Source organism: Carcharodon carcharias, chromosome 2 (assembly GCF_017639515.1).
Source record: "Carcharodon carcharias isolate sCarCar2 chromosome 2, sCarCar2.pri, whole genome shotgun sequence".
NCBI classification, from domain to species: Eukaryota; Metazoa; Chordata; class Chondrichthyes; order Lamniformes; family Lamnidae; genus Carcharodon; species Carcharodon carcharias.
The window spans coordinates 218,771,037-218,829,138 of NC_054468.1; the positions used below are offsets into that span (position 1 = coordinate 218,771,037).

General features: G+C 44.3%; 1 protein-coding gene and 1 long non-coding RNA gene across 2 annotated transcripts; one reads left to right on the plus strand and one right to left on the minus strand.

The window, feature by feature from the left end:
* Positions 1–6,920: 6,920 nt before the first annotated feature.
* sult6b1 (sulfotransferase family, cytosolic, 6b, member 1) lies at positions 6,921–35,576 on the minus strand. The gene is made up of 7 exons (XM_041175760.1): positions 35,282–35,576; positions 31,518–31,642; positions 26,301–26,390; positions 23,741–23,867; positions 17,606–17,700; positions 13,761–13,917; positions 6,921–7,323 (listed from the first exon to the last, which is right to left on the minus strand). The coding sequence occupies exons 1-7, from the start codon at positions 35,514–35,516 to the stop codon at positions 7,199–7,201; spliced, it is 954 nt and encodes a 317-aa protein (XP_041031694.1). The 5' UTR covers positions 35,517–35,576; the 3' UTR covers positions 6,921–7,198.
* LOC121270436 lies at positions 35,463–45,139 on the plus strand. Its single transcript, XR_005941524.1, has 2 exons — positions 35,463–35,657; positions 44,215–45,139. It is a non-coding gene; the product is annotated as an uncharacterized LOC121270436 (long non-coding RNA).
* The last annotated feature ends 12,963 nt before the right edge of the window (positions 45,140–58,102 follow it).

Genomic DNA, 58,102 nt, shown 5'->3' on the forward strand with positions numbered 1-58,102 from the left:
CATGACCTTAATATCCTCTATTTTACACGGATTGGGATGTATGCCAGCACAGGAATAAATGAAACCAAAGAAATTGATCTGCTGCAGGTTGATGGCACATTTCAGGCTGTTGAATGAATCCTTCATTACACATCGCTTGCATCAATAAGTGGAAATTATGGTTGTGTTCTTGCTTTGTTCATCCAACAACAGCAATGTCATCTGTGATACAGATGGCACAGTGCAAGTAATGCGGTCCACGTGAGCGTGAAAGAGACCCTGGCTAACAGGTAGCCTGAAAGGAAGTAATTGAAAACAGTATCGTCCAAATAAGGTATGAAATGTAATAAGCACTTGGGATTTCTTCGCAAGATGTGCTGACCAGTAGCTATGCTTAGCATCAAGTTTTGGAAAGTGTTTTGCACCTGCAAATCTCGATTTAACTCTTCTAGTGTGGGTATTTTGTAAGGACAATGTTTCAAAGCTGCATTTAAACATCATGGATTGAGGCATACTCTCAATGACCTGTCCTTCTTTATGACACACGCAATTGAGCTGCACAAATCTGTGTACTCTTATACTCTTCTAATGATGCTGCCTTTCTCCATTTTGTCTAGTTTGACCCTTAATTTGGCTTGTAAGTGGGTGCTGCACTTATGTGGTGGATCAATTGATGGACTTGCATTCTCCTGAAAGTGTCACATCACAGCTCCCTTAAAACTGCCATTTTTGTCAAAACATGCTGGCTATTTCAATGTTAAGTCACAATCCAAGGTGATAGAATTAATTTCTGAGGTTGATGTGCTGTATGAGGTCTGACTGATTCCATGGATTGTCACTAGTATGAGGTCATGGCATACCAGTAGGCCTACAATTGCTAGGCCTTCCATGATGTAGAACATCTGTGGCACCCAGGAATATAGATTGTACTTGCACATGGATCCTGCACATGCAATCAGTGAACCAATGTACACCGAACGTTATGCAGTTGTAGGTTTTGCCATGGCCTTCCACATCTGTGGATACACATCTTTTAGAATCTGCAGAGGTTGGATGTTGGCAATTGCCCTTGAGTCAATCTTGGCCCATAACTAGTCGTTACCAACTTTCTTAGGGCAGATAATTTGGATCTTGTCAAACATCTCAGATGGTGTGACGGCATCTAAGTTTTCCACAAGATTGACAGTGTGAAACATGAATTCACTACTCTTCATCTTGTGGTGCAAATCATCGTCATTTTATGGTTTGTCAATCACCTCATGTATATGTTTCTGACGGGGTACCTGATGGTCATTCCTATTGCTTGAAGGTACCTGGTGTGTACAGTCTGTTTGGATCAGTGCACGGCTCTTTGTTGCTGCAGCAGCCTTTGCTCTAGTGCACTGCCACTGCCAATGGCCCTTTTCTGGCACAAGCCTTGCAAAATTGCTGGAAAGCTGGGCATTCCCTTGGTGCATGCAGAAGGCCACACCTTCCACATGTCTTGCTATGTTTGGGGGTTCTAGTGAGTGCATCACAGTTGGGGTTGTACATGGGATCTATAAGCTTCGTCGACCTGCAATGACCACTTCACACTTACGTCCATCCCTGAGTAGCTCTTCGTTCCTATATATTTTGGGCTTGTCTTGCAGCTCTTTCTGGAACACTTCCATGAGAGTGGATGCGATCACCAACTCAACAATTCTGTCTGCTAGCTCTGCGTTTGAAAGATCACAGTCCACACCCTTTTCTCTGCATCTGCTGATGAAGTGGTCAATGGATTCTGTAGGCTGTTGTCAAAATGACACGAACTCTAGTCGATGAACACTTAAGTTTAACCAGATTCTGTCTTCCAATGTAGTCCATATCTTTTGAGGATCCTTTAACTTTTCTGCTGTTAATCCTGATGTATTCTGCCTGTATAGATATTCATTCCCAATTGCTAGGTGAATTTTTATGGCTTGCTTGTCTGGTTCAGACACACCTGAACCAAGAAATCATCAAGAAACATTTTGAATTCAGATAAGTCAGCTGCATCTCAATTCAAGCTGGAGAATTTTGCAGACATTTTGGCAATATTGCTTTGACCTTTCTCCTTGTTTTATTCAATTTATTAATTTTATTTACACAACATTTCCATCGTAAACTGTTTACTTCAGAGGGACAAACCTGGAAGAGCGGGTGGCACCAATACCAGGTCTGCCGGGCTTTACAGGCTTGTAGGTGATGGAGAGCTCTCCAAGATAATATCATTTAGCAACTCCCAAAGCCGCCCATTATAATTGCAACCTTCTTTGGCCCCATTTTTATGATGGTTTTGTTTCATTCTCCGATGCTGCAAACTTGTTACGGTCTGACCAAAACGTCAAGGGTGATCTCATGCCATGTATCACAATCTAAAGCTGTTCACCATGTTGTACCTGTACGTAATCTTGCTGCCACATTGTGGAACACTGCTGAACACCATGTTGTGTTTTTAATAATGATGTAAAGACACCAATCACTCATAAGGGATTGGGTAAATACATTCTGAGTTCATTTATTTAAACTAGGCACATCAGAACATATATATGTGGGTAGAAAGTTGAAGACACCAGCAGCAGATCTGTGTGTGCTGTGTTCTGCTCACAGGCCAAAGTGAAACTGAGACTGGATCACATGACACACTTCCCTTCTGGTGATGGCCAGCTGCTATCCGTAAAAGGCATATTATAACAGGAGGCTTCTTTATACGCACTCCATGGATAGCCCCCTGGTGGCATTGGCTGTCCTTGCAGCAACAGCACAGTCAGCGACCCCACCTCCCCCAATCACCTGGGCCTTGCTGCTTTGTCTCACCATCATCCAACCCCACTTAGCCCTCTTAGAGGGTGCCCTGCCTTTGAGGCACCCTCTCCCTGCAGCTGTATTCTCAGCAATGGCCACCGCTAACGGTGGTGCTGTTGAGTCTGGACAGCCCGCTCTCTCATTGGGCTGGCAGCTCTTGGGGGGTGGAAAAATTGACTGCTGATGGCAAAATGCCACCTTCTCTTGTCTCCCGCTTTCGGCTCCGACAGCGGGAATTCTGTTGTCTCCATAAAATTCAATCTTTTGAGTTACTGTTAAAATCTCTTGCCAGTGTGTCTGAATCAATGGAGAGAATTTTAACCCCAGAAACAGGTAGATTGGGTCTGGTGGGAAGTTTAAAAACCTCAAACCCACAACCAACCCACTCACTTTCGGTCTTAATGGAAGGAGGAAAACCAATTCACTTCCAGGGGGCAAGGCACTTATTTTAATGATGTTGCAGGCTCAGAGTTTACCTCCATTTTAAATCTTGGGCTAGCCAATTGAGTTTCCTGTATCCCAGGAATCCAGGCAGCTTAAAGGAGAGCAAGGACTGTTGGCTCCAGAAGTTAGCTCTCTTTCCAGCACTGCTTGTAGGCCTAGTATAGCAGGAGTGCTTCTCCCCACCCCTTCACTGACTAACAGGATTTACCTCTAAATCACTTCTGTGATTAGACCCCTTCTTCTGAGTTTCCCTAAAGCAAAACTGCCCCTCTGCTCCCACCTCCATGTAAATATCAGGGTCATTGTCTGCCAGCTCAGCAACAGCCTATCTACACTACAAGGATAGTAGTGTGGTGGTAATGTTAGTGGATTAGTAATCTAGAGGCTTAAACTAATACTCCAACACCACGCGTTCAAGTCCCATCACAGCAGCTATTGGAGACATATTCAGTTAGTTGATGACATCAGGCAGCCATGATTGGCCAAATGGCCTCCTCTCTATGCCATAACAATTGTGAAAATTTGTAATTGAAAAGCTACTCTCAGTAACCGCAAAACTACCAATTGCTGCAAAAGCCTATGTGGCTCACTCACTAAGGCCCTTTAGTCCTTGCTTGATCTGGCTTCTATGTAACTCCAGATCTTCAGTAATGTGTTTGATTCTTGACTGTCCCCTGAAATGGTCACTCAGTTGTATCAAACTGCTACAGAAAAGTGATTCTACCTGGAACACACAGATAGGAGCAGCTCTCATTGCCACCCTCGTGAAAGGAATCAGGAATGGGCATCAAATGCTGGCCTTGCCAGCGATGCTCACATCCCATGAAAGAGCTTTTTAAAAAAGGCCCCTCAGGAAATGGCAGGCCGTTCAATCTTTACCTATGAGGCTCATGACCTGGATAAGGGTTTCCTACAAGCGACTGTCCAGATACAGTATAGTAATAGAGTGTGAATTGTGGGCTTGGGGCATCGCATTGCTTTTTATAACTATAAGAACGTCTAACTGGATGAATTGAAACTGGATTGTCACCACACCCGGGGCACGTGGTTTCAAAATTCAGTAAATGGCAGAATGGCTGCTGCTGATGAGCTCTGCTCCTGAGAATATTTAGCTCAACTGGCATTGTAACATTTTGAATTCTGCCTGCTGGCAGCACAGCTGCTAACCACTTCCAATTTCATTTTTATTTATTTTCATTTTTATTCATTGTTTTATCCCCACCTCTTATCCTATTTTCAATCATTTTACCCACCACCCCACTCCACCCCACCCCAAACCCACAAAGGCCATCTGTCACTTGTTCATGTTGTTCTTTCCAGAGTGCTTAACCTTGTCCTGCCAATATCCCATTCTGCTTTCTGACCTTAATGCCACCTTCAGCACCTCCTTTAGCCAGTACCACTACCATTAACACCCCTTCGTCCTTTTGTCCATGACATCCTTGTCAATCTCTCCTTTGTCCCCACCTATCGCTGGCCTTCTATCCAGCTTCAACCTGCCTCACACCCCCCTTAAACAGTATAAATTTCATCACATTTTTACTTCTCTTTAGCTCTGAAGAGTCATACAGACTCAAAACGTTAACTCTGTTTTTCTCTCCACAGAGGCTGTTGGACCTGCTGAGTTTTTCCGGCATTTTCTGTTTTTGTTTCAGATTTCCAGCATCCGCTGTATTTTGCTTTTATCTAATTGCGCATGTGCCACTCCACCTGAACTAAGTCATAAGCTGCTAATATCAGAATGTTCCCTTCCATTACATTCCTTTCAATGATTCACACTGGGCAAACACATTCACAATAATTCTGCACTAAACATCAGCGTTTCTCCTCTACAAGCAAGATGCACATGCCCGCAGTTTCGAATTTGCTCAGGCCACTTCCAAAGCTATATACTGCCAGGATGTGTAATGCATTTATTTTTGGTTCCTTAATTTCTTGGAAATCTCTGCAAATCGCCCACAAAGCTTTACTTTAAAAAGTCCATTTGCAGAAACGTGCCTCACAGCTTGTTACTTCATTCATGCAGAATGTGCTGCAATGTGTCTGCTTGCTTGCCTCTCTATCAAGACTCTCAGCGCCATCCAATGGCTAATGTCAGTATACCACCATCAACCCGTTTACAGATGTAGAGTTAGATTGGCTGCTCAATGCCAGAAATTTCTGTTGTTTGTTGAGATGCCTCCTCAACCATGTCTCTGCAGCTGGTTTGTTACTCAGGTATATTGAAGAAACATGGCACTAAGCAGGTGCTTCTGCAGGTAGCTAAGTTCCAAACTGCAAGTCTAGTTATTGCAGAGGCTGTGTAAATTGGGCTTATATCCTCTGTGGTTTAGAAGAATGAGAGGCAATTTCACTGAAATCTACAAAATTTGGAAGGGGCTTGTTAGAGTGGACGCTGAGACGCTGTTCCCTTTGGTCGAGGAATCTAGAACATGAGGGCAGAATGTCAGGATAAGGGGGCCAATTATTTAGGACTGAGATGAGGAGAAATGTCTTCACTCAAGGGGGTTGTGACTCTTTGGAATTCTCTATCTCAGAGGGTTGTGGATGCTCCATTGTTGAACACATTTAAGACAGATTTTTTTTGGTTTTTCAGGGAGTTAAGGGATATGGGGAGCAGGCGGGAAAATGGAGGTGAAGCCCAAGATTAGTCATAGTCATATTGAATGGCGGAGTGGGCTTGATGGGCTGTGAGGTCTACTCCTGCTCCAGTTTCATATGTTAAATCTCATACTCATTTCCCAACAATTAACTACTGACAACAGAATAATTATTGTATTTAAACAATCCTTTATCACTCTGCAACATCTCATGGCAATTCATAAAAATAAAATTCACAACAGTACACGTAAAATTTGCAGATTGAAGGCACAACAAAGCCCCAAGTAATTCATTTTATTTTTGGATGCTAGGTATTTTCAATGTTTTTAAAAAAAATTCCAAGCAAAAAAAGAAAAATCCAAACTGATACAAATAATCGGAACAACCTGGAGGATAAGAGTTGAAGTTCCTTAAAGGCGGGGGGGGGGGGGGGGGGGGGGTTAAGATCACCTATTCTTCTGTGTCATTTTATGACCTTCTAGTAAAATAGTACTCAAACTGTAACTCACAAAGACAAGTGCTTTTGCAATATCAGGCTACTAAAATCAGCAGAATGAGAAAAAGATTTACCCAAGCGAGTCACGAACTGTGAAATGAGGCCTTTTTTAATATATTTTTTCAGGAAAGCATTAAAAGCTACTCAAGATGCGTGTATTTCAGCATCTTCCGATATTTAAAAACAACAAAGTGTGACTTTTTCATTAAAAGAAGGATTTCATCCCTTCTCCAGCCCAGCTGTTCCAACAATGCAACCGCAGTGAAGGGACCAATCACTGCGATCTCCGTCCTGTGTTTGAGGCTATGACAACTGCCATGCCCCCCTGCCTGTCTGCAGACGACAGCAAACCTTACTGCAACGACCTATAATCGTCCTTGTTGTCCTGAGCATGTCACATTGCCGCTCCAGCATTGCAGAGCCTGTGAGGCTGCGATATTATTCAGGCAGTATTCAGCTTTGATGAATTGCAAGAGGTTTCAGATGGGATTTGTATCCACTGAGGTGGAGCAGAGGATTTTAGTAGATTGCTGCAGTCACCTTTGGGAGGAGGGTGGGTGGGTGGTTGATGGGGTGGGGGTGGGGGGGGGGGGGGTGCGTTGGGGGGTGTGAGTGAAAGGGGCTGAGAGTTTGACGTGCTTAACGTCATAGTCACGGAATCACAAAGCCACAAGAGGTTTGGCTGTGAATCTGTAACATTAAGCTCTCATTCCCTGGTGGCCCTGCTGTCTCTTTTTGCATTTTCTTTTCTTAACTGGAAGGGTTTGGAAGCTTGCCAGTGAGTTTTGAATTCACAGTTCTGATCACTCATCTTTACAAAATAAAAATGATTACTTGTGTCCACCACAATATTCACAGCATTGTTGATTACGCCTAACAGTATAGGTCATACTTCAGTTTTAGTCCGAGTTTTGTGCCTGCTAGACACGCCTCAAACTTTGCATCCATCTCTTGGCTCTGCTCTTCAGTGAACAGGTTTCTCCAGTCTCCAACCATGCCTATAGTTAGGGGAAAAAAAACATTTAAAAGTAGTAAAGCCATTAAAACCGCTTTTGGCTCGGCTAATCATGTAGAATCCTCTTGAGTAATCCCCTCAAAGCGAAGTAAATGGGTTGCAAGGTGATCTTGAAAAAGGAGCATTTGTGGGGTGGGGTGGGGGTGGTGGTGATGGTTTCACTCATATGTTTGAGGTCCCACACTAGTAATAGTTTTATGATTATTGCTGAAAGGAGAGATATGTTGCTGAAGCTCCTTGTCGTGCACTCATCAGGACAAGCACAACTGCCAAATTTCAAACAACCGTAACAATTTATACCACAGGAGAAAAGAGTACTGATTGGTTGACAAGTCGACACCGATTGACTGAGTCTTTCTTTCCTTTATTCGCCCACATCCCGTGAAAGTTACTGGCAAGGCCAGCGTTTGTTGCCCATCCCTAATTGCCCTTGAACTGAATGATTTACGAAGCCACTTCCCAGGGAATGTCATTTTTCCTGCTAAATTCCTTACGAGGGCAGTTATGAGTCATGGGGTGTGGGGATTGCCAGCATTTATTTCTCATCCCTAATTGCCCTGTTTGGAGGGCATTTTTTTTAAAGAGTCATCCATATTGCTGTGGGTCTGGAGTCACATGTAGACCAGACTAGGTAAGATTGGCAGACTTCCTTCCCTAAAAGACATTAGTGAACCAGATGGGTTTTTATGACAACTGGTGATAGTTTCATTGTCACCATTTCTGAGATTACCTTTCACTTCCCATTTATGAACTGGATTCAAATTCCACCACTGCCTTGGTGGGATTTGAACCCATGCCCCCAGGGCATTAGCCTGGTTCTCTAGATTACTACTCCGGCAACATTAGCACTACACCATCATCTTGCTCTGGAGAAAGGAATGGGGAACTATAGGTTCCCCAAACTTCTGGGTTATTCAAAAAAGGGGCAACATATTCCTTTTGTTTGCAGAGGACAGGCTCCTGCATATGAATGTATGTAGTTTTTACCAAGTGTAAAGGAGCCACATTATGAGACCAATAGATTATCTTAAATTAGTCATTAGTGTAGCCATTAGCGCAGTCAGGATTGTTCAGCAAGTGCTACTCAGTTGACGAATCACATTTAAAAAGAGTTTTGTTTTTATTCCTTCACAAGATTTATTGCCCATCCCTAGCTGCCCTTGAGGAGGCAGTGGTGAGCTGATTTCTTGAACCGTTTCAGTCCATGTGGTGTAGATACACCTACAGTGCTGTTAGGAAGGGAGCTCCAGGATTTTGACCCAGCAACAGTGAAGGAATGATGATATATTTCCAAATCAGGGATGGTGAGTGACTTGGAGGGCAGCTTCCGGGTGGTAGCGTTCCCATGTGTCTGCTGCCCTCGTCCTTCTAGATGGTAGTGGTCATGGGTTTGGAAGGTGCTGTCTAAGCAGCCTTGATGAATTCCTGCAGTGCATCTTGTAGATGGTAAACACTGCTGCTACTGTGCATCGGTGGTGGAGGGAGCGAATGTTTGTGGATGTGGTGCCAATTAAATGTGATTCGTCAACTGAGTAGCACTTGCTGAACAATCCTGAGTGCATTAAAAGCTACACTAATGACTAGTTTAAGATAATCTGTTGAGCTCATAATGTGGCTCATTTACATTTGGTAGAAACTACATTTGCCATCCAGGCAAATAGGGAGTATTCCATCACACTCCTGACTTGTGCCTTGTAGATGGTGGATAGTCTTTGGGGAGTCAGGAGGGGAGTTACTCGTTGCAGGATTCCTAGCCATTGACCTGCTCTTGTAGCCACAGTATTTAAATGGCTAGTCCAGTTCAGTTTCTGGTTAATGGTAACCCCCAGGATGTTGATCATGGGGGATTCAGTGATGGTCATGCCATTGAATGTCAAGGGATGATGGTTGGATTCTCTTTTGTTGGAGATGGTCATTGCCTGTCACTTGTGTGGCACGAATGTGACTTGCCACTCGTCAGCCCAAGCCTAGATATTGCTGAATTTGGACATGGACTGCTTCAGTATCTGAGGAGTCATAAATGGTGCTGAATGTTGTGCAATTCTCAGCGAACATCCTCACTTCTGACCTTATGATAGAAGGGACATCATTGTTGAAACAGCTGAAGATGGTTGAGCCGAGGACACTACCCTGAGGAACTCCTACAGTGATGCCTTGGAGCCGAGATGACTGACCTCCAACAGCCACAACCATGTTCCTTTGTGCTAGGTATGATTCCAACCAGTGGAGAGCTTTCCCCCTGATTCCCATTGAATCGAGTTTTGCTAGGGCTCCTTGATGCCACACGCTGTTAAATTTGGCCTTGATATCAAGAGCAGTCACTCTCACCCCATCTCTGGAGTTCAGCTCATTTGTCCATGTTTGAATCAAGGCTGAAATAAGGTCAGGACTGAATGGCCCTGACGGAACCCAAACTGGGTATCAGTGAGCAGGTTATTGCTAAGCACTGCTTGATAGCGCTGTTGATGACACCTTCCATTACTCTACTGATGATAGAGAGTAGACTGATGGGGCAGTAATTGGCCAGGTTGGAATTATCCTGCTTTTTTTGTACAGGACATACCTGAGCAATTTTCCACATAGTTGGGTAGATACCAATGCTGTAGTTGTACTGGAATAGCTTGGCGAGGGGCACGGCAAGTTCTGGAGCACAAGCTGTCAGTACTATTGCCGGAATATTTTCTGAGCCCAAAGCCTTTGCACTATCCAGTGCCTTCAGCCGTTTCTTGATATCACATGGAGTGAATTGAATTGGCTGAAGACTGGCATCTGTGATGCTGGGGACCTCTGGAGGAGGCTGAGATGGATTATCCACTCGGCACGCTGGCTGAAGATTGTAGCAAATGCTTCAGCCTTATCTTTTACACTGATGTGCTGGGCTTCTCCATTGTTGGAGGATGGGGATACTTGTGGAGCCTCCTCCGCCAATGAATTGTTTAATTGTCTATCACCATTCATGACTGGATGTGGCAGGACTGCAGAGCTTACATCTGATCCATTGGTTGTTGGATTGCTTAACTCTGTCTATCACTTGCTGCTTATGCTCTTTGGCACACAAGTTGTCCTGTGTTGTAGCTTCACCAGGTTGACACTGCATTTTGAGGTATGCCTGGTGCTGCTTCTGGCATGCACTCCTGTACTCTTCATTGGACCAGGGCTGATCCCCTGTCTTTATGGTAATGGGAGAGTGGGGATATGCTGGGCCATGTGGTTACAGCAATGGTTCAAGTGCAATTCTGCTGCTGCTGATGGCCCACAGTGCCTCATGGATGCCCAGTCTTGCTAGATCTGTTTGAAATTTGTCTGAAACCCATTTAACACAGTGGTAATGCCAGACAACACAATGGAGGGTATCCTCAATGTGAAGGCAGAACGTCGTCTCCACAACGGCTGTGCAGTGGCCTCTCCTACCAACACTGTCATGGACAGATGTATCTGCGGCAGGCAGGTTGGTGAGGTCAAGTATATTTTTCCCTCTTGTTGGTTCCCTCACCACCTGCCACAGGGTCAGTCTAGCAGCTATGTCCTTTAGGGCTCGAATAGCTCATTTAGTTGTGATGCTACCGAGCCACTCCTGGTGATGGACATTGAAGACCCCACCCAGAGTACATTCTGCTCCCTTGCCATCCTCAGTGCTTCCTCCAAGTGGTGTTCAACATGGAGGAGTACTAATTCATCAACTGAGGGAGGGCAGGATGTGGTAATCAGCAGGTTTCCTTGCCCATGTTAGACCTGATGCCATGAGACCTCATGGGGTCTGGAGTCGATGTCGAGGACTCCCATGGCAACTCCCTCCTGAATGTATACCACTGTGCCGCCACTTCTGCTAGGTCTGTCCTGCCAGTGGGACAGGATTAACCCAGCAGAAGCATTGGTGAGTCTGGGACATTATCTGTAAGATATGATTTGGTGAGGTTGACTATATCAGTCTGTTGCTTGGCTTGTCTGAGAGACAGCTCTCCCAATTTTGGCCCCATATGTTAGTAAGGAGGACTTTGCATTGTTGACAGGGCTGAGTTTGTCGTTGTCCTTTCCGGTGCCTAGGTCGATGCCAGATGGTCCATTCGGTTTCATTCCTCTGAGGCTCTGTAGTGGTTTGATACAACTGAATTGTTTGCTAGGCCATTTCAGAGGGCATTTAAGAGTCAACCACATTGCTGTGGGTCTGGAGTCACATGTAGGTCAGGTAAGGACAGCAGATTTCCTTCCCTAAAAGGTATTTAATGAACCAGATGGGTTTTTAAAAACAATCAGCAAATGGTTTCATGGTCATCATTAGATTTTTATTGAATTACACATACCACCACCTGCCATGGCAGGATTCAAGCCTAGGTTATTACCTGGGTTTCCCAGATTAGTACTCCAGCAATAATACCATTACGCCATCACCTTCCCCAAGATCCTGAGTGCTAATAACAATCTGATTGCCCATCAGCACTGTAGTCCCAACAGTGTCAGTGGCAGCACTGGTCAGGACTGGGGCTACAAAAATGTCCCCAGATTCTAAATCCCAGAGTCTAGGTCCAGGAAAGTGTTTGGGTGGGGTTGGGGGGGGGGGGGGGGGGGGGGGGGGGGGGGGGGGGGAGTGGCGGAAGCGGTGGTGGATCTCACAGCAGAGAGCAGAGAGGGGAGGTGAGGCCTGGGGCCCACCTTCCCACCAGAGGCTTGAGGAGGGCAACTTGCCAGGCTTCCTTGTTGCCCTTGAATGCCTTTGCTAGCCTCAAAAGTGAGGTCTGATGGGAAGCAGCCCTTGAGTGCCCAATAATTGGCCACTTGAGGGCCTCAATTGAGGGCAGGCTGGCCACCCTAGGCCTCACCTGCCCTACTTAAAATTGCAGATAGGTAGGGGGTGGGCGAGAGGGCGGTGGGAAGGGCACCCAGGGAATTTTACGGGCCCTCCCGCCTTCAAACCCACCAATGAGGGACCATAAAATTCTGCCTTTGCAGTCAATCATGGGCTCCTCAATACAATGGCTGGTCTTGGAGAAGTTCTATAAATTTGCTGATGTGAAAGTGTGGTAAGGTAAGTAAGCCAACATGTGACTGATGTGAACATGTTGTCATCTTTATCACTGGTGGTACGCAATTGCAGAGGGAGATTATAGCAAGTTTTGCCAACTTTTCACCTTTCTACCTGCATGGGAATGCTCATGTTCTTCCATGGAGCTCTACAATGTTAGCATGTCAAAGTGATGACCATTACAATTCAAACACAAGGTTCCTCAACACTCCACTCACCCAGAACAATCAAGCATCCTCAACATTTGGGTGCCGCATGTTATCTCATACATTACTGCTTGAATTTATAAATGCTGACAGGAGAAGGCCGCATGTGACAAGGGATATCATGCAGCCAGGAGTGGGTTTGATCAACCCGCGAACATTAACAGCTTATAAAGCGAAGTTTAGGGTTGGAGAGCTGAGAGACAGAGAGAGAGGGGACAAGGTAGAACTCAGAGACCTCCCCCAAGCTCATGACAGTTATCATTTTTTGCATTTCAGTGCTTTCTCTCCTTATTCATTTCACTCATTTCCTAATTCAAGCATGCATTGCAACAGAATGCCTAACACATTGAATGTCAAGCATTGCAAAGCTCTTACAAGGGGAGCTTACTGTTAATGTTGTGAAATATTTCCTTTTCCTCCATGTTACAATATCGAGAGAGCATCATTGCTGGTAAAAATGTGTCATCAAATTGACCGGAGAAGAAAAATCTTTGCGAAATATACTTGGTAAGGCAATCTCTGTCAAAAAAAAATCACGTCATGCCACAAGAATTAGTCAGAACTTTATAAGCCACTGGTTGGGTGTCAGCTTGAATTTTATGGACAATTCTGGGCAGCACATTTCAGGAAAAATGTCCTGGCCTGAGAAAGGCTACATAGGAGGTTTACCAGGATGTCACCAGGGATGTGGGGTTGCATGTATGAGGAAAGAATGGAAAATTTAGGACCTTTTCCCTTGGAACACAGAAGGAGAAAAGGTGACCTCACTGAGGTTTCGTCAGAGTAGAGAGAGAAAAAAAGTCCCTCTGGTTAGAGGGGCAAAAACTAGAAGTCACAGATTCAAAATCATTGGGGGAAACATCTGGGGAGGAGATAAGGAGAATATTTTTCACTCAGTTGCTGGGATCTGGAATGCTCTACCTGCAAAGTTGATGGAAGGTGAACCCATAAATAATTTTAAAATGGAGTTTGGACAGTGACTGAGGAGAAGAAATTTACAGAGTTACAGACATAAAGCAGGAGTTTGGGACTGAGCTTGACTGCTCTTTCAAAGAGCCAGCACAGGCAAGATGGGCCAAAAGGCCTCTTCCATGCTGTAAGTTTCTATGATTCTCTGAACAGCAACAACACGTCCCATTTCCTGCCTCTCAACGTGATCAATGCAGACCCTCACAAGGGTTTGATTTCACTTACCTTTTCGAAAGATAACTTTGCCGAATGTGGAGTGAGTCACATGGGAGTTGTCACTCATGGCCTGGAATGTACCTCTCTTCGCAACTAATTGAATATCTTCGTCGCTCAAAGAGAGGTTGAAGAACTCTACAATCTTCCGAATCCCCCCTGCCAAGTTCTTTCAGGGGGAACAAAACCAAAACATCTTAATAAATCTATGAAAAAGGGAAGTGGGCAGAACAAAAAAAGTGGGTAAATTCAGGTGAGCCTGTGCTCCCAGCAACAACAGCACTCAAAGGATCACAAATTAGGGCCATGGTGTGTTAGGCCTCATATGCATTTCAAGAACAATGCAAAGCTGGGAGAGCGAGAGAACTAAATTTCCACAAGAGCTTTTCATATATTCCCAACCAATCTGCGGTTTATTTCTCTCTAATTGTCCTGTTGCAGGAATTCCTTTCCCTGGTTTCATAAAAAGAAAAAAAATGTATAAATGTTGGACACCAAAAGTGATTCAACACCCAGGCTATTTGTAAACTGTGTTGTTGCCACACTGTGAAACATACTGGATGTGAATTACATACCACACTCTTTCCCAATGTCAATAAAAGTTTCAGTGTTACCCAATTTCCTCATAACACAGCAACTGAACCATGTTTAGTGAAGACTGTCTGAATTCTAGCCTTGCAATGCTGAACCCTAAACTAGATGAGGACAGAGAGTGCAGTGACCCTTGCGCCCCAATGAAAAAAATTGCTTAGAATAACTGACAAGCTGATTTTGGCCCACTGTCACACAGATTACTACAAGTCAAGCTACTTCCACCCCACCTATTGTTAGGGCTGACATTAGTGAGCCTTGGAGTGGCTCTTCTACTTATATAAAAAAATTGATAGAGGAGCAGGGGAAGGGGTGGTTACAAAAGGAAATCTCTACTGCACCAGCGAACAGCAAAGCAAATCCCTTTGGAATTCAGTGCTGAATATTCAGCAAGTGCCAGCTTGAGGGTACAGTTATTTGTATAGTGCAGCTTCAGTCTGCCAGCACTCTGGGCCACTTAATCCCATAGCTATCAAAATGGCAACTACTGGCTTGAGAACTGGGGAAAATAACCCAGGTAGGAAGGAGGGGAAATTCCATTTATATCGTATTAAGCATAATTTTTTTTTTTGAAAAGTGGCAGTACTTGTGCTTAATAGTCAAGTAATACTATAAGTGGGATATTTGTAAGGGAAATATTGAGGTAAAGGAGAAGAAGCCATTCAGCACAAATCCTTTCACAGCTTTTGTACTATCCTTCATTATGGACTCCAGCCAAGCCTTTTCATCTCCTGCAAAGGCTGAATGGAATTTTCCCATTCCTGAGGACCTTGCACGTCTGGAGATGTATGAGGCAGACAAAGCATGTGCTGTCTGTTTTCTGTAGCTTGTTTTTCCTCCTGGAACAGGTCGGTAGCTTGAAACCAGAGGCTACAGCTTGAAGGGGCACCACTCCACATCAATCATGACTGACCAGGAGGCTCTCCCACTCTTACCGCCTGCCATAAGTGTACTGGAAAAATTTGCAGGCTGATAATCAGCCTGTTTGGCTGTGTTATGACATACCTTCCGTGGCCATTAAGTCCTGGAGTGGGACTCAAACCCAGAGCTATGACTTAGAGGCAGGGACATAATCCACGGAGCTACAAGACTGCACCTTATCCCTGAAGGATAAGTCTATTTAATTTGATGTTGGTGACAAGAACACAGGAACATTTGATGCGGGGTGGGGGGTGTTGACTAAGGGTGAAATCATTGGTACTGTACACACCTGCACTCAAAGCTGACCACGACTGATCAGATAAGGGCAATTCATTTGCGTCAATTTCTGGAACTCCGGCTGTGTTGCACAATGACTTGTGGTGAGTTTATTTATTTTCTTTTTTACTTAGTTCTGTTGAAGAGTCATACGGACTGGAAACATTAACTGTGTTCCTCTCCGCAGATGCTGCCAGACCTGCTGAGTTTTTCCAGGTATTTTTAGTTTTATTTTGGATTTCCAGCATCCACAGTTTTTTGCTTTTATCTGCATCCTAGGTTATCCTGCCAATTGGGAAAGACAGGGAAAGAAGGGCTTCCTTTTCAACAGCTGCTTTCACAACCTCAGGGCATAATAAAGTGCTTTGCAGATAATTAAGTACCTTTTGAAGTGTAGGCACTGTTTTAATGTGGGAAACACGGCCACCAATTAGCACACAGTAATCTCCCACGAACAGCAATGATCAAATAATTTGTTTTAGTGGTGTTGGTTGAGGGATAAGTATTGACCTGGGCACTGGGAACACCAACAGTGCGTATAAAAACTATGGTTTAAACAGTAGGTCAGAGGCTGGGAATCCTGCAGCAAGTAACTCGCTTCCTGACTTCCCAAAGCCTGTCCACCATCTACAAGGCACTAGTCAGGAGTGTGATGGAATACTCTCCACTTGCCTGGATGAGTGGAGCTCCCATAACACTCAAGAAGCTGGACACCATCCAGGGCAAAGCAGCCTGCTTAACCGGCACCCCATCTGCCACCTTAAACATTCACTCCCTCCACCACCAATGCACAGTGACAGCAGTGAGTAGCATATACAGAGATGCACTGCTGCAACTCACCAAGGCTCCTTCGACAGAACCTTCCAAACCCGTGATTTCCACCAACTAGAAGGACAAGAGCAGCTGATGCATGGGAACACCACCACCTGGAAGTTCTCCTCCATGCCATACACCATCCTTAACTTGAAAATATATCGCTGTTCCTTCACTGTCACTGGGTCAAAATCTTGGAACTCCCTCCCTGACAACACTGGGTGTTCCTGCAACAGATGGACTGCAGTGGTTCAAGAATGTGGCTCATTACCACCTCTTCAAGAGGATTAAGGAATGGGCAATAAATGCTGGGCTAGCCAGCGATGCCCAAATCCTGTGAAATAATAAAAAAAATTCCCTCAGTACTACATCAAGCCACTTCATGGGCTTGTGGCCTTCTGACACAGTGAACTACCACCTAATTCTAGTTAGGTTCTGGTCAATTTCTAGTTAGGGGAGGAACACAAGCAAGGGTGACAATGCATCAGAGGTCATGGATTTTTCCCCCTTTAAAAATGCAGTTGCCCACTCTATTAATAATTGTTCTGACTGCTTTTAAATAAGTTAACTTCAGTTACCTATCTTTTCTCTACTGAAACATATCAATTTACATGTGGCACTCATTTAGATCGTTTGTTTCAACAGCTACCCTTGTAATATACTCCACAATCTTATAACTGTTTGGGTTCCATCTGACATTCCTTCTTTATCCAATCTTCCTGACTTTTCCATCTTCTGCCTTGCTGCTTGAACAACATGAATTATCAGATCAACAATTGTCAATCATTTTTAATCTTGCAAACTTCTATTCACTTCGGGCCAACTCTTCTAGGAAAACAAACCAAACCCCTTTAGTCTTTCTTCAAAAGTTCAATTTCTGATATGGAGGATCAATGCATAATTTTGTGCCTGACACCAGCAGTATTGTGACAAAAGGTTAAGAGGTTCCGCACTCTCTCTATGTGTTGCAATTTAAATGTATCAGTTCAAATTAGTTATGCAAAAGAGAATTTTTACTAGAAATTCTTAGACACATTTACAAAGTTGCTACACAACAAGCATCAGGGTTTCCTCTCAATAATAGGAAATGAAGGTTGGCCAATCTGCTAACTGCCTCCAGTTGTCTAGCTAAAAATCTTTAGTCTTGGCAATAACTCTCTTGTAATTGTCAGTAACCAATAAAAAGCAAGAAACTAGTCCTGCACGTTAATCTGTACAGCATTGGGTTTGTATCGATGTAAAGAATCTCTACTGACCTCTTTCAGCTCTTCATATGTGATAATCATCACATTCTCGTTGTCAATGTATTTTTCCCAGACGAGAGCATAATCAAAGTAGGAGCCCCAGCCAACTGGTTTAAAAATTAGAAAGTAGCATCAAAGAGAGTGAAATATTAATCGAAGGCTCAGTCACACTTATGAGTTTGGGCCACAACTGTGTGATTCTCTCAGGCTTAGTGCCAGGAACCGTTCCTGTAAGTGAGTTCCTCTTGTCAACAAACAGAAGGATAATCTTGTTCACACAATATCTGGTCATGCAGCATCAGCCACTGTTGAATACAACATCCTTGTCAATGCAATTTGCTCCTTGCAAATGGTTCTATTGCATCTTACCAGGATTGTTAATCTATCAGAATATGTGCCTTAGACTAAAAACTGTGAATCAGATTTATTAAAGTAACTAACCAACAGCAATATGTTAAAGTGTAATTGTGTCTAGAATTAGTGATTTAAAAAGTAGTGAAGCCCCATAGCATTGCACTTGGAGAACCATGACAACAGGTAGCCTGCAGGTGAAGTCAGGCTATGGGCCGAGGGATAGCAGACTGAGGCACATAGGGCTGAATGTATGATTTTAAAATAAAATTATGTCTTTCTTTATATTTTTCCAATATAAATTAAAATGGAAACTGCTCATGTAAACATGTCACACAGTAATAACACTCTATCACCAGTGGTGGTGCTGCTCATGTTTACATATCCAGGTTCCATCACAAATGAGGACAGGAATTTAATTCTCACTCGGTTGCGAAATGAGAGGGACTTCCTGAAAAATTACTTACTTATTTACAGATCAGAATGTTTCATAATGAAACATTGAGAAAAAGAAAAAATAAAATTATTCAGACCTGCCCCCTCATGTGACAGTATCACATGAGCTGGGACATGTTTATGAATTTTCATGAAAATTTTTGAATTAATAAACCTCTCATGAAACCTCATCCAGCCCGTGGATAAGGTTTCATGAAAAAATGCGAAGGCCGCCTGGGCTCTTCGCCTGCCCGCCAACCTTAAGGTTGGACAGGCAGCCCTGACAATCACTGTAATTAGTTTATTAATGGCCTTTAACAGGCCTTTGACAGTTCAGCGGCCGCACAGCCGACTCCGATGCATGCCCGACATCATCACGCATCATTTTACGCGTCGGTGTGCGGGGCCCGCCCTCGCACTCCGAACAGAAGATTCTGCCCTTAGATTCCTTTCATCCCCATTGGATGTGTCCAGCTTCCCCTTAAATACATCCGTGCTGTTTGCCTAATCACTCTTTGCAGTGACAAGTTCCACATTCTAACCATTCTCTAGGTAAAGAAGTTTCTCCTGAATTCCCTATTGCATTTTAGCGTGAATGGTGTAAACAGTTGAAAAAGGTTGCTCGTGCAGTTTCACGAGGTTGGATGGGTGGGGGCTGGAGGGTGGTGGGGGTGGGGTGGTGGGGGGGCGGTGGGTGGGGGGGTGTGGTGGTGGGGGGGAGACGGTGGGGAATGTGGTGGGGTGGCGCTGGTGGTGGAAGGGAAGGTCCAGCTATTTTCCCACCCGAGTTAGAATAGGAAACTGGGAGAACTCCTGCAGAATTTCAGTATATCAAGAGGGTTAGTGCTAAAGTCAGAAACAGCAAAACAAGGGCCTAAAGTCAGAGAGAGTCAAAACTAAATGTCACGTCAGGAAGGAGAAGGCAGTAGTCCATCTGATGAAGCTGAACTGGCTGCTTTCTCTGCTGAACACAGTGAGATTGCTGGTAGAATACAAATAGCTACCAAGCAGAGGTGAAGCAGTAGGATATACAATCATGCCGATTAGCTATGGAGAACATATTTCTGCAGTGCCCAGAAACTGTTGGCATAGTTCCTCCTTCCGTCAAATTACCAGCCCTAAGCATGAGGGACACAATCCTGATCCAAGGGGTCCCTGCCCTCCATCTATCAGACTGAGTGAAGCCTGCAGGAAATCCTCTGACTCTTCCAATAAATTCCTGGGGCGGTTGGATCGGTAGCAGCTGGTTTTGCAGGGGTGTGAGCAACGTATGGAGGATGTGGAGGGATGAGTGGAATCCAAATCAGGTGGCAGACTCAGAAATTGTAATCTTCATTTGGCTTGGCCCATGTTAACATCCAGATTTTGTTATATTGTCTGTGTGAGGCCAGCCAGACTAATGGATTTTCAAAAAGGTGCCAGTGTAGGGAGGGCAGATGGGATCCAGGGATTCTTTATAGGGCCTGTTGTTTTGATGCCTCGTTCCCAGCTCTACCTGGGCTCAAGGGTTGTGCTCCCCTTTTGCACTGCATTAAACCAGGGCTCAACTCCAGACTTGATGAGCATTCAATTAAGAGGTCTGGCAGCATCTGCGGAGATGAACACAGTTAACGTTTCGAGTCCGTATGACTCTTCAATAGAACTAAGTAAAAATAGGATTTTTACTTAGTTCTGTTGAAGAGTCATACGGACTTGAAACGTTAACTGTGTTCCTCTCCGCAGATGCTGCCAGACTTGCTGAGTTTTTCCAGGTAGTTTTGTTTTTGTTTTGGATTTCCAGCATCCGCAGTTTTTTGCTTTTAACTCAGAAAAGCTTGTCTGATAGCTAGATGACCCATCCAATGCATTCATAAATTGCCAACCTTGGAAAACTAGTCATTGCTAACCAACAGCTTCAAAGAGCTCATATGGTATATCAAAAAGAAAATCTGAGGTTCAAAACTACCCTGATTATAAGCTTAGTGGCATTGAAAGATACAAAGTTACATGAGCTTCAGAACTGGAGCTGTGGTATGTTGTTCATATTGCAGGGAGAGAACACATAAGCCCAGACAAGTCTGAAGAGAAATACCAATCTTGAATACACACAATATCTCCACTATTTTGGGGAGGGGCCAAGGAATCTGGAGCACTCCGCATGCCCCCAGCAGAACATTTCATTTTGAATGTTTTCCAATATTGTGAAATCTACAATGAACATAATTTTTACATTTTTCTTTTGTTTCAAGCCTATGAAAGGTTCAATCGATTTTAAATCAGATTGATTAGTAGCCCCAGACTGGTTGTCCTGGTGGACTGTCGGCTGATATACAACCTGTAAGCTCGTGACCCAACACATGCCTCTTAATTGAATAAAAGCCAAAAACTGCGGATGCTGGAAATCGAAAACAAAAATAAAAATACCTGGAAAAACTCAACAGGTCTGGCAGCATCTGCAGAGAGGAACACAGGATAATAGGATTTTTACTTAGTTCTATTGAAGAGTCATACGGACTCAAAACGTTAACTGTGTTCCTTTCTGCAGATGCTGCCAGACCTGCTGAGTTTTTCCAGGTATTTTTATTTTTGTTTTGGATTTCCAGCATCCGAAGTTTTTGGCTTTTGTTCAATTAAGAGGCATGTGTTGGGTCACGAGCTTACAGGTTGTATATCAGCCGACAGTCCACCAGGACAACCAGTCTGGGGCTACTAATCAATCTGACTTAAAATCGATTGAACCTTTCATAGGCTTGAAACAAAAGAAAAATGTAAAAATCATGTTCATTGTAGATTTCACAATATTGGAAAACATTCAAAATGAAATGTTCTGCTGGGGGCATGCGGAGTGCTCCAGATTCCTTGGCCCCTCCCCAAAATAGTGGAGATATTGTGTGTATTCAAGATTGGTATTTCTCTTCAGACTTGTCTGGGCTTATGTGTTCTCTCCCTGCAATATGAACAACATACCACAGCTCCAGTTCTGAAGCTCATGTAACTTTGTATCTTTCAATGCCACTAAGCTTATAATCAGGGTAGTTTTGAACCTCAGATTTTCTTTTTGATATACCATATGAGCTCTTTGAAGCTGTTGGTTAGCAATGACTAGTTTTCCAAGGTTGGCAATTTATGGATGCATTGGATGGGTCATCTATCTATCAGACAAGCTTTTCTGAGTTAAAAGCAAAAAACTGTGGATGCTGGAAATCCAAAACAAAAACAAAACTACCTGGAAAAACTCAGCAAGTCTGGCAGCATCTGTGGAGAGGAACACAGTTAACGTTTCAAGTCCGAATGACCCTTCAACAGAACTAAATAAAAATAGAAGAGAGGTGAAATATAAGCTGGTTTAAGGGGGTGGGGGGGTGGTGGGACAAGTAGAGCTGGATAGAGGGCCAGTGATTTTCTGAGTATCTGTCTAGACTGCAAAGGAGGCGTTTAAAACTCCCTGTACACATGAATAACACTCAGGTCCTCGGTGGGCTTGATTGAACTTCTAATATATAGAGTTTACGACATATTGAGGGCAAAGTAAAATAAATATTCTACATAAAGAGGAGCCCAAGGAACTTAGAAGAAGCTTCAAAATGAGACAGAGTTCAAGTTGAGGTTACAACAGACAGCAAGTACAAGGATCAAAAGAATTAATGGGATTTTTACTGTGTCTTTTTTGAGAAGGTTGCCACAGCTCCTCCAATGAGGTTACAGCAGACCAATAGGAGGACACTCTGACATGTCATCTTCTAAAATCGGAGCATGTGATAAAAAAAATTCTGCCTTTGGTTTTTTGCCAATTGAATCTTTAAACATTACTTGGGGAGGGGGGAGATTGGTGGGTAGTGGTTAAGCAGCTGGTGAATTATTTGTCCCCTGAAGCATGAAGCTCAGGAGATTTTAACTCCCAGTCCTTGTTTGTCTGCCTGTTCTCAGGTCCAAAGCTGGCAGAAATGAAGACATTGCCAGTGGGGCAGGGAGTCAGCTAGGGTAGAATCTCCAGTAAAGCTGGTATGGATGGGGAGGGTATGCCAAGATCAGGGCAGGAATGGGGAGAAGCATCCGGATGGGAAGGCCCAAGACTTCCTTGTAAAGCCAGGAGGTGCACTCATGCAGTTAGAGTGCCATCGGGACACAACACTGCTATTTAATATGAGGCTCCCATTTTCCTGTGGTTGTAGGCCTTCATGTAGATGAAGTCAGGCATGTGGGTAGTGATGTTGTCACTGCACTGGAGGCCCAGCCTAATGCTCTAGGGACATGGGTTCAAATCCTATCATGGCAGTTGGTGGAATTTAAATTAAATTAAATTAATTGACCTGGAATATAAAACTAGTTTCAGCAATGGTGACCATGGGGGGTGGGGGGGGGTCCCATTTCACAGGTGCTCAGTGCCCGATTGAGGGACCCAACATCAGGAAGTGGTGGTCAGTTACTGAAAGCCACTCCCCTTCCTTGGCATCTGGCCCTCCCCGCTCCCCTCAGTGACCCCCCTTCCTGCGGCCCCTATCTAGCCCCACTCACCTGTGTCCAGGGATCCAGTGGCGATCCATGGCTGTCCCTTGGAGCACCACTGGCAGAAGCTCCTGGTGGCACTGCTGGGGTCTTAAACCCCAGGGAAGGCCCAACGCTCATCAGTTATTTAAGTTGGTCCCAGGCACGGAAGCAACAGGGAGTTCCTGCCGGTTCTCCAAACAGTGGACAAGACTCCCGTTACCCACATTAAATCCCAGCCAACGTGTGATTGAGTCTCAGACTGTGTTTAGTTCTGGAATTCCCTCCTTAAAGCTCTCCACCTTTTCACCTCATTCTCCTCCTTAAAATCTATTTGTTAACCGAGTCTTTGGTCATCTGCCCTAAGATCTTTTTATGCAGCTCAGAATCCTTGAGCACAAGTGGGGTTGCAGCCAGGCCAGGGATAAAGGGGGTGAGGTTGCAGACAAGTTCTGCTACAGGGGACTCAGACAATGATCTTGATCAGGTTCTATACAGTAGGGCACTGGTGATACTACACCGAGGTGCTGGGCACACTGGCTGGCCTGTCAGACTGCCTCCTGTCATGGTCTTTTGTACTGAAGGTTGCACTAGGACAGAAGAAGTCAGGATGAAGGGGGAAACTTGGATTTCATTGAAAAAAGAAAAGGCAGAAAATAATGTCAATGAACAGACAATGTGCTTCTAATCGCTCAATGTTTTTTCAGAGAGCTTCCCTGGAGTAAAGAGAGCTTTTGTTGCTTTGATAATCAACTGCATACACTTCTGTAGCTTGAAGTCAGCTTTTCAAAGAGTAGGGAGTGTACTGATACGGTATAGCTGCGTGATTAAAATTCAAAAAGAATTATGCAGCTTGATAAAGTTAAACTTAACAGTAATGGTAGCCAAGATGTGTACCTTCTCCAGTCATGTACTTCTTGAAGAACTCATCCCAAGATACAAAGTTGGGTAGTAAAGGGTTATTCTGATGGAAGTGATAATAGGATACTGCATTGTCCTTGGGATTGCGAAACACAACCAGCATCTGTAGAGAGTTGACAAGAGAAATTTGTATTTAATCTGCTTCTGCAGGAATTCTGGGGGGAAACAAACAGAATATCACCACCATCTATTCTGCTTTCACACTAATAACAGGAATCCCTCCAGTGTAGTTCGCAGACCTGATTCCAATCAGCACTCAATTTAACACAAGGTGATAATGTCTTCACTACCAGAAAACAAAACATTCTGTTCTATTCATGGTCTACTGTGCAACCACACTTTTTAAGTAAATGATTTTCCCCCCTCAGTTTCAGGTTTTCAAAACAGCTTGCTCTCATGAACATATTAATGCCATTCTTGATCTAGTCATTAGATTCAACAGCAATTTAGTATGATTCACTCACTGTGTCCACATAGAAATGTCTGACCTATACTCTGCTCTTTCCTAACGACAGCCAAATTTGTGAACTCGTTTGTGAACGTAAACCAGACTTCAACTGGCACTCTACCAGCTGAGGCTTATCGCACTGGGCACTGATCCAGCCTACTATGTACAAAATGTGCTTGCAATGACAAACAACTGTCACTTCTTTTCTTTTCTTTTTGTCTATTTTCTTTCCCAAGTTCCTTGGGCCCAGGTATATTACCACAGGTGCTTGTGACTCTGCAGTACCTTATCAAAGTGACTATCTGGATGGGAGTCCAGATAGAGTGAACACTAGACAATTTGACCCAGAGGTTTGTAAAAGACTGGTTGAATCATAACCATCCCAATCAGTTTCTACTTTGTTCCACACTCACAGATCAATCCCAGGACAGATTAATTATTAAACCACTTTTATACCCAAAGCAGTTCTGTAGTTATAAATACTTTGCTGCTACTGACTAAGCCCAGTCCTATACAGTTTGCATGTAGAGGTCATCATAATCTCATTCCTTTCTGCATGAAGAGGTTTCTTCCGCTTTTTGTTTTAAATTTCTTGCATTTGATCTTGTATCCTTTCCCTTGATCTTGGTCACTTAACATGGAAACATTCTGTTTCTACCTGCCTTGCTTCATCATTTGACTAATTTAAACACAGCACCATAACGTACATTGTTCCAAAGACAAACTGTTCTTTTTTCAAGATTTTCTTTACATATGAATTTCGTAATACCACATATAATAATCTGTATTGTACCTCTCTGAGGCCTCAACGTTTTTTCTATAATGTGGCTTCCAAACCTGCATACACAAGACTGCAAGAGTATACTCACATAAACCTGTACCCTAAGATCCCTCTGGCAACTTTTAACAGCACTTGCTATTCAGAGTACCAGTAGTGACATTATTTAGGTGAACAGAATAGTCTCAAAATTAAAACTTATGGAGCATCACTACAAAATTTCCATTAACTCCTACTCTGTTTTCTGTTTGCTAACTAATTTTTAATACGGTTGCCTATCCTTCCTCTAACTCCATACGCCTTAATCTTCCTTAGTAATTTCCCAAATGGTACCTTGTCAAAAGTTTTTCCAAAAGTTATGTACGCTGTATCCATTGTATTTCCCCAGCTATCATGTCTGTTTTCTCCACTACTAACAGGTTTGTCAGGCACAAGTGTACCTTTTGAAATATGTGCTTCCTACTTCTAATTATTGTCTCTCTGTTGCAATAAATGTCGTCTGCATCCTCTCTGGCTGATTAGTTTTCCTACAAATATTTGGCCACCTGACCTTTGATTACCAAGGTTAGTTTATCCTCCTTTTTAAAAATGAAGTGTTACAATGGCTAATTTCCACTCCTCAGGCAGTAATCCACATTCAAGAGCCTTGAAGTATAGTTCTTAAGCACCCTGTAATTTCAGGATCTTCAGGTTGTGCAGTCCTGATGTTTATAACGGGCACCATGATGCCAACACAATTTTCCTGGGCTGACCGGTTTCATTTGAGGACAGCAGGGCTTAATGACAGGCATTTGCATTTTAATGAAGTGTGAACACCTTCTTGAACTGCCTGAGAAGTGTTTAATACAGTGTAAGCATTATAATTGACACCCATGGTAATAACAAATGGTTAGAGCCACTTGCCCAGTCGGTTCAGGATAGCTGGGGCAGGGGAATTGGTGGGGACTGCATATTCCATCTAGTCCTGATGCTTTAGTGCTTTTTTTGATTAACAAACATGTAAAAATGTTCTTTTTGTCCATTGTAATGGCCCTCTTCTCACTCTCAATCACATCAAGGTTTATCTCCTTCATCCCTTTCGTACTCTTATTTTTCATACAATGCTTAAAATCTGAAATTGTTGACAGCGAAAATAAATTGTCTGAAACCCTGCAATTTGACATCCAGTTCTTTTTCTTTCCATTTGTGTTTCTGTGGTCTTAGTTTTCAGATGTTGGCCACACAGGATCATGATCCAGTTTCGGTTGGGCGACTAAAATTTTTGTCAGGTCTCACAGTATTCTGCATTGCCATTTGATGTGTAATCTTACCTTTGTTTTCTGCTCAAATATAGATGGTGGTAGATTGTCGTAATGAGTATGCGTGCCATAAACCCGGGGGGATGGGTCACTTTTCATCAGCTTAAATGAATAACCAAATAGATATGTGTTACAAATGGCAGACCAGTAAGGGTAACTGCACGAGAGTGAAAGCAGAGATCAGTCCACATTTACAAAATAATTTTATTCTAACGTCTCACCAAATACATTCTGTCAAAAGGTGACCCACCCAAAACAATAATTCAGTTACTATCTCAACAGATAGGTTAGAGGTTAGGGATCCTGTGGCGAGTAGCTCATCTCCTGACTCCCCAAAGCCCGTCCACCATCTACAAGGCACAAGTCAGGAGTGTGATGGAATACTCTCCATTTACCTGGATGAGTGCAGCTCCAGCAACACTCAAGAAGCTCAACCCCATCCAGAAAAAAGCAGCCTGCTTCATTGGCACCCCATCTACAAACATTCACGCCCTCCACCAACAATGCACAGTGACAGCAGGGTGTATCACCTACAAGATGCACTGCAGGAACTCACCAAGGCTCCTTAGGCAGCACCTCCCAAACCCACAACCACTACCATCTAGAAGAGCAAGGGCAACAGACACATGGGAACACCACCAACTGCAAGTTCCGCACCGCCCCCCACCGCCCCCCCCGCCCCGGCCAAGCCACTCACCAACCTGACTTGGAAATATTCCTTCTCTATCTCTGGGTCAAAGTCTAACAGCACCATGGGTGTATCTACACCACATGGGCTGCAGCGGTTCAAGAAGGTAGCTCACCACCACATTCTCAAGGGCAATTAGGGATGGGCAATAAATGATGGCCTAGCCAGCAACGCCCACATCCTATGAACAAATGAAAATTTACATCAACTTCGTTGGAGAGTGAACAAAGGAACATTCCAATTGAACAATAATTGTGGCATTAGCACTTGATACCTTGACCAGTTCGGGTAAAGCATAGGCATATGACCAAACTCCCTCTGCAGTGCCATTACAACATGCTTTCAATGAGCTTTGGGGTAACAACTGGCATTCATTTGTCCCAGTGTGGAACTTTTTATTCCCAAAGAAACTCGTTGTTCCTACTTTTGAGGTCCACCACCAGAATCAAGTCCTCTCCAATTCAGGCTGTTAGCTCAGAAGTGACAACCATATGATTGAAGGATCAGAAAGAGGGCAGGATTAAGGTCCCGGCTACACTATTTAGGCCATGAGCACATGGACTGTGGAACTTAGCAAGTGCTGTGCAAAAGATGCTTGAGGTTGGAATTCGAATACATTATTGGGACAGGGTACAAGGAATTTAGGTAAGGAAAGCACAAGACTGGAAAAGACACTGCAGTCCATCTGGGAGATCCCACTTCATCACAAATATCTATCCAATCTTTCCTTAAACGTTTCCACACTACCTGCTTTCCTGGGAAATTCATTACACAAATTTGCCACCATCCCCATCCTGGTCTCCCACGCACCCATGCTTCTGTTCGAAAAAATAACCTAAATTATGTGCACTTCACTTTAAGGCAGCAAAGTAATGCCTCCAGAATCTGTGCTGAAGTCTTTACAATGAGCACTCTTTAGATCACAATTGGCAGTATCATTGTCTAATTCTGATCATCACAAACAACATGAATTAAAGAGCGCCCTTGGTAAAACATGCAGGAGTTTGAGAAAAACTAATGGGAGCTTCAGTTCTACAGTCTTCACACAGATGGTGAAGAGGAATCTCATCACAGTGCATAAAATATTAAGTTGCACACAAATAGTGGAGTCTAAAATATTATTTCAAATTAAGCCAGGATAGGGTCAAAAGGCATAAATGAATATGGAGGTAAATTTAAGAAATTTTAAGACAAAAATCTTTTACTCAATTGAGAAGAAAACAAACAACATTCAAACCCAGCCTGATGTAACAAGCTCATACATGAGAAGTAATAGCTTTTATGAGCTGAATGGCCGTGGCTCAATTCCTCAGGCGAAATCTTGTGCTCTGGCAAGTGGCAAGCTTGGAGGTAGGAAGGGCAGGAGGAAAGGTCATGTACTCAGGCAGGATGGTGGCATACCTGAACACTGTGGCCTTCCTGCCTCTGCCCGAATTAGGTTCTGGACTGGAAGGCTCCTGGTTGACCTTCCCATCCCACTGCCAAGTGAGGACCTTAGTGGTCAATTAAGACGCCGCTGGGATTAACCTAGCTGCAGGCAGGCCTGCTACTATGCAGCATGCATGGCAGTTACAACAGCGCGGCCAGGTTCTCAGCTCCCGATTGTGGGGGGGTGTCCCTCGGTCAAAGATTCTCAGTGCCTGATCAAGGGATTCGACGTCAAGAAGGGGTAGTAGACACTGAGAGCCATCTCCCTCCCCTTGTTTCTGACCTCCCTACACCCCTCTCCCCACAACCCACGCTTCGCAAACTCCTCCTCCCACATTACTTACCTGCAGCTTAGGTCACTCTAATCCTGGGACTCCGGGGGTGTTCTTTCGGCAGCAACTATGGCCTCCTCAAGATGTGACTGAGCACAAGGGCTGCTGGTGGCATACCTGATTGGCCAGCAGCTCTTGCTCAGTGGGAATTCCGCCTGAAGTCTTGATTCCAGGGGAAGGCTCGCCATTGGCCTCGCCATAACCTGATAAGCTTTTGGTTTGGCTGCACTTCCCTGGCTCTCTAGCCGCCAAGCGAGACCCCGGGCGCCTCAACAAGATTCCACCCCCCTCCATGTAAAACATGGTAACTTAAAAAGATCCTAGCGGAGCATTCACAAACATCTTTGTAGAAATTTCTAAAGGTCATTGACTTTTCCTCATATAGCTCAGAATTTACTATGTGCGAAAGGTCTCACAAAATGTGAACCATATGTTTAGTCAGAGTAGATCAGTGCAAGGATCTGCCTCACCTTAACATTGACAGGTTATTTCAGTCTTCAGTATTTCAGTCAGTAACTTGGTTTGCAAGAAAGAGGATTTTGTAATAAATACAAGTTTGAATTATTAGCTTGCTATTCGGATAGATGCCTGGTTTGAGAAAACAGGCTCAACCTTCTCTTTTTAAAAAAAAAATTAACATTTTAACATCTCTTGCTTGAGCAGAAGCTGTAACAGCCTGTGGATCGCAGCCTAACAAGTTATAGTGACTTTTGCCATTGTTAATATTGCTAGTTACTGTTTGACCACCCTCACCTTTGTATACAGGTCATACCACGGTGCAGCCTATCTCAAATGGATGTCAAGTTCAAGATAACAAGAGCAAGACTTCCATTTATATGGGGCCTTAACTTTACAGCGAATTAAGTACTTTTTGAAATATAGTCACTGTTGTAAAGTAGGAAAGTACTCAATATAAGTAGGTTATCCTATTTAAGTGAAAACAATTTGGTGTCAGCGGTAATCCTTAGAAACGGCTTCTTTAGAGTCAGCAACATGCTAAGATACACAAATTAAGGATCAAGAGTGCTCTGAAACAGCATAATGAAAAATACCAAGGACAATTTGAGGGAATGATGTTATGAAAACAACATCAACAACCTTCTCCTACATGGTCATTTTTACAAATTAGTGCTCCTGAGACAAAGCTTTGAGATGAGGGTTTATATTAGGGTAACTGGGGCACAGAGAGCAGCATGAAGGAAGCACACACTGCGAATGCAAATGAGGCAGTACTTGAGTTCATGATCTGGCGATGAGCAGGTTGCACAAAAGAAGCACAATGGATGTCACCTTCCTGGTTTTAGTAATAGGTAATACTTTCATTCAAGTCCACAAGCCAGTGTGTAAACCTGATAAAACCAAAATACTGCAGATGCTGGAAATCTGAAACAAAAACAGAAAATGCTGGAAAAACTCAGCAGGTCTAGCAGCATCTGTGGAGAGAGAAATAGAGTTAACGTTTAGAGTCCATATGACCCTCCTTCAGAGCCTGATGATATAGTCGGACAAAACTATGTACAAGGGAGTTATTTAACAGCTTAGAAAAACTGGATGGCTTTCAGTAACATGTAGGACACAGTACATGAGTAAATTGAGACATGACATGTGGTAAGTTTGGAAGAAACAGTTGACTAATTGATTGATTAGATTGCCCTGATAATTCCATTATCATTGTATCATCAGGGTGAGGAAAGGTGAGCTTTGTTCCTTTTTCCATCTAGCAATTCTCTTGTTATAATTTACAGGGCACGTTTCTTCGGTAATTCTTTTTGTTAACTCCTCTTCCCTCTTCCTCAACTGAAGGAAATGGCTCCCGACTGCACTATATTTCATGGGAACTAGGCACCTTCATGGGCATTCTTCACATGCGAGCCAAGACAATGAGGGAGATGGGAAAGATAAACCACAGCCACATGCAACCCTGCCTCATCAGATAGACATGCACAGATATAAAGTGCATTTGCATTGAGTTTGGCCATGGTTGAGATTATGCAATTTATGCAAATCAGCAGTAAACCATGGAATTGTATCACTAACACATGGTTATGGTAGCATAGTGGTTATGTTACCGGACTAATAGTCTGCCGGCAATGGTTCCCATCCCACCAATTGTAGCTGGGGGAATTTATATTCAGTTCACCAAATAAATCTCGAATTCAAAAGCTAGTAACAGTAATAATAACTAAATAACTACCAAATTGGCATAAAGACCCACCTGGTTCAGCAATGCCCATTAGGGAAGGGAATCTGCCATCTGTACCCTGTCTGATCTACATGTGACTCCAGCCCCTCAGCTATGTGGTTAACTCTGAAATGGCCTAGCAAGTCTCCCAGTTGTTAAGAAGGTGGCTCACACCAGTGTCTGAAGAGTAATTAGGGATATGCAGTTAATGCTGCCCTTGCTGGTGATACCCCCACCCATCCCATGAATGAGCTCCATTCCTAAATTTATGGTGATCTAATCTATAACGTTGTGGATGCAATATTAAAATATAGGAGTTGCTAGGTGACAGTTACATTCCTGTGTTTCCAGGTGGGCAAAGAGTCATCCATTGGCCCCATCTTCCTGTTTGGGCGGATGCAAAAGATCCCTTGGCATTACTTTGAAGAAGCACAGAGAAGTTATCACTGGTGTCCTGGCCAATATCACATAGCTGTTTGTGGGAGTTTGCTATATGCAAATTGGCTGCTGTGTTTCCTACATTACAGGCATCTGGTGGTTGTGAAAAGCAAGCTTTTCTTTTCTTTAAAAGACTCAAGCACAATTTCTCATCCACATACCTCAAGTCTCTCAGAATTTTCAAATTCAAGCAACTTGACTTTACTAGGGCCAGCCTTCCAGTCTTTAGATTCATTTTGACTAGCAGAGGCAATATCGCCAAGTAACTGATTCACCCAATTAAATCCTGTAGAACACAGTGAAAAGGTTAATATAAACTGGACATATGTCATCAGTGTAAGCAGAAACTTGCTGCAGGAACAGAACTTTCCCCGAGGCAGAACACTAACCATGCACACACAGACACACGCGCACATGCAATTAGGAACATAGCAAGAGGAGACTATTCAGCCCATCAAGCCTGCTCAGCCATTCAATATAATCATAGCTGATCACCCACTTCAATGCCTTTTTCCCACACTATCCCCCATATTCCTTTACATTGACAGATTTCTAAATGCCAATCTCTACTTTAAGCATACTCAATGACTGAACTTCTACAGCCCTCTGGGACAGAGAATTCCAAAGATTCATAACCATCTGAGTAAAAAAAATTCTCCTCATCTCTATCCTAAATGGCTTCCCCCTTATTTTGAAATTGTGTCCCCTGGTTCTAGGCTCCCCAACCAGGGGAAACATCTTACCTGCATCTACCTTGTCTATCCTTTTAAGTATTTTGTAAGTTTCAATACAGAGAATACAGGCCCAGTTTCCCCAGTCTTTCTTCATAAATCAGTCCCATCATCCCTGGAACAAGTCTGGTGAACCTTTGTTGCACCCTCTCTTTGGTAATAATATCCTTCTTAAGGTAAGGGGACCAAAACTGCACACAGTAGTCCAGGTGCGATCTAACAAAGGTTCTATACAATTGAGCAAGACTTCGCTACTCCTGTACTCAAATCCTCTTGCGATAAAGGATTCACAGCCAGCACTCTAGTCTGCCAGTTGCTGGGGCTGCCTGGAGCAGGGCTTAAACTCAACCCTTCCAACTCCAAATGCTACCACTGAACCAATGTTCACTCCATCGTAAACAAGTGCCCCACGCATTGGATGTTAATGCAATGTAAAAAGCATTCAGGATAATCCTACCACTAAACCTCACTTCTGCTACAGTGTCAAGGAACAATAAATTTTTTAAATAACTTATTAACCTTTAAAGTACTAGCAGATGTTGCATTTGTTGTGTTGGCCATTTGGTGCAAATAGTTCTTTAAGTGCCCTGAACACTACGATTGATCTGCCATGTTTAAGTTATAGATTCCAGTTACATCAGCAACAATCTACACAATAAAAATCAATTCTTCCAAAGGGCTTGGCATTAATTTTGGGCAGGCAATTTGTATCATATTTCTGCTTTTAGTTTCACAGATATGACAGCACTTTTTTTCAAGCACTGCATAGGAGAATGCCAAATTCCAGGATCCCTGGAATTTCTGATTCAGTTGGGGTGGAACTACTGGAGCAAGTGAAAGGCTGGGGTGAGGAGTCTGCTATTATATAACTAATGATGGATAGATACCCAGGCAAACAAAGTCAGAGAGAGGTTGCAAAGCCTACAGAGTTGCAACCAGGATACAGCTCCAATGTAGAAAGCAAATAGTCACTTGATCAGGACACTGAAGGGTTCAATTTTAATCTTCCTGTGTTTTTTGCTGAATGAAGCCTTGAAACACTATACTTTCTTCAAAGCACTGTTAATCCATCCCTCTGCTAACCCCCATTACACATGCTCTTCCTCCAAATCACAATGCAACTCTGCATCACAGCTGTACTTATAATCACAACTCAACATCTGTTTCTTGTTTCAGAGTTGGCACAAACATTCTAATGGTCTCAGGTTACAACGTGGGCTGCATTTCACTGTTCTGACAATTTTCACACTTTTGTTGCACACAACCACCAACCCTTCATGCTCACACTCTACACAATCATGTATCATAACCCATTCATGGGCTGCTCACCAACTCACTCCCACTCTTCCTGCAGAAGAATATGGCACATAACACAAAGGCGAGGAATAGTACCAAAGGAGCTCCATCAACCATCCAGGCCCTTACTCCAATGGGGGACATTGTCATTGAGATAGCTGGACACAGGGGGGATTGTGTGGGTCAGAGGTGTGAAGGTCGGTGATCACATATGGCAGGGAGTCAGGTTTTGCTATTTCCAAATATCCATATGTGTGGCTATTTCTGTCCCCTCAAATAATCATGCATGCAGATAGCACAGGAACTTGGTGCTACATTGCATCACTGCTCAGGCTTGATAGGCTGATTAGCCCACTCCTGCTCCTATTTCTTATGATCTGCTAGTGCTCACCCTTCACATGAGGCGCAGCAGCTTTTCTCTCTCAGACCCTTTATTGAAGGGTGGAAGGATTAGCCATTTTTCGACATTAAAATTGTTATATGAATACATGTCTTTTGGTTGATACTAGGAATGTTGCTCATAATTTTTATTGAATGGGGCGGGGAGGGGGCTGGAGTTGAATTATTTCAGCTAAAGCACTCATCAGTTAGCTACTGCCCAGTTCTCTGGGTGCAGGTTGAGGCTGATATCCCACCTCCAGATTATCATCAGGGTCTTCCTCATCAAGTGACAGGTCTTCACCTTGTCCCTTGTTCTCCGCTTTGCAGATCAAAATTGTTCACAATGTAACAGACCACCACGATCAAAGACACTCTCATTGGGTGGTGTTGGAGAAAGCCATGCAATTGATCCAGGCTTTTGACAATCTTTCAAACCCACGATCTCTACCAGTTAGTAGAACAAGGGCAGCAGGTGCATGGGGACACCAGGGCCTGCAAATTCCCCTCCAAGTCACACAACATCCTGACTTGGAACGATATCACCGTTCCTTCACTGTCACTGTGCCAAAAATCCTGAAACTCCCCTTCCTACCAGCACTGTGGGTGTACCCACACAACATGGACTGCAGTGATTTGAGAAGGCAGCTCACCACCACTTTCTCAAAGGGCAATTAAGGAAGGGTAATAAATGCTGGCATTGCCAGCGATGCCCACATAGCTGAAAAGAATAAAAAAAGCAGCAGATGCTTGAACATAATGGCTCTGGTGTACACATAACTCAAGCTGTATTGCTCTTCAGTCAGTGTAGGCTTTGGAATGATGTCATGAATATAGCGCTTGTGCTCAAGTTGCTAAACTTGCTGTGCTGGGTTTAAGGGCATTGAAGGCAGGGGATGGGAGAGGAATGTTGCCTAACTCGCTCGCTCCAACATTTTCACGAGTCGCCCCTGGAACGCCAGCCGCTGCTACCTCGCCGTCTAGCCGTGGAAACGCTCCCACCTTCAACAAAGAATTGCTGAAAGCTTCTCCCTTTTTATAGTGAGGCTCCACTCAAGAAGATGGAGATAAACCGTTTTATAATGTTGCATAGACGAGGAATTATTCGAGACTGCCCGCCTTAATGTGAAAAATGTAGCAACACTAAACGTGCAGCGTCAGTTACAGCTTTCAAATTAAAACATAAGCAGCTACAAAAGCTGTAACAACTGTAAAAAAATTGCAACAGTAATGCTGCAAAATAATGACAGAATTAAGAAAAAATGCTGCAGAAATAAAACAGAACGGTAAAAGTAAGACGAACAGGTAACTCCATTCGCATTCTACAAATATGAAATAAAATCAATATTTGGAAAGATACCTGTTCAGAAAGAGGCGAGATTTAAAACAGAGATTTAAAATTTTGCACTTTTGGACAGAAGCAACTTTTTATTTAAACAAAAAGAGTTTGAGTCAAAAGGAGTTCTAACTTATTTTAAGATATATATATATATATAAAGAACAGAGATGACCCAGCTCACCGCATTTGGGATAAGAACAGGTCAACATGTCTTCGGGACGCGCCTCGAACGTAGGCAGAGCTTGCAGATTCTCCACGGAGGTCAGGACTGTGGGGTACTGCACCCCTTTATAGCGGAACATCATGTCCTCCGGCTGCAGGTTGCTCGCTCGCTCCAACATTTCCGCGAGTCGCCCCTGGAAGGTATTGGGATCGCCTGCTTTAACCTTTGCTACTTCGCTGTCTTTCCTCTCCATGACAGGCCGTGGAAACGCTCTCACCTTCAACAAAGAATTGCTGAAAGCTTCTCCCTTTTTATAGTGAGACCGGGGTGTGAATTGGTGCTATTAAGAGGGCGAGGCTTGGGCTGGTTCGCACGCTATGCTTCGTGCCATGAGGTTAGTACGATATAAACAAACTATTCAATTTTCTCTGTGGAGTATTGTGCTGATTTAACATCATATCTCAAGATTTGTGCTTTGCATTGATTGGAACTGTTAAACATTTCTGTTCAGATTCAATACCAAGTCAAGTATTACGAGGTATTTATAAGACAGACACAGGGCATTCTGCCCCATATAGATCCATGTCAATGCATAGGCTCCACACAAACCTCCACCACCCACACATTTTTTCATCTAACTCCATCAAAATATGTCCTTTTATTTCTTTCTCTGTCACATATGAACTCCACTTGAACCCTGGCTCTACTGAGGATCGGGCAGTGGTTGGCACACGTGCTAGTTAGTTTATCTACCCTCTCAAGGCAATCTGTTATTTTGCCATGCGGTAGTGAGTTCCACATTCTAACCATCCTTGGGGATAAAGAAGTTTCTCCTGAATCCACTAGTAGATTTATCATTGACTAGCTTATATTTCTGGTCTCATCCGCAAGTGGAAACATTTATTTATTCATTCCTTGCTAGGAAGGCCAGCATTTATAACCCATCCCTAATTGTCCTTGCAAAGGTGGTGGTGAGCTGTCTTCTTGAACCGCTGCAGTCCATGTGGTGTAGTTACACCCGCAGTGCTGTTAGGGAGGGAGTTCCAGGATTTTGATTCGGCAACATTGAAGGACAGCGATATATTTCCAAGTCAAAATGATGTATGTCTTGGAAGGAGAGCTTGCAGGTGGGTGTGTTGTCATACATTTGCTGCCCTTGTTCTTCTAACTGGAAGTGGTCACGGGTTTGGAAAGTGCTGTTAAAGGAGCCTTGACTGGTTACATAAGAACATAAGAAATAAGAGTAGGTATAGATCATTTGGCCCCATGAACTTGCTCTGCCATTCAATTATGATTGTGGCCTTCACTCGACATTCCTGCCTGCTCCCTATAACCCTCGACTCCCTCGGAGATCAAAAATCCGTTAAACTCAGACTTGAATATGTTTAATAAGACCATAAGACTATAAGACATAGGAACAGAAATTAGGCCATTCGACCCATCGAATCTGCTCCGCCATTCAATCATGGCTGATAAGTTTCTCAACCCCATTCTCCCGCCTTCTCCCCGTAACCTTTGATCCCCTTACCAATCAAGAACCTATCTATCTCGGTCTTAAATACGCTCAATGACCTGGCCTCCACAGCCTTCTGTGGCAATTAATTCCACAGATTCACCACTCTCTGGCTAAAGAAGTTTCTCCTCATCTCTGTTCTAAAAGGTCTTCCCTTTACTCTGAGGCTGTGCCCCCAGGTCCTAGTCTCTCCTACTAATGGAAACATCTTCCCCACGTCCACACTATCCAGGCCTTTCAGTATTCTGTAAATTTCAATCAGATCCCCCCTCATCCTTCTAAACTCCATCGAGTATAGACCCAGAGTCCTCAAACGTTCCTCATATGTTAAGCCTTTCATCCCTGGGATCGTTCTCGTGAACCTCCTTTGGACCCTCTCCAGGGCCAGCACATCCTTCCTGAGATACGGGGCCCAAATTGCTCACAATATTCTAAATGCGGTCTGACCAGAGCCTTATAAAGCCTCAGCAGCACATCCCTGCTTTTATATTCTAGTCCTCTCGAAATAAATGCCAACATTGCATTTGCCTTCCTAACTACTAACTGCAAGTTAACCTTAAGAGAATCCTGGACTAGGACTCCCAAGTCCCTTTGCACTCCAGATTTCTGAATTCTCTCCCCATTTGGAAAATAGTCTATGCCTCTATTCTTCCTACCAAAGTGCATGACCTCACACTTCCCCACATTGTATTCCATCTGCCACTTCTTTGCCCATTCTCCTAACCTGTCCAAATCCTTCTGCAGCCTCCCCACCTCCTCAATACTACCTGTCCCTCTACCTATCTTTGTATCATCTGCAAACTTAGGCAGGATGCCCTCAGTTCCTTCATCTAGATCATTAATGTATAAAGTGAAAAGTTGTGGTCCCAACACTGACCCTTGTGGAACTCCACTAGTCACCGGCCGCCAACCTGAGAAGGACCCCCTTATCCCCCTCTCTGCCTCCTGCCAGACAGCCAATCTTCTTTCCATGCTAGTACCTTGCCTCTAACACCATTGTCTCTTATCTTACTGAGCAGCCTCCTGTGTGGCACCTTGTCAGAGGCGTTCTGGAAGTCTAAGTAGATAACATCCTTTGGCTCTCCTTTGTCTAACCTACTCGTTACCTACTCAAAGAATTCTAACAGGTTTGTCAGGCATGACATCCCCTTGATGAAACCATGCTGACTTTGCCTTATTTTACCATGCACTTCCAAGTATTCTGAAATCTCATCCTTAATAATGGACTCTAAAATCTTACCAACGACTGAGGTCAGGCTAAGCGGCCTGTAATTTCCCGTCTTTTGCCTCACTCCCTTCTCAAACAGGGGGGGTTACATTAGTGATTTTTCAGTCCTCTGGGACCCTCCCTGACTCCAGTGATTCCTGAAAGATCACCACTAATGCCTCCACTATCTCTTCAGCTATCTCCTTCAGAACTCTGGGGTGTAATCCATCTGGTCCAGGTGATTTATCCACCTTCAGACCTTTCAGTTTTCCTAGCACCTTCTCCTTGGTAATGGCCACCATACTCACCTGTGCACCACCACCACCCCCCCCCCCCCCCCCCCCCCCGACTCTCTTGAACTTTGGGGTTCCACTGTGAAGACTGGCGCAAAGTACCTATTCAGTTCCTCCGCCATTTCTTTGTTCCCCACTACTACTTCTCCAGCGTCATTTTCCAGCGGTCCAATGTCTACTTTTGCCTCTCTCTTACCCTTTATATATCTAAAAAAAACTCTTGCAATCTTCTTTTATATTACTGGCTAGTTTACCCTCATATTTAATCTTCTCCCTCCTTATTTCTTTTTTAGTTGTCCTCTGTTGGTCTTTGTAGGCTTCCCAATCCCCTGGTTGCCCACTGCTCTTCGCCGCATTGTATGCTTTCTCTTTAGCTTTTATGCTGTCCCTGACTTCCCTTGTCAGCCATGGTTGCCTCGTCCTCCCTTTAGTATGCTTCTTCTTCCTAGGGATGAATTTTTGCTGTGTCTCCCAAATTACTCCCAGAAACTCCTGCCATTGCTGTTCCACTGTCTTTCCTGCTAGGTTCATCTCCCAGTCAATTCTGGCCAGCTCCTCCCTCATGCCTCTGTAGTTGCCTTTATTCAACTGTAATACCATTACATTTGATTCCAGGTTTTTCCTATCAAATTGCAGGGTAAATTCTATCATATTATGGTCACTTCCTCCTAAGGGTTCCTTCAACTTAAGCTCCCTCATCAAATCTGCCTCATTATACATCACTAAATCTAGAATTGCCTGTTACCTAGTGGGCTCCACCACAAGCTGCTCCAAAAAGCCATCTCATAGACATTCTACAAATTTCTTTTCTTGGGATCCACTACCAACCTGATTTTCCCAGTCTACCTGCATATTGAAATCCCCCATGATCACTGTAACCTTGCCTTTCTTATACGCCGTTTCTATCTCCTGATGTATCTTGTGCCCCACATCCTGACTAGTGTTCGGGGGCCTGTACATAACTCCCATTATGGTTTTTTTACCTTTGCGGTTCCTCAACTCTATCCACACAGATTCTACATCATCTGACCCTACGTTATTTCTTGCTATCGATTTAATTTCATTTCTTACTAACAAAGCAACCCCACCCCCTCTGCCAACCTGCCTATCTTTTTGATAGGATGTATATCCTTGGATATTTAGCTCCCAGTTCTGAACCCCTTGCAACCATGTCTCCGTAATGCCCACCACATCATACCTGCCAATTTCAATCTGCGCCACAAGCTCATTTACCTTATTTTGTATACTACGTGCATTTAGATACAACACCTTCAGTCCTGTATTTCCTGTCCCCTTTCTCATTGTTGTCCCTTTATCTAATGTGCTTTAAGTTAGATTCCTAGCACTTTCCAAACACTCTGTCCTATTTTGTGTTCTAGGGACTTTAATAGCCTCTCCTTTCTTTTCAGTTTTTTCATAATTTTCCATGAAGTTGAATCCACCCCCCCACAAGCTAACCTGCTGCTCTGTTTCCCATTAGTTATACTCCTTGGAGTTTTACCCTTCCCTCCCCCACACTTTCTAGTTCAAAGTCCTGTTGACCACCCTATTTACCCTTTTCGCTAGAACATTGGTCCCAGATCAGTTCAGGTGGAGACCATCCCAACGGTACAGATCCCTCCTGTTCCAATACTGATGCCAGTGCCCCACGAAATGGAACCCCTCTTAACTGCACCACTCCTTTAGCCACGTGTTTACTTCCCTTATTCTCGTGTCCCTGTGCCAATTTGCATGTGGCTCGGGTAGTATTCTGGAGACTAATACCCTTGAGGACCTGTTCTTTAATTTAGCTCCTAGTTCCTGATAATCCCCAAACAGGTCCTCTTTCCTAGTCTTACCTATGTTATTTGTCCCGACGTGGACCACAACAACTGGATCCTCCCCCTCCCTCTCCAATATCCTTTCAAGCTGGTCAGAGATGCACCTCACCCTGGCACCGGGCAGGCAACATACCATGCGGGACTCTCGATCCTGCTTACAAAGGATGCTATCAATTCCCCTAATTATAGAATCCCCTACAACTACCACTTGTCTTTTTGCTCCCCCCTCTTGAATGGCCTCCTGTGCCATGGTGCCGTGGTCAGCTGGCTCATCCTCCCTACAGCTCTGTTCCTCATCCACTCAGGGAGCAAGTACCTCGTACCTGTTGGACAAGGTCAAGAGCTGAGGCTCCTCTGTTCCTGAACACAGGATCCCTCTACCTGCCTCACTTGCAGTCACACCCTGCTGACCATGACCACTGACCGAACTTGAGGTACTTAATCTACCGGGTGTGACCGCCTCATGAAACAAAGCGTCCAGGTAACTCTCCCTCTCTCGGATGTGCCACAGCGTCCGGACCTCAGACTCCAGCTCATCAATTCTGAGCCAGAGTTCCTCCAGCAACCAACACTTGCTGCAGATGTGGTCACTGCGGCTCGCAATGGGATCTGCCAGCTCCCACATCATACAGCTACAGCACATCACCTGCCCAGCCATCTTGACTTAGATAATTAATTTATTAATTAGATTTGCAGTGTTTTTTTTTTCAAAGTTGGTTCAGATTTCCTACCAACCAATCAGGTCACAGCTTTCCTGTGATGTCACTCTTTCAGTTTTGGCTTCAGTTACTCTGTGCCCCGAGGTCACCGCTCCGGTGCTCCTCCCTCCGAGTCTGCTTCCTGGAGACAAGGCCGCGAATCCCCGTGGTAAGCTAGATTTATACTCACCGCTCCGGTGCTCCTCCTTCCGAGTCTGCTCCCTGGAGACAAGGCCGCGAATCCCCATGGTAAGCTAGATTTGTACTCACCGCTCCGGTGCTCCTTCCTCCGAATCTGCTCCCAGGATTACTCACCAATCAGCTTTTTTTTTTTAAAATCCACTTTCAGAAAAGCGTCCCTTGCAGGTCTGGTTGCACTCCTGAAGGCACTGCTATCTCTTTTTTTTAGGTTTGAGGGGGAGGGAGGGATGGAAACACTACAGCAATGTAATGTTTGGGGCTATTCCGTTCTTTGACAGTGGGTCCTCCTCAATTCCCTCCTGAGTCACGGTGACTTCTACTTCTCCCAGAATGCTACAGTCACTTCTCACCAGCGCCCTCTATTGGATGCTCTTCCTCCTGTTGAGTGCAAGAGTCCTTCTCCTCGATTCCCTCCTGAGTCGCAGCGGCTGCAGTGACTTCTCTGAGAATGCTTCAGTCACTTCTCACCAGCGCCCTCTTTTGGATGACCCAGCCTCCACTGCTCTCTGGGATCGAGAATTCCAACGGTTAACAACCCTCTGAGAGAAGAAATTCTTGCTCATCTCTGTCTTAAATGGGAGACCCCTTATTTTGAAACTGTGCCCCTTGTTCTAGAATTCCTCATGAGAAATATTCTGACAGCATCTACCCTGTCAAGCCTCCTCAGAATCTTCTATGTTTCTATAAGATCACCCCTTATCCTTCTAAACTCCAGTGAGTATAGGTCCAACCTGCTTAACCTTTCCTCATAAGGCAACACCATCATCCCAGGAATCAGTCCAGTGAACCTACTCTGAACTGCTTCCAATGCAAGTATATTCTGCCTTAAATAAGGAGACCACAATTGTACACAATACTCTAGGTGTGGTCTCGTCAATGACCTGCAGAATTATAGCAAGACTTCCCTACTTTTATACTTCATCCCCTTGTAATAAAGGTCCATTTGCCTTCCTAATTACTTGCTGTACTTGCACCTTAACGGCATCTTGCTGCAGTGCATTTTCTAAATGGTACACATTTTAAAGTCTACCCTATCAAATCCTTTCATACTCTTTCAGGTCACTCCTCAGCTATCTCTTCTCTAAAGAACATTCCTAACATTCCTTAGCTAATATCACCACCGTCAACAGCCCTTTGTCCTTTTGTCTATGACATCTTTGGCAATCTCTTCTTTGCCTCCACCTATCACTGGCCCCCTATACAGCTCTACCTGTTCCACCCCCCTCAACCAGCTTATATTTCACCTCATTTCTATATTTCCTTAGTTCTGATGAAGAGTCATACACACTCGAAACGTTAACCGTGCTCCTCCCCACAGATGCTGTCAGACCTGCTGAGTTTTTCCAGCTATTTTTGTTTTTGTTTCAGATTTCCAGCATCCGCAGTATTTTGCTTTTACCAACCTGTTAATTCTTTCCTGATAGGTATAACCCCTTAGTTCTGATACTATTCTAGTAAATCTTTTTTGCACCTGAAGTGGCTCACTGCTATGTTGAAGCTCGTTTACCGATTAAATGCCTATTTTGCAATTTTATTGGTGTCTTTCTGTATTTTGTTGCAGTTTCCTCTGTATGAACCACACCATTTGTGATGTCATCCACAAATTTTGACATTGTAATTCTGATTTTCCAATTTTTTTATGTCAGTAGTGAACAGCAATGACCCCAATGCCTAGTTTAATGGAACACCATTTCTGATTCTTTGCCAATCTGCCTAACTCCTACTCTCTACACTCTGTGAATAGCCTTCAATTAGACAAGGAGGAGACAGAAAAATATCTCCAAAGTCTTAGTAAACTTGGTGTGAGCATTGCTGGCAAGACCAGCATTTATTACCAATCCCTGATTGCCCTTGAGATGGGGATGGTGAGCTGCCTTGTTTAGCTGCTGCCATCCGTGTGGAGTTGGTACATCCATTTACTATTTGACTTTTCTGTATTGGTTTGACACAACTGGGTGGCTTTTTCTAGGGCATTTTATGGGGCCATTAAGAGTCAACCACATTACTGGCAGTATGGAGTCATATGTAGCCTAGACTGGCTAAGGATGGCAGATTTCCTCCCCTGAAGGACATTAGTGAACCAGTTGGATTTTTATGACAATCTGGTAGTTTCATGATCACCATTAACTGTTGCATTGTTTGGTAGACCTTAATAATGTCTTTAGTTTTATGTAGTTCAACATTATGTATTTATTAACTACAAGAACTGTGTACATGTATACAGTAAAGGGTTCAAGCTATGAGCTGTCTCCACGCTTACACATGGCTCTGCCTGACATTAGCCTGACCCCTGGGTACAGGTCATGGGTCCTCTTACATCACTATGTGGGCGGTACTGTACTCAGTCCCACATTAACCTTTTATGTGCCAGGCCCTTACACTACACCTCCCCCCAAGCCTTTATCCATTGAATTTAAAGTTATTCTACTTTACCCCATGTATTTACATCATTATTACTACCCCGTCTCTCCCCCGCTCAAGTCTTTGAGCTTGTAGGTTCAGGCGGTCTAGGGATTTTATAGCCCTTCCGTATCTCATTCGCATGAATGTCAGAGATGTGGTAGGCTCTGTCGCTGCAGGTGAACTCTGTTGATTTGGAGGTTGTTCTGGCATCTGGGTGTCTTTTCATCTTCTTTTTCCATTCCTTGGTATTGAACTGCTCTTTGTCGATTCAGCTGTTATGATGGTACATGCTTGTTGTTCTATTCCGTTTCTTGTGGGGTGGATGGACGTTGCACTCGTCTCCATGGTGTTTTTTCCTCTTCTTTCATCCTGTGTGTTGTTGTGATGTTCTCTGATGGGAGATGACCCTTTCTGTTGTGAGGATATGGTTTTCTTAGTAAGCTCATCTTTCCATTTGGTTCTATGGTGTGCATCATCTATGGCCCTGCCATGCTGGCTGGGAGTTGCACCATTTGCTCTGTGGATGCAGTGTTGACCTCATCAACAGTCATCGGAGCCGGAGGTTGAGGCTCTTCTGGTTGGTTGCCCACTTGTCTCATCCTCCACTGGAGACATTGTGGTAGCCGTCTGAGTGGTTGGCTGGTCTGACCAATGAGGGGCTTCAGGCACCTGTAAAGAAAATGGGCAAACCTGCTCTGCAAAGAGTGAAGACAATTCAGAGCTGAAGTCCCAGACAGGATACTCTTTCTTGTTTGAGTTCTTAGGAACTTGCAGTTCTGTATAATTTACAACTCTAACCTCTTCTGTCATTTTCAGGAAATTCAGGACTACGCAAGCATCTCTGCTGAGGAGAGAAAAAGACTGATTATGGATGACATACACCAGGTTGAAGATTTGTTTGCCGCCATACCTTAATGGTCCCAGGATCATGCCTATGACTGGAAGTTGGATTCCTCCAGGCCCACAGAGTGGTGTGTATGTTGTTTGTAACCAGAGATGTCTCAGCCACGATTCTTTGTCTGATAGGCCCATACCGTTGTGTCCTTTGTCCAATTTAGAGTTTAAGAGATGGCCATTAACCAAGATGTCCACGTTCTAAAATGAAAATCCTTGATCTTTGACCTTACCCGAAAGCATGGCCATGGGCCCTCTTGGTGTACAGTCTTGGCTTCATGAATCATCTTTGGGTCTTCTGTACATTTTGAAGTTTTGGCATTGTGCAGTTTCCTGACATGTCCAATGCCGTTACAGTGAAAGCTTTGGGTGGAAATTGCCAGATATTGATCATGCCTGTGGAGAAGCTTTGCTTTCACAGTGCTGGCATCATCGCTTTATTGGTCGGTTAGGGTATTGCATCCCTTGGCCTTGAGTGTCCCCGTTTTACTAACTGGACAATGGGGTTTCCTTTGTACCACGGTTTACTTTCTACTGTTAAAAATGGTCCCGTTCTGCACACAGTGTTCAGACTGCCTAACAGTCTGAATAGCTTTCTCGAAGGTTAGATCTTCATTCTCTTGCGGCATGTCTGAAAGTGTGTTATCCGTCACGCCTACAACTATTCTATCCCTGTTAAGTTCAGATTTTAGGCCTCCATATTCACAGCCTTCAGCCATTCTGTATAGATCATTAATGAAGGATTCAACAGGTTGTCCTGGTTGCTTTGCATGTTAATTAAATTTAGTCCTTTCAAAGACTTTGTTATTTCTGAAGTCAAAATAAACACCAGTTTATTTTAATACTTCTTCAAATTTTGCAGATGTTTCATTGATTCCTTGCCTAGCGATAAGGTTCACTGCTATTGGGCCTGCCAAATAAAGCAGTGTGTTAATTTGTTCAGCTTCTATCTTTTTATCCAGGCCTGATGCAATCACGTGCCTAAGGAATCTTTTTCTCCAACGTCCCGAATTATGTGATTGTTCTGGGCCCCGGATAAGTCCAAATTGATTTGAAGAGTGGATTTCTGGTTAAAATTTTAAGATTGCAGATTCAGCTTTAAGAAGTTGCTGAATTTCAAGATGATGCCGCTGTTCATTTCAAGGCAAAGGATTTTTCCTATGCTTGCGGGTTTTGGCAGGCTCCCACTGTAGTGGCTCTTGTGTTCAGCATTGAAAAATTTTAAACAGTGTCTGCTTGAATCGATTGGCTGCAGATTTCACTGTTTCAGCGTTATGGTTCAGAGTCACGAAAGCATCAAATCCTGCTCTTTGCTGGTTTCTTTTAAAACTGATTCTTCAGTCACAATAGACTTTTAACTTAATTAATTAATTTTTTCCTTTTGTTTGGAATGAGCTCGGATGCCACGAGTTCAGGCGCCAGCTCGGGGATCAGGTTTTGCTGACTGCATTTTTAAACTGAAATTTCTGACCACTGAATTATTTAAAAGTTTCCCAGGACTTGCTTTGTCCAGTAATTTAAAAGTTTTAGCTCAGTCCCGCTAAGTCTGCTGGCTCTGCAAGCTGGGAATCCAAGCTGGACTTCCCCTATGGAGTTTCTGCTGCAGTGGGGAATTTTAAATTCTGCCTTCAGCTTCCAAGCCTTTCCTTGGGATTTTTCTCTGGTGCTTTCCTGCCACACCTTTGCTTTTTGAGCTTTTCTTCAAGTCAGAATGCTCCTTTGAATTTTTTTTTCGGTCTTCCAGGATTTTAGTTTTCTCCTGCATTTTCTGCGAGATTTTGGGTTTTCCCATTTGCTGCTGCCGCATTGTTAGACATTGAGTATCATTCAGTCTTAATTAAATCTTTGTAGTCTTATGTAGTTCAGAATTATGTATTTATTAACTACAAGAACTATGCAGACCCTTATACTATATTAATGAGACTTACATTTTATTCCACATTTATTCATTTTGTTGAATTTAAAGTCCCCAGCTGCCATGACGGGGTTTGACTTTTTATATTCTACAAACAAACTACAGCAACTGCTTACATCTGTAGAACAATATCCTAAAGAACTTCACAGAAGCATTAATAAACATGCTTAAATTTCAAGATAACTTTGTCTAGCTTACAGCCCATCACCCACTTGCTGTCCATACGAGTCCTGCTTTTTTGACCTTTTCTTTACTACCGAATGGGTCCTGACTAGAATTCCAGAGTCATATTTGACTAGAAATGTTAACTCTGGTTCTTTCTCCACAGGTGCTGCCAGACCTGCTGAGCTTTTCCAGCACTTCCTGTTTTTATTTTAGAATTTCACTCTCCTGAGCTGAAATCCATTACTCAATGACTTCTGGATCTCATAGCCATACCCTATGAGTGGCTGTGCACACCAAGGCTCCTTAGGCAGCACCTTCCAAACCCACAACCACTACCGTCTAGAAGGACAAGGGCAGCAGATAGATGGGAACACCACCACCTGGAAGTTCCCCTCCAAGTCACTCACCATCCTGACTTGGAAATATATCACTGTTCCTTCACTGTCACTGGGTTAAGATCCTGGAACTCCCTCTCTAACAGCACAGTGGGCATGCCGACACCACATGGACTGCAGCGGTTCAAGAAGGCAGCTCACCACCACTACTCAAGGGCAACTAAGGATAGGCAATAAATGTTGGCCTAGCCAGTGAGGTCCACATCCCGTAAATTAATTTTAAAAAATCTCCTGGCGCTTCTTTTCCACAAAAATACCTCGATCAGAGGATCCTCTGTGACCAGTTTGGTGGTGGGGCCATTTAATCAGGTGGGAGTGGGGTTGGTGGGGACCCCATTTGCCTTCCCAATCTCAGTTAATGGCCACTTAGGGCCCTTATCCTGCTGCTGCTGGTATTAGTCCAGCAGCAGGCAGGGGACTCAACATGTGGGAAGCCCGAAAAGCAACCCCGGCTTTGTTGCTTGTGGGCTTCCAGGGGGTGGAGACCCTCATTCAAAGGCAAAGTGTCTTATTGAGGGACCCAGCATCATGAAGGGCGGGGGAGAGGGGGTGGCATGCTGAGAGCCAACCCTCTGCCCTTTCTACTGACCTCCCTCCCCCTATCCCCCAACTTCCACCCTGCAACCCTCCAGCCTATCATCATTCACCTCTCCCTGGGTCCAAGGCAAATCCAGGCCTTGGTGAGTGTCATACCAGTAGTAGCCACTGCCTCCCCAGTGGCGCTGCCACTCACTGCAGAGCTGCTGGCCTCTGATTGGCTGGCAGCTCTTGGCAGGCAGGACTTCCGCCCGTGTCATACAAACATGTGAATTAGGAGCAGGAGTAGACCACTTGGCCCTTCAAGCCTGCTCCATCATTCAGTAAGATCATAGCTGATCTGATTGTAACCTCAACCCCACATTCCCACCTATCCCCTATAAACTTTCACCCCCTTGCTTATCAAAAATCTATCCATCTCTCCCTTAAAAATATTCAAAAACTCTGCTTCCACTGCCCTTTGAGGAAAAGAGTTCCATAGACTCAGGACCCTCTGAAAGAAAAAGTTTCTCACCTCTGTCTTAAATTATTAAATTTATTTTTAAACAGTGACCCCTAGTTCTAAATTATCCCACAAGAGGAAACATCCTCTCCACATCCACCCTGTCAAGACCCCTCAGGATCTTATATGTTTCAATCAAGTCATGTCTTACGCTTCTAAACTCCAGTGGATACAAGCCTAGCTTGTCCAATCTTTCTGCATAAGACCATTTCAGCTTTTAGTCTGGTAACATTCTTTGGACTGCGCCATGTCACATGCACATTTTGGCTGCTGCTCCAAACAGTGCCTATCACTTCTATTTCCCTTTTTTTTCTTCTTTTCTCTTTGCCTCTCCTACAACCTTCTCCTGCCGTCATCCCTCCTTTAATTTCTCCTCTGTTGGGTACTCTGCCTCCTTAAATTGCTACCACCATCCTTCAATACTCATCGACCTTTCTGCTCTCATGCTGTCATCTCTGCCCCTCTCGTGGATAAGCCTACAGTTTCCCTCTGTGCCTCTCTGTTAACAATATCAACTAACATGGAGGCCAGGAAGGGAAGTTGGGTGGTCAGCTGTTTGGTGGGAATTTGTGGAAGCTGGGCAGAATGTCTGGATACTTCAGGTAAATAAGTGTCTGCTGATCTTATGCCAAAGTTACAATGGCCAGCCAGGTGAGGCCCTAGAGAAAATTCCCAGGGATGCTTGCAGGTCTATACATGCTTTTCACTGTGCCTTCAGTTATAAAGACATGAATGTAGAAACACATTGTGCCATTGATTCGACACCGGCCTTTCACCTCTAGGACACCAGCTCAAATCCAATCCAAGCCAACAGGATGAATATTTACTCTGTCTGCAACGGTATGGGTCACATTAGTTTGGTCAGTGTCAACCCAATTCCCAGTGTCCATTTTCTGATGCATAAAACCGTCCCAGTTTGGCATTAGTTGGAAACCTCATACCGAGAGTGCACAGAACAGCCAGCTTTGGAAATGGTAATAACCTACATTCTTCTGAGGTTGAACACATATACTTTGGAGTTAAATGAACTCCACATCCAGCTGATGCATACCCTTGATACATCTGGGTAGAGTGGGAGTATAATGTGACAGTGGATGACCAATGACAGAAGGATTTTTCATGATGAATTTGAGCCCAAGAAAGGCTAATTTGAAACTCTTTAAACTTAAATGAGGAACCTGGCAGCTAGCAAACCCTTCCATTCTATTAGGCTGGGCTGGATTCCAATTCAGGTGCCAACCCTGTGAAAGTTCATTGTGTAAATCCAGTAAAAGTAGTGTGCTAATCTAGTGAAAATACAGTATGTGAATACAGTGAAAAGTGCATTCTAATAATCCAATAAAAGTCTAATGTGTAAATCCAGTGAAAAGTACACTCTTCTAATCCATTAAAAGTCTAATATGTAAATCCAGTGAAAAGTACACTCTTCTAATCCATTAAAAGTCTAATGTGTGAATCCAGTGAAAGTACAGCATGTGAATCCAATGACGAACATCAGTTTAAAGATTTGGCAAAAGAAACAATGAGTGATATAAGGAAACAATTTCCATACAGCGAGTGGTTAGAATCTGGAATGTGCTGCCTGAGAATGTGGTTGAGGCAGATTCAGTCATGACTTTCAAAAGGGAATTAGAGAAATACCTGCAGTGAAAATAATTGCCGGGCTACAGAGAAAAGATGGGGAGGGGTGGGGCGTGGAACTAGGTGAATTGCTCTTGCAGGGAGCCAGTATACACGGTGGGCTAAATGGCCTTCTTCTGTGCTGTAACCATCCAATGATTCTTGTGTGTGAATCCAGTGATGTGCTATCATGCCACCTAGTTCAGCAGCAGCAAAAGTTGAGTTTCATTTCATGCACTTCAAAACAAAGAGCAAACATGATGACACAAAATTGTGTCTTCATTGATGAATGTTTCTTGAAAATATATGAAAAAATATGAAAACCGAAGGGATTTAAAATACTTTCAATAAGAATATGAAAAGTTAGCCAAAATCAATAAAACTGGCTCCAAAACACAGGATGTCTTTGGCTGTGAACTTAAATTTTCATTAAAGGAGAAACCCTGACATTACACAGTGATTCTTCCAGCCTCTTGGCATAAATGTGGCAGAAGAATGATGGCACCCATTCAGAAACCCATTCAACCGTAGGAATTCACCAAGGCTTCTTAGACAGCACCTTCCAAACCCACGACCGCTACCATCTAGAAGGACAAGGGCAGCAGATCGATGGGAACACCACCACCTGGAAGTTCACTTCCAAGTCACTCACCATCCTGACTAGGAAATATATCGCCGTTCCTTCACTGTCGCTGGGTCAAAATCCTGGAGCTCCCTTCCTAACAGCACTGTGGGTGTACCTATACCACATGGACTGCAGCGGTTCAAGAAGATAGCTCACCACCACCTTCTCAAGGGCAGTTAGGGATGGGCAATAATTGCTGGCCCAGCCAGCGAAGCCCACATCTCATGAATGAATAAGAAAAAACTAACCGTGGTATTCTGTCATAACCCAGGCAAGCTGTGCTTCCACAAGTCTTTTGCTAATATATGGCAGAAGACTGAGTGAATCCCTATGGAATTTCAGAGTCCAGGTTCCTTGTGTTTGATATTGAATTTAAAGTCAAGGTTTTATTTTGTGTAAGCTAAAATACACAAGTTATTGGCTGCAAAGGCAATCAACTTCCTCCAAAACCCACAGCAAGCACAAGCTATTTGTTTTACTATGATCAGAATCTGTACTGAAATAATCCAGGTCCTGATAGTAAAGGAATGATATGATAAAAATCTTCTTTGTTCTGCAAACTGACTGATAAGCTTTTGACAGCAATGCCCTTTGCTCCCAAAAAATTCTTAAATTTTGCATGACTCATGTATAATCATTACTGAGGGAGCGGTTGAGTCTCAGAGCTGCCTGCATGTTCCAATGGCCCAGGAAGCATTAAAGACCTGAAGAGTACTGTGAGTAGAACACTGCACCTTAGGAAAGATATCTTAGCTTTGGAGGGTGTGTAGCATAGGTTTACCAAAATACTACTTGGATTCCAAGCATTAAATTACAATGAGAGATTACACAAGCTAAAGTCGTATTCCAGAGAATTTAGGCTAAGGAATGATTTGATTGAGGTTATCAAGACAGCAACGGGAACAGATAGGGTAGATAGAAACAATTTCCAACCATTTGGGAGTCTAGGACTAGGGGGGGCCGGAAAATTCCAGTTAGATTCTTCAGGTATGACATTAGGAAAAACATCTACACAACCAAGGGCGGAATTTTGTGGCCCCCACCGCTGGGGTGGGGCCATAAAATGCAGCAAGCCATTCAAAAGTTCATTGACTTTGGCAGGAATGGAAAATCTCTCCAGCGGGTTAGGCCGTAACATTCCGCCCAGAGGTTGGGAGAGGTTTGGAGCTCTCGCACGCAGATGGAAATCGATAACAGATCAATTATTAATTTTAAATCTGAGATCGAACGTTTATTGTTCAGCAAAGGCATGAAGGGATATGGGGCAAAGGCCGGTTTATGGAATTAGTTTTCAGATCAGTCATGAGCTCATCAGTCATGACTGTGAAATTCCGTCCTTGGTTGTGTAGATGTTTTTCCTAATTTCACGTCTGAAGAATCTGACTGAAATTTTCCTACCCCCAACCCCCCCCCCACCCCCCGCCCTCCCCCCCCCCCCCCCCCCCCCCCCCCCCCCCCCCCCCCACCACCCCCACCCCCAAACCAGTCCCAGACTCCCAAATGGCGGAAATTGTTTCCATCTATCCTATCTGTTCCCGTTGCTGTCTTGAGAGCCTCAATCAAGGCAGAACAGGCTGGAGGGGCTAAATGGCCTCCTCCTGTCCCTACACTCCTATGTTACTTCGAGCAGAGAAGATTGAAGTGCGAATTAATAGAGGTTTTCAAAATTGGGAGCTTTGCTGGAGTAAAGAGGGAGAAGTTGTTTCCAGCAGCATCTGTGGACCAAAAGACATCTGTCTGCTGTATGAATCTATGATCCTATGCCTCTTAATTGGGACTGCACTGATTTCAACAGGTGGATCACTAAAAACAGCATGCCCACGATCACACAGTCAATAGTGGCTATGTGCAAGGGTCATAGCAACAAGTCCAAGGTAAATATGAAGGAGAAGATTTCCATTTGGTCAACGTAAACATGGTGTTGGATGACAGGCATTTAACAATACAAATTATCTTTGGAGGCAGCTTTATTTTGCTGCCAGGAATGTGATGGAATACTTGTATGCACTTGCCTGGATAAATGCAGCTTCAACACTCAAGAAACTCAGCACCATCCGGGACAAAGCTGCCTGCTTGAACACCATCATATCCACACCTTAAATTTTCACTCCTTCCACCATTGACGGACAGTGGCAGCAGTGTGCACTAACTACAAGATGCACTGCAGCTACTTTCCAAGTCTCCTTAGACAACACCTTCTAAACCCCCGACCATAATCATTTAGAAAGACAAGGGCAGCAGACATATGGGAACACCATCACTTCCAAGTCACTCATCATCCTGATTTGGAACTATATTGCCCTTCCTCCACTGTGGCTGGGTCAAAATCCTGGAACTCTATCCCTAACAGCACTGTGGGTGCACCTACACCAAACGGACTGCAGCGGTTCAAGAAGGCAGCTCACCACCACCTTCTCAAGGGCAATTAGGGATGGACAATAAGTAAAATCCAAATACTGCCGACGCTGCAAATCTGAAATAAAAACAGAAAATGCTGGAAAAACTCAGCCGGTCTGGCAGCACCTGTGGAGCGGGAAACAGAATTAACGTTTCGAATTTGCGTGGCTCTTCTTCAGAGCTCGCCACAGATGCTGCCAAACCTTATGGACAATAAATGTTGGCTTTGCCACAGTCACCCACTGCCTATGAATGAATAAAAAAAATCTGTAGTGGCTGTACTATTTGAAAGAATAGGCGGACATATTAGCTGGCTGTCGGGGTTACCAAGGCTACCCACTGACCAGCTGTAATTAAATTAAATAAATTTAACTGAGAATTCCGCCATAAAATTTGTCAAGGACCTCTGCATTCCACATATCCTCCACCTCCCCGTAAATTCTGGGGCTTCTGATTCTGATATGCAGGGTGTCCTGAAGATTCGCATGAAGTCTTTGTCCTCATTAGTGAGTTCCTCTCTCTTAAAAAAATAACCCCTAAAGCAGAAGAAGAAACAGCAAATATATAATTTAAATAGCACCATTCACATGCTGGATATATCCCCAAAGCATTTCACGGCCAGTAGACAGCAGCCACTGTCCTCATTTGGACCTGGAAAAATTGATCAATTTTGCTTCCAATTTCCACCCCTCCATCACCTCCACATGATCTATCTCTGACACTTTCCTTTCCTTCCTTGACCTCTCTGTCTTAATTTCTGGTGATAGACCGTCCACCAATATTCACTACAAGCCCACCGACTTCCACAGCTACCTCAACTACAGCTCCTCACACCCTGTTTCCTGTAAGGACTCCATCCCATTCTCTCAGTTCCTTCGCCTCGGTTGCATCTGTTCCGACGATGCCATTTTCTAAAACGGAACTTCTGACATGTCTTCCTTTTTCCTTAACTGAGGTTTCCCACCCACTGTGGTTGACAGGGCCCTCAACCATGTCTGACCCATCTCCCAAGCTTCTTTCCTCACACCTTCCTCTCCCTCCCAGAACCATGATAGGATCCTCCTTGTCCTCACTTTTCACCCCACCAGCCTCCGCATTGGAACGATCATCCTCCACCATTTCCGCCAACTCCACCATGATGCCACCACCAAATACATCTTGCCTTCACCCCCTCTGTTGGCATTCTGTAGGGATCGTTCCCCCCAGGATGCCCTAGTCCACTCCTCCATCACCCCCTACACCTCAACCCCCTCCCACGGCACCTTCCCATGCAATCACAGAAGGTGCAACACCTGCCTCTTTACCTCCTCCTTCCTCACCAAGGGCCCAAACACTCCTTTCAGGTGAAGCAGCACTTTAATTGCACCTCCTTCATATTGCTAGCAGTGGGCACCTCAGTGGCATGGTTGCCCTCTGGATGGCCAATTGAGGCATTTCAGTGGCCAATTAAGGGCCACTTGTACTCCTATGGGCATTTTGCCCTTGTAGGGAATGCCCGCCATCGCCTGGGGAGGCTGCCAGGTAAATCCTGGCAGCCGCCCAAGCAGGTTCGGAGTGGTTGGGGGTGGTGAGGGGCCCACGTGGATGGGTGCACCTCAACACCCCCACCCCCACATCCCACCGATCACACCAGGTCCCACCTCTTGGCTTCTCCAAACCAAACTCAACGTGCTTTGATAGCACCTCAGCAATAAACACTCATCCTGGAACTGCAACCAGCGATGGCCCTGCTGAGCTGCTGGCCATCTGATCAGGCTGGTAGCTCTAGGGGGAAAGAGGGTCCTATGACCAGTGAAAGCGGGGATGTGGCTCCTGCTTTCAGCCTCGGCGACGGAATTTTGAGGTCCTCCGAAAAATTCAACAACATTTCAGGTCAACAACCGTTCATCAGAACTGGAAGAAGTTAGAGAGGTCACAGATCTCAAGCAATCCCAGAGGCAGGAAAAGGTGGAAAGATGGAAAGAACAAAAAGGAAGGTCTGTGATAAGGTAGAATGCGAGAAAGATTAAATGACCAAAGGGTGTGGTAATGGTTCAAGTAAAGAAACAAAAGATGTGTCTAGAGGAGGTGTTAATGAGAATAGCAGAGTTATTGCGTTCCCTTTTTTTCTTGTCCCTCTTTTCCTCTACAACATCACTAGTAAAACATGTTAACATGATGCATTCTCCATGGCAATTCTTCTACCAATCAGAGTCCACTTGCCAATCAATCAGCACTCTCTTCTCATATAGTATAAATTGTTGTTCCCTTCACATTTGGTATTCTTGAGAATTGTCCTGATGAGTGCAAGACAAAGAACTTCGACAAAAAATGTCTCCTTTTCCAGCAATAAAACATGTTAGCGACTCAAGTGAGAAAAAGATTTGTCAAGCATATGTGGCGAAATAATCCACGTCAAAAAGATGTCATGACATACCATAGGGTTTTCGAGAATAGCAATAACACATTCCACTTCCTGCCTCAAAATGACCATTTAAGAATCTTGCAAAACGTTATTTTCATCTATCCTTTCAGAAAATAACTTTACCAAATGTGGAGTGAGCTCCCAAGGGATTGTCACTCTTGGCTTAGAAGGTCCGTCTGTCAGGATTTTTTGAATCTATTCCTCACTTATAACGAAGTCATGGAACTCTGCCATCTTCAGCATCACTTTGCCAGGTTCTATGAGGCATGGGTAAAAACCAAATGTCTTTTAATAAAACCTATGAAAAAGGAAAGACGGTAGAACAAAATGGACGGGTAAATCCAGAGATCTTGTGCTCCCAGCAACAAGCTGTACTCAAAGGAGGTGCTCTTCTTTGGCTGCTTTTCATGGGGATCCACCTGTAGGACAGAACAGGTCTCATTTTAACATCTCAAGTGAAAGATGCCACCTTCAACAGCACAGTACTGCCTGAATTTTGTGCTCAAGATTCTGGAATTCTTTGATTCACAGGCGAGAGACCTCCTGCTCTTCGTGTCCAACAAGGAAACTTTAAGTTAAGTTGGTGAACAATGCCTGCTAGACCACCTCTGGCCCACGGCCCAGCTTCCAACAGGTTTGGCCCGATGGAGAAGCTGTCACTTGGTTCCCCTTGCTCAGACCTCCAGAAAAAATTGCAGATCGGGTCCTGATGACATTTACTTCCAAATATTGAGCAGTTGCTTGAAAAGGCAAAGGATGCATAAAATCACCGAGAGAAATGGGAATTCCAGCAAACCTGCCAAACTCAAAAGATTGAAGCACAGTGAGGAGGCAGGCTGTACAGCATGCAAATAGTGGGTATGGGCCAGGTGGAGCTCGGTGACACCAACAGAACGAATGCTTCCTTTAATTTCTTCACTTTCTTTTCCTTCAAGTTCACTCACTGATAAACAATTAGGGATATCTGTCTAGTAGCAGCAGCATGGTCCTCAATGTGTTCCGAACATGCTCCTTTTAACATTGTGGGGATCTCCCATGTTAATGTAAAAGCAAAATACTGCGGATGCTGGAAATCTGAAACAAAAACAAAAAGAGCTGGAAAACTCAGCAAGCCTGGCAGCATCTGCGGAGAGGAACACAGTTAACGTTTCGAGTCCGTATGACTCTTCATCAGAACTAAAGAAATGTAGGAATGTGGTGAAATGTAAGCTGGTTGAGGGGGGTGGGACAGGTGGAGCTGGATAGGGGGCCAGTGATAGTTGGAGGTAAAGAAGAGATTGCCAAAGATGTCATAGACAAAAGGACAAAGGGGTGTTGATGGTGGTGATATTAGCTAAGGAATGTGCTAATGGTGACATTAAGGCTAGAAAGCAGGACAAGCAAGTGCCAGGTGGCCCTAGTGGGGGTGGGGTGGGGGGAAGGGATCAAAATGGGCTAAAAGGTGGAGATAAAATGATAGATTTAAAAACAGGTGGGAAAAGAAAGATATATTTTAAAAATTATAAATTATTGGAAAAAGGGGGATTGGAAAGGGGGGTAGGGATGGAGGAGAGAGTTCATGGTCTGAAGTTGTTGAACTCAATGTTAAGTCCGGAAGACTGTAGAGTACCTAGTCGGAAGATGAGGTGCTGTTCCTCCAGTTTGCGTGGAGCTTCACTGGAACAATGCAGCAGGCCAAGGACGGACATGTGGGCATGAGAGCATGGTGGTGCGTTGAAATGGCAAGCGACAGGGAGATCTGGGTCATGCTTGCGGATAGACCGAAGGTGTTCCGCAAAGCGGTCACCCAGTCTGCGTTTGGTCTCTCCTATGTAGAGGAAACCACATTGGGAGCAGCGAATGCAGTAGACTAAATTGAGGGAAGTGCAAGTGAAGTGCTGCTTCACTTGAAAGGAGTGTTTTGGCTCTTGGATGGTGAGGAGAGGGGAAGTAAAGGGGCAGGTGTTACACCTTCTGCGGTTGCATGGGAAGGTGCCGTGGTAGGAGGTTGAGGTGTAGGGGGTGATGGAGGAGTGGACCAGGGTGTCCTGGAGGGAACGATCCCTGCGGAATGCCACCAGGGGGGTGAAGGGAAGATATGTTTGGTGGTGGCATCATGCTGGAGTTGGCGGAAATGGCAGAGGATGATCCTTTGAACGCGGAGGCTGGTGGGGTGATAAGTGGGTCAAGGGGGACCCTATCATGGTTCTGGGAGAGAGTCGAAGGAGTGAGGGCAGATACACGGGAGATGGGCCGGACACGGTTGAGGGCCTTGTCAACCACCGTGTGTGGAAAACCTCGGTTAAAGAAGAAGGAAGACATATCAGAGGAACTGTTTTGGAAAGGGGCATCATCAGAACAGATGCGACGAAGGCGAAGGATCTGAGAGAATGGGATGGAGTTCTTACAGGAACTGGGGTGTGAGGAGCTGTAGTTGAGGTAGCTGTGGGAGTCGGTAGGCTTGTAATGGATATTGGTGGACAGAAATTGAGACAGAGAGGTCAAGGAAGGGGAGGGAAGTGTCAGTGATAGACCATGTGAAAATGATGGAGGGGTGGCAATTGGAAGCAAAATTAATACATTTTTCCAGATCCAGACAAGAGCATGAAGCAGCACCGAAGCAATCATCGATGTACCAGAGAAAGAGTTGTGGGAGGGGGCCTGAGTAGGACTGGAACAAGGAATGTTCCACATACCCCATAACGAGGTAGCTGGGGCCGATGTGGGCCATATCTTTTAATTGGAGGAAGTGAGACGAGTTTAAGGAGAAATTGTTCAGTGGGAGAACAAGTTCAGCCAGATGGAAGAGAGTAGTGGTGGATGGGGATTGTTCGGGCCTCTGTTTGAGGAAGAAGTGGAGAGCCCTCAGACCATCCTGGTGGGGGAAGGAGGTGTAGAGGGATTGGATGTCCATGGTGAAGAGGAGGCTGTTGGGGCCAGGGAACTGGAAATCGTTGATATGATGTAGGGTATCAAAGGAATCACGGATGTAGGTGGGAAGAGACTGATACAAGGGGAGAGAGAATAAAGTCAAGATAGCAAGAAATTAGTTCCTTGGGGCAGGAATAGGCTGACACAATCGGTCTGCTGGGACAGTCCTGTTTGTGGATTTTGGGTAGGAGGTAGAAGCGGGCCGTCCAAGGTTGGGAGACTATGAGGTTGGAAGCTGTGGAGAGGGGAGAGGGCTCCTGTCCAAAGAAGTGAGCACGGAGATGAAGGCGGTGGAAGAAGAGTTCAGCATCGTGCCATGCCCAAAATTCATTGAGATGAG

Bases quoted from the DNA above. Each gene is read 5' to 3' on its own strand.
- sult6b1 (XM_041175760.1), bottom strand. From the start codon at position 35,516: ATGGAGAGGAAAGACAGCGAAGTAGCAAAGGTTAAAGCAGGCGATCCC. The intron at 31,643-35,281 runs GTGAGCTGGGTC...TGTGTTCTACAG, and splicing joins CTGTTCTTATCCCAAATGCG to GATTTAATTGGGTGAATCAG. The intron at 13,918-17,605 runs GTCAGTAGAGAT...TCCCCCTGAAAG, and splicing joins CATATGAAGAGCTGAAAGAG to AACTTGGCAGGGGGGATTCG.